A 72089-nucleotide genomic window follows, 5' to 3' on the forward strand; every position below is an offset into this window, starting at 1 on the left:
TGATTGGAATAAACAGTATATAAAGCTGCATGCCTCCAACCACAATATTCGATGAAAAACAAACTTGAGTAAAATTTGTGCTATTTGCGCCAAAAAAATCCGTCGCGTTATTTAGTCATTCGAGTTCTAAAATTTAAGGAGCAGCAAATTTTCGGTACACTCGGTCATATAATAGTGCATGGTGATACTGTAACTATAATGTTCACTGTTACTATTTATCGGAACACGAAATAGTAAAACACTTTTCAGAAAACAATACGGTAATTAATCGACTTATACAGTTGAAAATATTAAAACGGTTTGAAACATCCACGTAGCGCTAAGTAACGTAAATGATATTTTCCGATTTTTCTATGTACCGATTTGTTCAAGTGAACTTCGATGTTAATATTTCGTTTAATGTAAGTCGTATTTTGAAACGGAGCATGCGCAAAACAATTTTTGTAAACTGCTCTTGATGATTTTACGCTTTCAATGAGGTTCATTCACTTAAATCAGATACGCAAAAATGGATGCCGCCAGCAATCAGTCTGAACACTGTGGAGAGGTCTGATGACCTCTCCAATAATAATAATGATAGTAATAACAAAAAATAGTAAGGCTGTTGCATTTAAATAATTGGTGAAAGTTACAATCTAAATTTAAAAATTGCTGGTAAATGTCAACGATATTTCAATAAAAAGGGAAAGGGTAGAAATTAAAATAGAAAGAATAGAATCCCTTAAAACTCCCTAAACGGCAAAATTGAAAAGGTTGCAGGTTTTGTTTGATTGAACCAGTTCATTGACAAAAAGTGCAATCTATACGCCCCTTGGCACAGGCTTAAGCAGAATTCAATATTTGAATAAGAAATTTGGCGATATTTTGAATTTTAGAAACACCCGCAGACATTTTCAATCTGAAGTTATAATGGGATCTTCAATTGACACGTTTGAACCTTACGTGAATACAATGGGCGGAACGAATTAAAATGGGAATTTTGAGAAGGTCAGAGGTTATGACGCCTGCATATCACAGTTTAGTCTGGTTCCCTGCCTACATTTATTACGGAAAGTAGAAGTATATGGGGAAAGAACTCCAGACTTATCACAGTTAAGCTGTCTGAAGACAAATTTTAAAAAAGGCAACATATCCTTATGGTGATTAAAAATTATTGAAATAGGAATATTGGAACTTCCCAAAAAGAAATTTAAAATACGAAATAGAACTAAGTAAAAGTACCACAAATATGCACAAACAAGCTTCACATTAATCTTCAAAGAGTTCAAATATCAATTAAGAGGCACGATTTATGCTACTCTAGGATTTCCCATTAAGCCAAAAGCCTAATTCCAAAAAGAAAACTAAAGACACTAAATTACATAATTCATGAATGGTTATCATTAAATGAAATCAAATAATTAAATTTTGGCAAACAATTGTACAACAAGTTAAGTAAAGTCATTTTATATGTTTTTCGCCAACTATTTTGAGATTTCTATTAATTTTAATAAACATTAAATTTTTATGTAATAACATTTACGAAACAAATTAATGTAATTACAGAAATGTAACACTTTGCTAAGATTTGAGCTATAAAATATGGATTTTTGTAGAAAAAAATATTGTATCATCTGCATATAAAATAAACTTGCAACCAGGTGCTAGTCACCATGTCATTAACAGAGGAATAGCAAATAACACAGGATACTGCGTTTAAGGACCCCGTATGAAATAGGAATTAAGTTTGAAATAAATTTACATATACATTGAAAATGTAACCTTTTTAGATCTTAATCTGTAATTCATAACATAAAGCTTACTTTTATTTTTGTGAAAAGATTGGCTATAGCAATTTTCATATTACCTGGAAAACACCTTCTGTTATATATAAATTCACAATGTAAAGGAGATGACCTTTTAACACATTAGAACGGTCGTTTAGGACTCTTGCAGGGATACCATTTAATATACTGCTCTTCTTTTTATACACTAAACAGGGAGTTCTTGTTCTTTACCCTATATTCGTCAAGAAATTACCAAAATGGCTTACAACCAGGATATTGACAAGGTTCACCGTTGAACGACGTAACAATATTTGGTCTTTCTTTTTTCTTATTGTGGTCAAGAGATTTGATATTCTGTCAGGTCTTAGAATCACTTTGATGTCTAACTTATATCTGTCACAAGAAAAGTTCAGATTTTGCCAGTCCTGTAGACCCTTGAGCTTCATTACGAAGTTTATAGAACACAGTCTTGCAAAAATTACTGCGATGTTTTTATACCTTGCATTTACTTTATCGCGCCCGTGTATCAAATATAGAGTTTTTGAATCTATGAAAAGTTTTGTTCGAAGTGCAAAGATTTGGCTTACTTGGGATCAATTATATTCTGTGAAGTCTGGAATATTGAGTACTTTCTTCTGTACATGCTGTTTAGAGTTATATAGTGAAAGAAATCAAACAACTTGAACAACAACATTTAATCAACAAGAATACGTAAATTGCAATCAAAAATTAAAGCTGTCAGCTTGTTTTTAACATGCAATTTGTAAAATTTTCTTCATGGTTATGCAGTACTAAGCGGTCCGATAAATACAATAATAGTGTCACTCTGTTTTATTTTTGGGACCAATGCCACTTTCCTGAATATAATATACATGTAATTTTTGTTACAAGAAGGAACACATTTATATAAGGTATAATATCATTAATTAGTACCTAAAATTTACCTTACTAGCTTTTGTAAGTAATGCACTTAAAATATGCTGTTACTGGGCAAAAATGAAGATTAATTGCTGTAAAATAGAGAGAAATAACGAATCCATAAAGAAATCCCAACAAGACAAAATTGAAAATGTTGCAGGCTCGGTGTGATTGAGCCTGTTAATAGACGATAATGGAAAGTGCAAGCTACCGTCCAGAAGCAGAATTCAACGTTTAATCATGGTAATGCAAAGTTTGTAAACAGTCAAATACTGACGAGGCGATAATTTTCTGTGAAGATTTCCTCTGTGTACCTGAGGCAAGCAAATCTTTAAATAATCGAACAGAATCTTGGTTTTTTCTCTAGAGCAATCTCCTCTCGTCTTCGTAAAATAAATAAATGGATCATGTTTTTTCCGTCAACAACAACTATTTCTGATGTGTTGCTTTCTATTGCAATACACTGTGGTTCGAACAATTCGTACTGAAATGATTGCAGTCGTCCATTAAACCTACCACCACTTACTAGCACGTCAATAGAACAAGTATATCCCCGAGCTACCATTAAGTAACCGTTGAAAAGGGCCAAAGACCCAGCACCATAAACAAACCTTTCCCAGTTAAGCCGTCCATCAAGGCGGAAACATTTTACAAGTCCCGCCTCCTCGTCACATACGTACGCCAATCGCGTTATCGGACATACTGCTAGCTGTCTTGGTGATTTGAAATCGAAGCGGCCACCCATTAATTTGATCTTTTCACCGAATACACCAATGGCTTTTATAAAACAAATTTCATACTTTTCATTGTGCTCATCACACAAAAGAACCGTTAAGATGTCATCAAATGTGCATATGCCGTAGCATTTTGTTGTAAGATACAAAGGACCTTCTTGACTCTGTTCCTTTAAATAATACATTTGTATGCACCGTTCCTCCGGAACTGTCATGTATAAAGTTGAACCTAAAACAGCAATATCATATATGCCCATCTCCTTAAAACACGAAACTAAAGTCATTTCTTTGTTGTATATTTGTATTTCGCGAAAACCTGAAATGGCGGGAAAGAACAACTAATTAGTTGTAATCACATTAGTCGCTTTTTTTTCATTGGTTAATATGTTTTCATAAAAAACAAAACAAAAAATTCGGTTCACTTTATCCGTGCTATAATGACATTGTATTTTGGTAAAAGTACTGTGTATGCAGGACACATGGGCAGCATATGATATGTTGCACATTTCGCTGTCTCTAATGGACATTCACATTTAAAACTCAACAAGTGAATTTGAATTATTAATTATCATTATTGTCAAAGCTCTCGAAGAATCACCCGTTTTCAGAATGAACTTCATTTTCTCTTAATTTAGTTACCCTTTAAGCTGAAAGAATGTATGGTAAGAAACTTGTTACGAAATAATTATTTTGAAACCTGCTCGCGTCTACTTTGATAATTTTGACAAGTTTTTTTTTTTTGGTTCTCTTAAAGATTTATTTACCGTTACGAAGAAGTAACTACCTTTTCATTATCGTTAATACATTGCATTATACGAGTAAGTAAAGCCTTTCAGACAAACAAAATACAATAAAATCAACAGTATCACGACTAGAACAAAGTAAAATTTATCACGACTAGAACAATCGAAAAATCTATCTATCTATTCAGAAAATATCAAAACATTTAGCATACCCTCATCATAAACGATTACTGAATCTTCATAGAACGTTACTGCGCTTATTTTGCTAATATGAATGCCTTCTGATTCGTCTTTAATGAGTCTACCATCAGCTGTCTCTCTATTGTAAATATTGTCTTGGGTGCTTTCAGCGTCAGGTACGAATTCAAAAACGTAACGTTTTCCGAGTCGTTTATACGGATTTAAGCCCCTATTCACAAGGTAAGATTTTGGAAAGGTAGAAATCTTCCATTTTACAAACCAATTGTCTTCTTCAAGACGTTCTGAAATTCATTGAATGTTACTTTGTCAATCGTCTATACGTGCTAGAAATCTTATGGTTTTATAGACATCAACATTAGGAATAAGACATGTTTCATTTTAAAACAAGACTGCATATATTCATTAAAGTAAGATCTGATAACAGCGGTGGGCAAGATGTTGTGCGCTTCGTTTTTTTTTTCTCAAACTAAAACCTGAATCTGAGATATTGAACATGTGAGTCCTGTTAGTGTTCCCTTTTTCAGAAATTTCATATTTTTTCTCAGAAACTATTCCATTCATTAGCCTAATATGAAAATCTGGAAGAAAGGTCAACCCTCAGAAGAATTAATGACAACAAAATTAAATTGTACATAAAAATTACAGACTCGGTTTGAAAGAGTCTGTACACGAGTACATGAATATGAAAATATAGCCATGAATATAAAATGTGATCCCTCAGAAGCATTGATCACAACAAAATTACACGAAAATTGCATATTCGGTTTGATTGAGGCTGTACTTAAGGGATAATGAAAAAGTGCAACAAGTGTAGCCATTTTTATACAGCTTGAATTTTTTTCGTATTAGACAGTGTGCTAATTATTAGTATACATACAAAATTTCTACTTCTTGCTTCTGCTTATGCTGTATTTAATATAAAGCATATTGTTATGCACAAAATTTTAAAATATTGCACGTTTGATCGTTCAGATAATTATAGCCAATCATCTAAGCCTTGTGATCTTCGTATTAATATTACTGAGCATTACTGAACGTCTGAACCAAGTTGAATTAAATATACGTGAGATATTAACATACTCTTGAATGTAATGTTTAAAAACAGCTTCCTAAATAGATATACATTTACATCAACGAGAATACTGTATGCGGAAATGTAAGAGATAAAATATATTATTTAATATAATGTTTACTAAAATGGTGAAACTTTATCAAGAAAAGAAGATTTACCTGGTTTAGCATCAGAATAGCTATAATTGTTAGAATTTTGTACATAATGCTGAAACCGGAAATCATCGGGTAAGTTGTCTGCCCATTCATTACGCGGAATTGAATAATTTGGTACCTTCAGAAATAAGAATAAACAATAGATTATTATTATTATTATTATTATTATTATTATTATTATTATTATTATTATTATTATTTAGCGAAGTTAATTCTTCGCGAATGTTTTATTTTAATTACCTGTATGTACAGTCTAAAATGACTTTTTACAATAATAGTAATTGTTATAACGAAAAAAACACACGTTGATAATGAAAATAATATTATCAGCTTCACTGATGGTATGCATTGTAATCTTTAAATGTTTTAAATGCTATGTTTAAGGACCATGTGTGACATTTTCATCCCAGACCGTTTACTTTAAATTTATGACAGTAGATATTTTTTTAATTTATGACAGTAGATATTTTTAAAACTTCCAATTTATTTTGCACGGGCTGTAATTAATAGACTGTACCTTAGTGAAGTAACCACAAACAGCACACGCAAAGCCTCTGTCATCATACCGAGTACTTGGTGGTGTTTTATCAATTATGTATTGCAAACATATTTTACAATATGTGTGCTTGCATCCAAGAAGTACGGGTTCATCGTGCACGTCTAAACAGATAGGACAATTATCCACCTCCCACGAGTAATCCAACTCTATCGGGGTTTTAGACTGTAAATGGCGAAAATCGTCGCTGAGATTAGTAGCTTTGATATACCTAAATTTATGCTCTCCTGTGCTCATGGTTTATTCCAAAACTTTAAGTGACGTTTAAGTGAAAATTAAATCATTCATTTTAATATCTCCGATAAAAAAGTATACATAGAAGGAAAACTATAAATGTGGAGCAGATTTATGTATAAAATACTTTGTAAGGTAACCTTATCTTTTCATTGTTTTATTCTAGGTCGCTTATCCATAATTTAAAATCATAATGCCGTTAAGTCACGCATTATCAATTTTCGATCAACATTTGAACATGAAATGATATTTAATTACCTAGTTTAGTCGGTATATGTTGTAAAGCGACTCCCCTTCAAGTCCTGGATTTTCTCCCTATCTAAAATTAATCATTTGCACAGAATAAGTAAAATTATCATATATTCAACAGTGATTAGATTTACACTTGGTGAATATGTTAATAAATTGCCATTAAAATGTCATACTTCTTTAATTACTTTAAGTAAATAAGTTTTTTTTTTTTGTTTTCTTACGTACTTTATTTTATTTCCTTTATTTGTTAGATTTTTTTCTCTTTTTAATATTTTGTCAACAGAAGTATGTTAAATTTAGATATGGTAAATATGGGCTAATGACTCTGTTTTTGAACAGTAAGCATTTGCACGACGCTTTTGTTTGCATTTCTGAAATTCTACTTGTCACAGTTTTTCTTTCAAGTGAACACCTATGTAACACCTATACCTTTTTTATATGCTAAATTTACATTTCTCAAATTATTTTCATGTTATTTTATATTATAATGTGTTCCATCATATATTTCAATATGGTAATGAAATATTCTTTATCGCCGAAAATGTACACATTACATGAAAGATAACTTAAGTATTTTTATTTCTGAAATATCTTTTGAATCATAATAAAAATTGCACAAATGTACATCAACTGCATCAGATTAAATTGAATTTTTAAAGACAATTAAAGTAAATTTCAAAATGAAAAGTGATAGATAAAAAAACGTAAATGAGTATTTGGCAAACAGTATGTATCCTCGAGTGACCAGTTTCAACGCCCTTAAGGATTGTTTTGTATGCGTCTATAAAAACCATGTGATTGTATTGTATAAAATGTGTAAACTTTTTAAAAAATCTCTAACCTTTATGAAATGGGTAAATTTAAGCTGTTTTCCAGCTATTCCTTTTCATGAACAATCCTACTTTCACTTCATATGGGAGCGGCCATTTTTATTGAGAGTGTCCTATAACGACGCCATTGATTTGCTAATTTAATTACACACTACAGGAGACTGTACACCATAATACTTTTACTTACGTTGTTCACCAATATCAAGAGCTTAGACTTGCAAAGTATCAATACGTGAAAAATAGTTTATCTATTCTTTATTTCTTTCATAAATAAAGCATTATTATATGTGGTAAATGCTATTGTTGTATTTTTTTCAGTGGTTTGGATGGTTGCCCTAGTCTGTTCGACCTCCTATGTTGAAAAATATAGGTTGGACAATAGCACCTTTAGTTTCTTTGTCGAACCTGCAAAAACAAAATAATACATTTAGTGGAGCAACTAATTAAAATATGGCATTTCATTCCATCCAAATAAGATAAACATATCCAATTAATTTTCAATTAGCATTCATTCATCGATTAATAACCGTAAAAAATCTACAACATGTACAGGTTGCTTTAGGGTGAAAAAATGCGCCAAAGACAACACTATTGGGTAATTTTACTGTAACGTGACCTCAGAATTAGGAAATGAGGTCAGCAGACAGGGAGGTATTTTCCAGCCCATTTTTTCAAAGAAAACATGACATAGTAAAGTGATGGTCAAATTTGCATTAGTGAAATCATACAAAAATCTCTTAAATAAGGTTTAACATGCTAAATCTTACCTTTGGGTGTCTTACTTACTACATATTGTTACCTAACCAACCAGAGCAATCCCCTTTTGCTATAGCGTAGTACAGTAATGACGTAAGCGGCCGCTTATATCAATTATGAGGCAAAATATAAATGGCGTCGAAATAGGGCAGCGTAAAAACGGATCACTCGACGAGATAAATTAAAAATTGTAGTGAGAACAAATAAAGAAACTGGGGTATTATGAAACGAAGTAACCGCTTTAAATACCACATTTATCTCCATATTATTTCAAGTAATAACGTTTTATACTTGTAAATGCTTGATGATACAAAAGCTAATATGTCTTTATATTTTTAAAGTAAAATAAGGGTGTTAGATGTAACGTACATACACTTCAGTAATAGATGCTGTGTAGTTATCTCTTTTTAAGAATGTCTGTAATTTGCTTTTTATGACTTCTGTATTTATGTGTTCTGCATGTGTCTACATATATGTATATATGATATTATGATAAAGAAATATATAAATATATGGAAATATAACTTCAATTAATGATATAATAACATTAAATATATAAAATGGCTATTATATTTTATTGATATGTACCTAAGGTGACATTTTCGACACTTTTTTCCCGTCATTTAATTCGTTTTTTAAAAGTCGCCCCGTACATTCAATCAGAGATGTTATATTTCCGATCCTTAAAGATCGTTCAGCACGATATTATTGTTGTGCTTGTGGTACATGTATTTTAGTTCTTTCTACTTGGCTATTTTCATGTTGGGTAGTTCCAGTATTCCTCACTTGAATACTGTTGAATCACCCTTAGGATATGTGGCCTGCTTTTTAAATTTGTCTTTTGACGTCTTATCTGTGATATGCAGGCTTCATAACCTCTGACCCCCTTCAAAATTCTATTTTATTTAGTTCCGCCCATTGATTTTTCGTTCAGGTCACACGCATTATTTTACTTGGGGACCATATGCCGCTTTTCATGGAATGGCACTTACGTGTAACATTGAAGGTTCCATGATAACCGCCTTATGAACACATCTGCGGATGTTTCAAAATTCCAAATTGTACCAGTTCATGTCAAATGTTGAATTCTGCTTATGTATCATATACATAAGTAAAACTAAAGGGGCGGGGGAGGGGCTCCAGATTTTCACTAATCTAATCAATTTAAAAAAGTATATTTCCTTAAAATTTATGTATGGACACTGTGCAATCATAAAATTTTCATAGCGCGTGTTCTATCACGACTGTGGCGGCAACGCTATTGACAGGCGATAATTTTAATTTATATACAATAGTGTTAAGTAATTATAAACTTTGGGAGAAAAAAATTGCTATTTATATTGCAGTTATATGCCTTATATTTAGTCAGGAACTTAGATTCGAGGCCTTCTTTATAAATATTACCAAAACTCTCTGAAACCATAGACAAAATTTAATTTGTTTTTACGAATTATTATTTTGTATTTACGAACTATTATTTCGTAATTACGAAATAATATTTCGTTTTTACGAATTAATAGTTCGTAATTAAGAAATAATATTTCGTAATTACGAAATAATATTTCGTAAAAACGAATCAATATTTTGTAATTACGAATTAATATTTGGATTTAACTCATTACATGATTGGAGCAGTACCTCTAGACGCTTGCAAAATTAATGATCACAAAATAAACAAATATCGTTTTTTTTCCGCCGATTTTTACATTTTCATGCATTTACATACAAAAATCGGTGTGAAAAGATGAATTATACATTTCATAGTTGATTCCGTTGGGTAAAAAGGCAAGATATTCAAGCGCCTTGTCCGGTATATACCGGAATACGGTATTTAGTGTGGTGCTCCAATCCTTTTTTAGTCTCACTCTTAATATTTCGTAAAAACGAATTAATATTTCGTAATGTCGAATTAATATTTCGTCAAAACGAATTAATATTTCGTAAAAACGAATTAACATTTCGTAATTACGAATTAATATTTCGTAATTACGAATTAATATTTAGTAATTATGGATTATTATTTCGTAAAAACGAATTAAGTTCGGGGGGAAAAAAGTGTGGAAAATGTCACCTTGGTGGCTCCGTAGATATGCGATATTGACTATACATATATAAAATGTTTTCTACTGTTTTATTCATTAAAAAGAACTATTATTTGAATGGTTATAAATACGTCACTGTAACAACCGGAACAGGGAAAAATATACATAAAAATATACATAAAACAGGAGAATGAGCGGCAATTATATTTTACCCATAAAATAAAATAAAGATATGACTAGATTCTCAAAATTAACCTGAATTAATGTTTCAATAACAAAATTTCTAGGACAGTTTTATGTTTGAATTATTTCTTTACAAAATAAAGCAATGTGAGTTATTTTTACTATTCATAAGATCTTCAAATTTTAATGCATTAGAATACCTATAATAATACGGTTTAGTAAATCTATGTCTAAGTACTATCAACAAAATGTAAACAATAAGAGACATAGTTCTTATAAGAACTTATCACACACCCGTGTCGATTTTGCGACTCCGCAAATATGGTATGGCCGTGCATATATTTTGAAGTGACGTCATTAGTGTTATATACAAACATAGTGTAGAAACGCGCTAAATGTTAGCGTTATACTATAGGCGCGTCAATGAAAAATGACTCTTATTTCACTTTAAACGGTCTTTATTTTGGGTATGTGATAAATAGAGGATAATGAATGAGTGTAAGTTCAATACTGAATTTATTGCACTCGTTGAATTAAATAATATTATGCTCGCCAGAGGCTCGCATAATATAATTTTATTCAACTCGTGCAATAAATTCAGTATTGATCTTACACTCATTCAATATATACTCTAACTCTGTATTATCGGCGCAACTCTATTACCGACGTACTCTCAGTATTTTGTCATATGCGGTCATGCATACATTGAAATTAAAAATCTTTGACCGCATTCAATAAAAAATGTAATGATTAATTGAATTTGTACTGCTTTACACAGAATATTGATTATTAAATTAATCAATGAAATTCAATGCAGACATACAGGAAAAGTTAAGTACGCCGATAATACGGAGTCATGCTATGACATAAAATATAAAATTGTGGAAATGTAACAACCGGAAAAATATACTTAAAACAGGAGAATGAGTGGAAATTATATTGTAACAATAAAATAAAACTAATGATACAACATTATACTTATTAAGCACCAATGATCTTCTTGTTGGTGTTTTTCAATCTTACGGCTACTATATATTGACATCAGTCTGATTTCCATTAACCGGAAGCATGTGCTCCCCAGTCTTTCTTTTCTTCCGGTCGTGTACGAAACAGTTCGTAAATTTGTTATTTGTACTAAATCGAAGATATTTACCAGATTATTCACATGATACGCATTTGTGTCACTTGACATTTGATAAAATTTGATAGAGGCACTTGTCGATACAGTTTCTTACTTAAATTTCAACCAACTCGTTCGGATTTAAAACTTTATTGTTAAAATCCCGACAATTTATTTCGTACACCGGCTTATTCTGTCACTCCAAAATCATTAACGTTGTTGTTGTTTGTTTTTTTTTTTAAGTGGGGCATATTATCCGTATGATCTGCAAACTTCTTTTTTACCCAATTCTGACGAATTGCCAAAATGGCCAAATGTTTTAAGCAAAGGACTCCCCCCCCCCCACCAAAATAGTATGTTTTTTCCCCCTAACAGAGGTAAAAATTCCCCCTAAAAACATGTAAAGTGTTAAAGAAAAATGAAAACTAATGTTGTGTTCCATCTATGTGACGGCTATTTTGTAAGCGGAATATCGTACAGTACATGTCTGCACGTTTCCGTTTGTTTTTTCCCCCAAAATCTACCGTCACATATTGGCCTTTCATCCTGTAAAAATGCTAAAATTTCAACAGAATTATGCAGAAAAAATCACAATTCCCATTAACAATTCTATTTCAAATTCAGGGCTTTTTTTCCTTCTATAACGGGCCGATATAAGGCCCCTTCACAATTCAAAATTGCACTTTATTTTCACAAAGTGGCGGAAAAAAATTCACAATTTCAAAAGAAATTAAAAAAAATATTGGGACTTTGTCTTTGAAATGCATTGTTTACCCTCAAGTTAATCATGATTTACCCCAATTTCAAGAACACAGAAATAGTTTTAATCAATTTAAATGGTTTAAGCACATGTTAAGCGGGTTAGAGTACCGACTTTAAGACATTTTCCGGTTTCATAATGTTGCTAAATGCCAAATAATATGTTGTTTTTTTTTCACAATTTTATTACAAATCACGCTTTTTATACGCCCGTTTGAAAAACGGGACGTATTATGGGAACGCCCCGGGCGGGCGGCGTCCAATTTTGTCCGGAGCATATCTCCTACATGTATGGAGGGATTTTAATGAAACTTCATAGAAATGTTCATCACTATGAGGAGCAGTGTCGCACACATGAACCAGGTCTCTAGGTCAAAGGTCAAGGTCACACTTGGAGCTCATTTAAAAAATGCTTGTCCGGAGCAAAACTTCCACATGTATAGAGGGATATCAATATTACTTGGCACAAATGTTCACCATTCAATGTTCACGGAGTGTCGCGTGCAAGATTCAGGTCCTTGCGGCCAAGGTCAAGGTCACACATAGAGGTCAAAGTTCAGATTAAAATATGAAGATGTGTATATTGACCATTTAGTCATCATTTATTGAGGGATTGTAACACAAATGGTCATTATCAAGACTATGGCTGTGATACATATAATTTAGGTCAATATATACAAGGTCAAGGTCACTAAAGATGATGAAATATCCAGATTTTGTAAATAGAATTTAATCAAAGGGCGACAACAAAGTTATTACTTTGTTCATAAATGACTTACACAATTACTCCCCTTGATCTTACTTTCACTTTCAATTCTAAAATAGAATTTAATCAAAGGGCATAAAATAATCCTCTTTCTTGGACTTGAGTATGTTCTAAAGAATGTAACATTTATTTACACATGTTTCATTCATTGGTCTAGATTCTTAACTGTGATAACTATGGTGTTCTGTAGACTTGGTATTTGTTCATAAAGATCATACAGTAATTACCTTATCAAATGTATACTTCCACATGCAACTGGAATTGTGAATGTTTCTGCAGAAAAACGGACAAATTTTCATTTGTCCCATATTTTCGCGATGCCGATTTTGTTAAATAAAAACATCACCAAAAAGGAAGCTTTGTTTTGTTCAAAGGTGTGGTGTAACAATTTATATGCTGTTTATAAATTAAAATAACTTAAATAATAGTTACATTAATTGAGATGGGGATATATGCCAGTATGTGTTGGTCACAATGAATTTTACCTAAGGGGGGGGGGGGTGGAGTGAATATTATGGTACAAATTTATGTACCCCCTGAATTTTTATTTTACCCCCAGTTTTCAAAGGTAAGGGGTAAAAATACTCTCAATGAAAAATAGAAGTGGGAACACTGATGAAGATGTGTATATTGACCATTTAGCCATCATTTATTGAGGGATTGTAACACAAATGGTCATTATCAAGACTATGGCTGTGATACATATAATTTAGGTCAATATATACAAGGTCAAGGTCACTAAAGATGATGAAATATCCAGATTTTGTAAATAGAATTTAATCAAAGGGCGACAACAAAGTTATTACTTTGTTCATAAATGACTTACACAATTACTCCCCTTGATCTACTTTCACTTTCAATTCTAAAAATAGAATTTAATCAAAGGGCATAAAATAATCCTCTTTCTTGGACTTGAGTATGTTCTAAAGAATGTAACATTTATTTACACATGTTTCATTCATTGGTCTAGATTCTTAACTGTGATAACTATGGTGTTCTGTAGACTTGGTATTTGTTCATAAAGATCATACAGTAATTACCTTATCAAATGTAAATACTTTCTCATAGAAATTTAATTATATTTTAATTTTCAAGTAAATATCAGTTCAGTTCTCCTACATGTATGGAGGGATTTTCATGAAACTTCATAGAAATGTTCACCACTATGAGGAACAGTGTCGCGCACATGAACCAGGTCAAAGGTCAAGGTCACACTTGGAGCTCATTGAAAAATGCTTGTCCGGAGCAATACTTCCACATGTATAGAGGGATTTCAATATTACTTGGCACAAATGTTCACCATTGTGAGGCGGAGTGTCGCGCGCAAGATTCAGGTCCTTGCGGCCAAGGTCAAAGTCACACATAGACAGTGTCTATTCTAGGAATTGAAAAATAGGGGTGATTTTCCCCCCTCTATTTAAAAAAAGGGGGCGATTTTCAAAATTAAGGGGTGCCAATATAAACTGCCAATGTTAAATCGTCTGCATTAAGTTTACACTGAGGCGTACAACCGATAAAATAATTAAAATGATAATATTTATTTAAGGCAGCAGAAGTTGTCCCCCCTTAATTTTAAAACGAAAACAAATTATTACAGAACTGCCGCGATTGATTATAAAGGGATTGGCAATACAAATAATCGACCTATCTTTCACGTCTAGATCGTAGCCAAGCTATGAATTGCCTCATTTTTCTTGATTATTTACTACACTTAAATGGCGCCCAACTGTCAGACCTAGCACACTAGTTCCGGTTGATACGGAACATTCCGTTAATTTCCGTCAACTCACATACCAGTACCATACGGTACTAAATTATTATAATTAGCTTACAGTTCCTCCCTTCGGTTTTCGGTGTAAATGTAAACAAAACAACCAAATATAATTCGGGATGGAAGTTTTACGGTTTTATTAACTTTTTTTATAGAAGGGCGATTTTCACGCACATGATTTTGAATTGTGCGCGATCTCTGAAATACTAGCGTGAATCGCGCAATCGCGCATCCTAGAATAGACACTGCATAGAGGTCAAAGTTTAGATAAAAATATGACGATGTGTATAGGGACGATTTAATCATCATTTATTGAGGGATTGTAACACAAATGGTCATTATCATGACTACGGCTGTGACACATGTACTTTAGGTCAATATATGCAAGGTCAAGGTCACTAAAGATGGTGAAATATCCAGATTTTGTCTGGAGCATATCTCCTACATGTATGGAAGAATTTTTATAATACTTTATGGAAATGTTCACCACCATGATATGTATTGCTCCATGCATGATCCAGGTCAAAGGTCAAGGTCACACTTAGAGCTCATTGAAAAACGCTTGTCCGGAGCAAAACTTCTACATTCATAGAGGGATTTCAATATAACTTGGCACAAATGTTCACCATTGTGAGGCTGAGTGTCGCACGCAAAATTCAGATCCCTGCGACCAAAGTCAATGTTACACATAGAGGTCAAAGTTCAGATAAAAATTTGAAGATGTGTATAGGGACCATTTAGTCATCATTTATTGATGGATTGTAGCACAAATGGTAACTATCATGACTACAGGTGTGACACATTTAATTTAGGTTAATATTTGCAAGGTCAAGGTCACTGGAGATGATTAAATATCCAGATGTTGTCCGGAGCATATTTTCTACATGCATAATGGAATTTTAATGTTACTTTATAGAATTGTTCACCACCATGAGACGTAGTGCCCTGCACATGAACCAAGTCTCTAGGTCAAAGGTGAAGGTCACAGTTAGAGCTCATAGAAAAACGCTTGTCTGGCGCAAAACTTCTACATGCATAGAGGGATTTCTATATAATTTGGCACAAATGTTCATCATTGTGAGGCTGAGTGCCGTGCATAAAATTCAGGTCCCTGCGACCAAGGTCAAGGTCACACATCCTGTGCATATCTTCCCTACTGATTTGTTTTAAGGTTCATTTAACAACACAGTGCCAAGAATAAAAACTTGCTTGCTAGATAACACTTATCCATATTCCATAATGCCCCCATCTCCATCTAAAGCTTTCGTAAACGGGCGTATTTTGTGACTATGGCACCCTTGTTTCACAATATGAACAGGTCCAGGCCCCTTCACAATTTTGACAAAAAATGCCCTGAAATTGCTTATTCATGAAATCATTTTTTTGTCTTCAAAAATCAACCACGGTAAATTTTACTGTAAATTACAAACTTGTAAGTTTTGTTTTCATGATACTTTATGAAATAACTGATGGAAAACGATCTTATAAGTTATAATAAACAATCAATTTAATTTTTTTATAATTTACATCAGCAACAACTAGAATTGTGGATGTGTAAACAGAAAACAAACAAATTTTCATTTGTCACATATTTTTGCGATGCTGATTTTTACGATTGTTTTACAAAGTGTAAGGTGTTTACTGTTAAAAACTTTTCTACAAATCTTATCAATCACTTCTGAACAGTTTAGTTTTACCTATTTGGGATTTTTAAAAAAAAATAATATGCAAGTAAATAAAAAACAGCTTATATTTAAAAAAATTTATTTGATATTTGATCATAAAAGAAGAGGAAAATTTCCCCCATACACTAAAATTCCCCCTGCTGAGGGTAGCGACCCACTTCCCCCAAATTGGATTGAGGGCCCTGAAACCAACAAACGAGATGTCAATAATAATAGGAGGAATAACTTATTGAAAAGTCATTTCTAATTCAGCTTGATTATTACTGCGTCATAGAAAACGCGCTTCAAAATTTTGTGTATTTTTTGTGAAGAAATTGGTCAGTCTCCGCTGCTTTGGAGCAGAAGACAGTTAATTCTTACGCGGAATATGACGACAACAAAATAAATAATTTTGTCTGGGTGCTTTCAATATATACAGTATTTAGGGATTTTATTTGGCTTATTTTATAGCCGATATTAGGTCATATTCCCAATTGAAAATAGTATATTATTTTCCCAATCCACAGGAAAAAATTCCCTATTGAAAAGTTACAAAATAAAAATATTGAATACCAAGTTTAAAAAAAACTTTGAAATAAGAGCTTCTTCACTGTTGTGGTGTTTAAATGTATTGCAGATGCCATCCTAGACAGTTACTCTTTGTTTTCATTCTATTGCTGCAAAATTTAAGTCATTCAAATTTTCCCAATTTTTAACAAAACATCGTTGAAATTACCAATTCCATGGGTGTGGGTCATGTTCCCAAAATACTGGGGGAAAAAACCCTAATATTGTACAAATGCAATCGTTTTATCAACTTGTTGAAATGGGCTAAATGCCAGACCCAGTCCATTTACTCACTAAAATTGCCAGGGACAAAAGAAAAAAAGGGCTGTTAAGTCCCTGTGACGAAACATTTTTTTCTCGTTATTCGCAATTAGTTTTTGTTTCTTTCTGTTTTCGCCTCAGAGTTTCCAATAGAAACATTCTTTAATGGTTGTTCCAGTGGGTTGAGAAAAAAACTGTTGTTAAATCTTACGTGTGTAGAAACATTTTCAGAGTAATGAATTTTGAAAACGTCGATAAAACTTTATTTTATTTCACGCTATATTTTTCAAGTGAAATACAAAGTATTAATAGTGAAATAAATGTGAAATTTAACTTGTTTGCGACATTGAAATATTATAGCGTTCTTGATTTGATTGTTTTGGCATGTGCTGTTTGGTACTACATTGTGACGTCACGTAAACAACCCTATAAATGTTTGTACAGCGTTAACGACTGAATTAAAGATATTAGTGTTCTGATTCATTTTCTTTCCTTCTAGATTGTTTTCACAACAAACAACAAAAAATTGTTTTTTATTTATCAGATTTTTCAAACAAAATGGCTCCGTCAATGAGTCAGTTTGAAAATACACAGGGAGGTAATTAGAACGGCGAGTGCATTGTTGTAGAATAATGCATGCTTCTGGCCTTCTTTGTTTATATAGAAAAATTTCCGATAGTCAGGGCCTTTTTACCTTCTATAACAGAGGCCGATTTAGGGCTGCTTCCCCAAAGAAAATTTCTTTAAAATCATGCAGTTTTCCCCAAAAATTGAATTTACATCAAGTTTTTTCTTCCCCTTTTGCAAATATACAGTGTAATTTTCCCCCAAAATTAAGGGCTGGGCTGCTTCCCCAACCTGTGAAAAAAAGCCCTGATAGTGTAAGAATTTGATATCATAGTTTGATTTGTAGTTAAAATCATAGTCGGGCCCACGATAAACATTTGTACATTTTATACTGAATTGACGGTTTTACCGTTTATAGTCTGTATATCTGATTGGTGATGGTGAAATTCTTGCGTCACAAATTACAGTGAGTTTTTTCACTGCATTTTACAGCCGAATAAAGGCTGTTTCCCCTAGCTCAAAATAGGTAAATTTTCCCCTAAAATATCTCGTGCTCTTCCATTACAAGAACAATGACATAACAGCATCTGACTTATATCAGCTAAAATACAGACAGCTGTCCCTATAGACAGCCTATGCTATGTACCATGCATGTTAAAGTGAATAAACAATGAAAATTTTATAAAAATGGGTTGGTAATTTCCATTCTCATTGTTTTGGAATCTGATTTTAGGTTTCCCCTCTTTTCAGTTTTATCTCGCTATATTTTCCCCTTCGAAAAGCCACAGGTTGTTTTGAAAATTGTAAAAAAAATCACTTACTAATTTCATTGCATCGTGGCAGAAAATAGTGCACCAAAAACGGGCTTTGGCAGAAACACTGTGCAACATCAGAGTTAGAAACTTGTGGGAGTGCAACAATCTGATTTTTTTTTTTTTTTTTTTGAGATCACATACAGGATATTGCCTTGCTTCAGAGACAACTATAGCCCTTTTGAAATACTACTGTGATGCTTCAAAGTGTTTTATTTTATTGCAGGTAAAGGCATGGAGAGTTGGGATGAATCAGCTGCGCCCACTGTGGCAGAATTGCCAGAAATCAAATTGTTTGGAAAATGGTCAACAGAAGATGTTCAAGTCAGTGACATCAGTTTAACTGTAAGTATTACGATCGAACAACTGAAGGTTAAGAAACTTTTGACTAACAGTTATTAAGATTAATAAAGATAATAAATGCCAGGTATAAGCTGTAAGGAATAAATGGATATCATAATGCTTCAATTATTAGTGCATTTAAACTGCTGCAGTGGCATTTTGGTTTGTGTGGAAAAGCTTACAAGTTTGATCCCTGCTTCAGTCATAACAAAAATCAGTTTATTATTGGTACATGTAGCCATAATGAGTGTGGAGTAAGGAGTTCATTGTATAGCAGGTGCAAGTATATCCAACAATTTTGTTTATAAAATGCATCCATTTGCCTTTTTTCCCCGATTTGATAAGGTTTTTATGGGACATTTTGCTGCTACATAAAGTAAAACAGTACAGTACTGATGCATAAATCTGGAAGTCTTGTAGGTAAAATGTAGGTGAAATGTGACTTAGTACATGACAAGAAACAAAACACTTGATTATTCTAAACTAAGATATTCAATTGTACCATTGTTATAGCTTAATGTTTAAGAATTCCTATTGCAGGATTACATTGCTGTTAAGGAGAAGTATGCCAAATATCTACCTCACTCCAGCGGTAGGTACCAGGTCAAGAGGTTCCGTAAGGCACAATGTCCAATCGTTGAACGTCTTGTCAATTCTCTGATGATGCATGGCCGAAATAACGGCAAGAAGTTGATGGCTGTCAGAATTCTGAAACACGCCTTTGAGATCATCCATCTTCTTACAGGAGAGGTAATAACTATTGATGATCTTGCTTAATATTGTATTGCTTTGCTGAGTATCTCCTCAAGCTTAGCACAATAAGAAGAGTCATATTAGTTATCCATGGGTCACTAGTTAGATATTTGGTCGAGGCTTGATTTCCTCATGGCAATGAATTGTGTACATTAAGTCATTCTGTACATTTTGTATTCTCACTGATTCAGAAATCAATGTTGGATAAGTAGAGAAATACTTAATATGTAAGTTATCCAGGCGGCCTGTTAGGTGGATTAGCCTTGGAAATATGACCAAAATAATGTCATTAAAATGTAGGGAGGCTGGTTTGATAAGAACAGGTAATAAATGTTAAATCATTATGATGGATGTATTTGAATTGTCTCCCTTACAACTTACTAAGAAAAAAAACTCTTTGATATTAAAATGCTTTCGCATAACTGAAAAGTAAGTTGCACCTGTTGTTACCAGAAACAAGTAGTAAATAACTGAAAGAAATGGTCAAATAACATGTTATATAAAAGATCTGAGATATTGATTGAAAACTGTTTCTCATTTCAGAACCCTCTCCAAGTTTTAGTGAATGCCATCATCAACAGTGGACCACGTGAAGACTCAACACGTATTGGACGTGCCGGTACCGTGAGACGTCAGGCTGTGGATGTGTCCCCACTCAGACGTGTGAACCAGGCAATCTGGTTGCTGTGCACAGGTGCACGTGATGCATCATTCAGAAACATTAAGACTATTGCTGAATGTTTGGCTGATGAACTTATCAATGCTGCAAAGGTGAGACTTGTTACTGACTAGAAGGCATATTATCCTACTTAGTTCTTGCGCCATTGCGGCTTTGTAATGAAGAAATATATGATTATGATACAAGAGTGTAATTTGGTGATAATGTAGATAATATGTTGCAATACTTATGGCAATGAATACCAATTAAAAACTGAGGGAAAATACAATTAGAATCATCTCTTTAAATGTATAATTTGCTCAAATTTGATATTTGAAAATATAATTCTTGCTTTACTGCCGTAATACATTCTCTTTTTAAATGTAAAATAACCATCTTTTTAGTACACAAAGAGAAGATATGTTATCTTTAAACTCTGCTTACTGGGTAAACAATATAAATACAATGTCATTAAAAAATGGTAGTTTCTTTAAGAAAGGACCAAATTAACTTGACCAGTAATAAGGAATGCAGCTTTTCAAATAGTCTCTTACTAAAATAAGACATATTCAAGAATAAGACTTTTAAAGATTTCATTAAAATTTTTGAAATTAGAGTACTTTGTTGAATGATGGGTGTAATGTATCATTAAGCTGTATGATAGAAGTATCGTAAATTTAAAACTGATATAGTGACTGTGTTGTTCAGTGATTCAAGCAGTAGAAACCCTATTCTGACTTACCTGTAGATTTCTGTTGTAAGCTGTGTTTAACGATCCTGTAACTCGATATTTTTATGGTTTTGTATCATAAATCTAATGCTCAAGTAAGGATTTATCAATATTGTAAGTTCAAAAAAGAATTATTTGTAAAGATATTACCTAATTTACTTTTCATGTAAATAAAGGGAGGTAATTAGAAATCAATTATCGATCAAGTGTTAGCCAAAGTTTTCAATAAGAAATGAATGCATGCATAGATTTTATTGATTACTTATAATGTGAATAAACATTTGGAGTAAATATTTAACATATTTTTGGATGTTTGGAAATTGTTTTAGAAGAATAATTATACACATATATTTAAAAAGTTCACTTAAGTGTTGTTACATCCTTAATTACAACCTACAGGATCTTTAATATTATAAATATTTTGTGTTTCAGGGATCCTCAAATTCCCATGCTATCAAGAAGAAGGACGAGTTGGAGAGAGTTGCCAAGTCTAATCGTTAAATTATACATAGACTCTCATTTTACACTGCTTGTCTTAACTGGTGGTGAAAACAAAGAAAAAAAATCTCATAATACAAGTGTTGTTTTCATTTCTTTAAAGCTAAGAAATTATTGCTAAAGGAATGTAGAAGGTTTTATAAGTTGGAATGCTGAAGGGTTATTGGTGTTAGAAGGCAGTTTGACAAATAAAATGCTTTCAACCTCTCTTCTGAATGGATCTAATGGCATTTTTTTAGGGAACACCACTGGTCCAAATGTCAAAAACCATAAAATTGGAATACTTAATGATCATTTGAGGAAGTATTTTTTACTACCAAAAGTCGACATGTCCTGCAATATAAGGTAATTCAAAGATTTTTCATTTATAGTCCTTGCTGAAAAAGTACAATAATTTTGTTTTCCTAGTAAAAGAAAAAATTACTTGTCGATTGTTTAACAGGTAATTAATAAATGCCAGGTTATTTTCTGTCCCGTCAAACATACGAATTGTGTGATAAGCAGCATTAATTGAACCTTTTTTATATGCCCGAGAGAATTTCGGGCATATTGTGTTATACATCCTGGCGTCCGCCCATTAGCAATTTGGTTTCTGGAGCATAACTTAAGTTCCATTTGGCCAACAATATTCAAACTTCATAGTATGATTGTCCATATTCTGTAGAAGACCCCTTCTGATTTTGCGGTCTAAGGTCAAGCTCACTATAACCTTAAAACTGAAAACGGTTTCTGGAGCATAACTTAAGTTCCATTTGGACAACACTATTCAAACTTTATTTGATGATTATCCATATTGGGTAGAAGACCCCTATTGATTTTTGGGTAACAAGGTTAAGGTCACTATTACCTTGAAACTGAAAACAGTTTCTGCTCAATAACGAGTATTAATCAACCTACAACTGTAAAATTTTATAGAATGAACAGCCAAATCCAATAAATGACCCCTAGTTATTTTAGGGTCAAAAGTCAGGGTCACAATGACCTTTACACTGAAAATTGTGGTTTCTGGAACATACCTTGAGTACCATTTGGCTAACAGTGTTCAAACTTCATAGGATGATTGCCTATATTGAATAAAAGATCTATATTGGGGGTTACAAGGTCAATATCAAATTACCTTAATATTGTTGACAGTTTCATAACTGTCAAACGTCATAGAATGATCACTTATATCGTGACATTAACTATATGCCCTAAAATATTTCCTTATATTATTTTATACCCCTGGCGTCTTTCAGCCCATCCGTCGTAGCATTTTTGATGCATATAGTCTCTGCTTTGTTCATCTGTCTGTTCGTCCGCTTTTCTTGTCCGGGACATAACTTTGAAACAACAAGAGGGATCAAGGTAGATCGTAACTCTGCCTTGCCTAATTTTGGAGTTATTGCCCTGTGATTTTTTTTTACACGTTGAACTTTGTCCGGGACATGACTCTTAAACTATAAGAGGTATCAACATGAAACTTTATAGGCAGATAGATCTCATTGAGTAGGTGTGCAGTGCACAAGAACCGTAACTCTGCCATGCCTTATTTTTGAATTATTGCCCTTTGTTGTTTTTTTACACTTAGTCCGGGACATAACTCTAAAAGTATAAGAGATATCAACTTGAAACTATGTAGGTAGATAGATCTCATTGAGTAGAAGTGCATTGTTAAAGAATCATAACTCTGTCTTGCCTACTTTTGAAGTTTTTGCCCTTTGTTCATTTTGACACTGAACTTTGTCTGGGACATTACACTAAAATTATAAGAGATATCAACATAAAAAAACACTTTCGGGCATGTAATGCTCCGCCTAGCGTGCTCTTGTTTACCTACATTATGTGTGCTCAGTGGCCACAAATTTCTTTAATACTGACCATTGGCCGGTTATGACGATTAGAATAAAAAAAAACATCCGCTGGGTATAGAAAAAAATCTGCTTCATACCTGACCTTGCTTAATTAATACCCAAAACTGCAGTGACCTGTTTTCCATCGAAAATATTAAATGAAATTTGCAATAAATTGTGAACTGAATTAAATTGTATGTCAACAACAATATACTTGAAGCTACTTAATAGGATATAAATATTCGTAACTGAGTTCCAGGCAATTCTAGATATTCTACCCGCCTTCAATGAGTAAGTACAAACACGGGGCATATGCCACGTGACACTGGCGATCTGCTGGGGCCCCAAAAAAACTTTGATTTGGTTTTACGTCGAACCGACACAGTATAGGTCATTTGGCGACGTTCCAGCTTTACTGGTGGAGGAAGACCTGGGTGCTCTTTCGGGCACAAACGGGTCCCTAAAACGACACAGCTGTGTTGAATATATCCTGTCCTCGTTTTACCATTATTTACTGAAATACCATTGTACATGCGAAGACAAGAATTGCTGATAAAAATCGACACTGAAACCAATTTTTAACCGTTATGCTTCGGATCGAACTCATTTTGCCGAGGGGACCAAGTGGCCATTCAAGTATTTATGAACATATCACCAATTACTTGTTAGATATTACAAGAAAAACGGTTTGTAATGATACTATATTACTGTACATGCAGAAGATAGTATTTTAGGTAATTATTTTTTGTAAACTAAACAGCTTTTGGTGACAACAAGTACATAATTATGAAATACAAATTACTTGAAATAAGTCAATGATAAATAAGAGAACATTTTACTTTAAAAATATTTTTAATAAATTCAACAGATAAAAAAGTGAAAATAATGAACATTTATAACTTCAAATTGAATTTTACATTGTAATCCACCGTGATACTTGTTACACAAATACAAGAAATATGAAATACAAGAAATAAATGGGACCTAAACGTTTATAATGTAAGGGATGACAAGGCGTGTGATGCAGTTAACTTATAAGATGAAAACAGGTGCGGATCCAAGATTTTTACCAGAAGGGCTCACATGCTTTAGACAAGGAGCAATGCCTATTTTAGAAGGGATTATCATTGTACTACTTTTCTGTGTGGGTGCGTTTTAAGTCAAATTTTTGCTTGATTTTCAATGTAAAAAAGCGCAAGTTAAATTAATACCCAGACCTTGGTATTAATTACATTTTAGCCAAACTTCAGGTAGTGGGGTCATGATCCGCTTAACCCCTCCACATGGGATCCACCTATTAGTGAATCTCGCAATAAACCTTCTCAAACATGGCACTTGATGAAATAACAACAACAAGTAATAGTAAGAGTAACGCATATACAGGTTATAATTACGACATGACCGGAAAGATGTTGATACGTAGAAAACAAGATTAAAGTTCGACATTTTCCACAACCATGCTGTTAAATGTATATTTCCGTATTTTTATTTATAAAACAAGTTAATAGGGTTTTTTTATGAATCCGGCAATAGCTATTGATAAAAATTGCTAAATTTTTAGTTATATTGGAATTCGTCGCTGTTTATCAACAATTTTTTTTTTATATATGACAGTTCATAATACTGGCGCATACTGTACGATCGGTCAACTAGCACATTCATGCCGCCCGGTTTCTGTTGTGTTTGTATGTATGCACACAGAGAAAAGGTAAATAAAACTTGATCATGGTCTCCTGCTTTGTACTTGTTGACAAAAATGATACATGGTTTTGTCCAAATTGAAAGATGCACACGTCCATTTAAGATATTTAGCGTGGAGACGGTCCTGAGAGAAACCAATTTTTTACCATCACACTCGAATCAAACTCAAACATGCAGTGTTTTGGACGTGTGTGTAATCAGCGTCTTGTTTTCGTAATCTCCAATATTGCTCTTTGAATGTTTGTCTTTTGCTTTGTGCTGAAAAGCAGCAACGCCTGCGACTAGCAGAAGAATTATGACAAAAGAAATTCCTAAACGCACAACCACAGTTAGGAATCTGCCTATAAAACAACCTGGATGGAAGAGAAATAGATTGTTTTGATCTTAGCATATTGTTATAATCAGAGACTGAATTTCAAAGTTTTCATATAGATACAATACAAATTAATTTGCTATATATACATGTATTTCAAAGATTTTTGTTAAAAACACTATCTTATTAAAATAAAATCTTAGTTTAATAATGCTTTGATTTTAAAGGCACACTATGTCTCAGAAACGATTTTTAGAAAGGGCAAACATTAGTTATAACCTTTCATTATTGGTTTAAGAGCATGATAGATGCTTATCACCTGACGAATGTTCCGCTGAATGAGAAATTAGTTGTCCTTGAATATTATTGTAAAATGTAAACGAAATGGTATTTTACGTCCTTATGTTGGCCAATAAGTAACTTTCGTGACTATAAAATAGAATACAAAAAATAAAATGCTTTTCGGAAAATGAAATGAAGTAATTTCTCTGACATAATCATTACGGTTTTCCTTCACCATGTACTGAAAAATCCAATACCTGTATATTGCGTGTTTTTATTTTAACAAAATAACGGGAATCCAATGCAGTAAAAGATAATATATATGTAGTGCTTACGGAATCCGCTTTCTTGTGGAGCACAGTCCGGACAGTTCCTTTTCCAGCAGATCAGAGGCTAAAATCACAATCAAATTTACATTTTCAAAAAATATTATTTTTTAATGGTAAATAGAAAGTATATATTTATTTTATTACATTCGTAACTGTCAAATAAAGCTTGTTACATTTATTGCTTATGCTGTCTTACTATGTACATTTGTACTAGGTACATTTGTTATAAAAAGGATTCTATTTAACATAGAAAATAGTAAAGTGGTAAAGCTAGCTGATTAAGAATAACTTGTTTATAGATTTAACGCGGAGGGTTTAAATAATATTGAAGGCATGTTCTTTAAATATTGTTTATGAGGGGAAGTAATTAAGCTAATTTGTTGCATTGAGTGTTAGTGATTTCCTTTCTTACAATTGCTACAAAAAGAATATGGGCTACTCATGTCTGTATTTGAAAACTCGGTAAAATACCCCCAGCCGATTTTGCTGCATTTACATTTTTATGTGTTAAATAAAAAAAAAACCGCCAATCATTCAAGAGGAATATTTTTTATTGTTTTCGAATTTGACAGATCTTTATAAAATCACCAGAAGGAAACATTGTCTTACCGGTAATGTTGTATTTTCAGAATCTGCTTCAGTTAGATTTCCCTCTTTAACGGTATCGGTGTTTTTGTCGCAATCCTTCACTGGATTTATGCGGATTATTACTCCATTAAAACCTGCATCGGCGTGCGTTGTCGGAATAGGGGCATATTCACCCTCTTTATTCTTCTCTTCTAATTCATTTTTATCGGTACCTAATTCATCAAAGCCGTCTTTAAATGTTTTGGCACTATAATGAATTTGAACCCGTATCTCACTTTCATCTCTTTTTATATCTTTTCCAATTTTCGGGACTAAATCACTTCCAACCCCACCTCTGTTGTTATATCCGTCTATAAATTCAGTAAAGGAAGTCGATGTTCTTGGGTTTCTTTCGATGTCATTTTCTTTACCAATAGAATCTTTATTGCTGCTGACATCAGTATGTGCGGCAGTTTCCAAGTTGTTATTTCCTATTATGACTTTCGTTTCAGTAACCCCTTTCACTGATTCTTTGCCAACCTCTTCAACTTTACCATATATAGCATGCGGACAATTGTCCTGCACACAAACGCCAAATATAACCAGCAACAAATATAATGCTCTACCAGTAATTCCCATGACTTATATAATTATCAATATATTTTGATTTTCGTTTTGATGTTCTCACATTCTTCCATGTAAGCTAGTGTTTTAACATTTTTTACGATTAAACGTTATAATGTAATAAATTATACGTGATTCCCTCACCTGATAAGCTACGGTAAGTGTATGCACAAGAAGATATTTTTAAGATACATAGATTATATAGGCTGTGTGCAAATCAATAGGATATAATTATTCTAATTTTACATTTGTTTGTATATACATGTACATGTATATATTTGATATAAGCGGGCGAAACCCAGGTATGTTTTGGCACCGATTCTTATTTAAGTGTAAACAAATAGAATGACAAAGGTGTTCTATTCAACTATTTTTAAATGCTTACCTAATGTATGTGTCATATTGTATTGTAAGGTTTATTTATAAGTTATATAGGTTCCACTTTTGGTTTTGATTATCACAAGTTCATAATAGACTATGTACAAGTGTTACATTATGTTAGTCGACCAGACCCTGTGGTGGCTAGAAATGTTTCTTTTAAACCGTATTAACTCAGTATCATTTTTGCCCGGTACTTCGGGATAATTGAATGTAATGCATTAGTGTTGAATGACACTGCCTATGCCGTGAGAGATGACAACTTTTTTTTTATATTCTCTCGTGAACACGCCCAATCTAACCTTGTATGTAATTACAATCCTTTGATTTGATTGCAAGGCATCTGCACATACCAGTTAGAATTGTCATGATTGGTGGACAAACAAGTATTCAATCAATATAGATGCCGTATTCCTTCTTGCTTCTGAATGAATGGTATAAAAATGCGATTATAAAAGAGCTTACTATCATCCAAATAATGAAATAAATACGACTGTTTAATATTTTCATTATTTGTTATTAGAATGTTTCGCTCTATGTTATTTTTATATTTTCCATTATGTTTTGTTAACAAAACGGATAAAGGGAGGGTTTACCTCCTGTAAATTACAAGTTAAATAGCTGAGGAATGAGTTCACACCCCATCAGGAGAGAGCTGTTCCTTCCTTGAGAAAGAAACTTTACACACATTGCTTTGTATTGGTTTGTTCCAACAGGGTCTTTCAAATATTCTATTTGAAAGACGCTGCATGGTTCCAAGAAAGAAGTCGACAGTGTCTTTATTTGCTCAAAGATAGGACAATTGGATTAAAATCAGTTCTATATTTATAAACAAAAACTTAAGTTGATATTTATTATATGTAACATGTGAACATGACAAACATAAAAGCAAATGTATACTTTTAGTTGCATAAGATGTTGGCGCGTGCCGTGATATAAGGGTGAATAAAGCCCAAACTATATATAAATATGACCCGAGGTGCTGTTTTATATAACTGGACAGAAAATGAATGTGTATACTCTACTTTTAATGAGTGTCCATAAAGGGCACACAAAGCAGATTTCTTTTCGCAGGTTCTATTGGTTTGCAGCCTATACTGGCCAGTAAAAAAACACATTGATGTTATTGTGCTGCAGGTGTCTCAGGTCTCAAGCTGTTCGATCCGTGTTGTATAGCATTATCAGACTGCTGTGTTAGTGTCTAGTGTAGTTTGAACATTAATTACACACAGTCAAGGTATCAACACACTATAAATAGTTGGTATACTAAAATTTGAAAGCCGGCACGTGAAAACAACAAAAGACGTTCACATTGCCAATGACGTGAAAATTAAAAAAAAAGTGAATTACCCTTGAAATGTTAAAACTAAATATGATTGGATAACGAACAGCAAATTTCAAAAGTTTTATATTTATTTCAAGAGCTAAAGAATTGAATATCGTAAAGAATTCAAAATGTCAATTCTTATATACAACTACGGATCGATTAAATAGGTGGAACGATATGGTTATGAAACTACCCGTCTATATGACTGAAATACTGTTGGAAAAAGGCGTAACATGAAACAAACAAACAAACAACCAAACAAACAAACAAACAAATAAAATTAAATAGGTAAAATTTCAGCGTAATTGAACCAGTTATTTAAACCAGGAAGTAAATCTGGAATAATAATAATAACAATAACGTGTATACTAAATTTAGACAAAGAAGTCAATTATTTAGGACAGTCTGTATATTGGTTAAATGACAAAATATCGACCTGGTTCTATTTTAAAATAATGAATCTTAAATCAATTAACACACATTTAGAAGTACTTTATTTACGGATTGAAATAAATCATGAGTAAAACTGACAATTTTAGAAATATGATATACTCTGGTATAAAGGTATACGTGACATGTTATTAGTGATTAAAGAAAAGTAGGAATTTCAATAGGTTTTAATGTAGCTTACCTTTTTGAACTGTGAAGATAAATGTATTTTCGTTTACTTAACATGGTCGTATTAGTTGAAATAAAGAAATTCCCCCCCCCCCCCCCAAAAAAAAAAAAATAATTCTAGCTAAACTGCGTTTCATTTAGATCTTATGTCGTGAAAAAGAAACACGTCGTGAATTTTTAAAATTTAAAGTGCGTCGTTTGGCAATATTGCGGTTATTCAGATGGAAAGATCCATGCTATTAACGACGGTGTGTCTGACTTGTCATTTTGATGGTATGACTTACTAATTTTGTATCAAATATACGAACAATGTGATATATCTTTATTTATAGAACTTCCTAAACTTTGTAACAAAACCAAAATCACAGAGAACTTTGATGCGAACTTTTGTGAGAACTGAAGTGTAACATGTATCAATAAATGTGCTAAGCAATTATATATATACATACACTATGTATACTATAATACATATGTATAATATAATACATACATGATTTATATACCAAAGTAAATGTTTCATATAAATCTGTTTAGAATTTTTTTTCATCATTGGACGACATGTCTGTCTTTATTTTGTACGCATATACAAATTGAGAAAATAAAATAATTATAAACTGTATAATATAAGCTGTAAGTTGCATCACCTTAAATAGTGATAAAAGAAGATCATCCGACAAGGATATCTATATATTCATTGTTCCTGCCCTAATAAATGTTATCCGGGACACTGCAAATGTGGGGTTTCCCATGGTCATCCCATGTACTAACAACTTTTACTGTTATAGCTTCATGGTGCAGTACCGGACACAATAGATAACCAACCTGTTGGGCTAATTTTCGTATACTTATCTCATAAAATACTTAGAAATAAATTTAAAAATTCAACTGAGCGAACAATCTAAAATGTTACATCTTATTGGTCTAGATCTGCACCAAAACAAAACATTTAGCTTTGTTACCTCATCTCATAAAAGCCAATTTAATGTAAACCATTTTGATTTGATCTCCGTCTACACTGGATTTATCAATGTTGTTTTATCATCTGTATAAACAACGTCATGCTCTGTGTCTTTTATGGCTACACTTTTGCATTTCTTTTTGGTTGTTGAAATATAGACGCATGAAAACAACAAGAGGATGACAGTTCCGAAGATAACAACGCGTACTATGACTGTAAGGGAACTGCGAACAAAGCAACCTGTATGAATACAAAAACATTGTTACACCTGGCACAATGTCAGACTATTATCATCTGTGACGAACATTGAAATGTTATAAATTTCACATGCTTTGATAGCAAATGCAGGTAGTTTTTCATTTTCTAGTGGTCATGCGATAATAGTTTAATGATGATAATAATGATGATAATAATAATAATTAACACATTTTACAACTATTCGCTATTTAGGAGAAAAAATGTGTAATCGGCCAATCAGGTCATTTAGAAGACGAGAAACGGTATTCCGATGGACCTGAGTTCGAGTTCCTGACAAACTCACACTGTGAACATCAACATGAAAAGATAACGCAAGAAAAAGTGAATGATTCTTATTTTCATCATTGTTTTCTTGTTGATCAATTTTGAAATAATGCTCGGAGGGGCACTTGAGGTCTTCCTAAACCAGCAAAATTATTGAAAGTCGCCATATGACCTTTACAGTGTTGGTGCGACGTAATGCCAAACAAAAACATTTGATGGAGAAGGATTATTATCAAAGACAATCAGCAAATTTCCTGCATTGATATAGATATATCAAAAAGTTTGGAATATATATATTATTAAAACAACTATAATATTGTGAGTTAAAGCCAAAACAAATCTCATTTACACAGATGCATTTTGCAATATCAAATCAATTTGCAGACATATGTTGTGTTAGATAAATAACTGTCAATATTTGTGCGGAAATTTAAAAGAAAACATCCGTTTGACGTGTTTCTGATTTAATGTAATATCTTATTTACTTTCTACGTTGTTGTTTAAATCAATGTATTGGAAAACCATAACTTTTCATATATATATTACTTCATTTCTACAAGTTAACAAGTCGGCGTATGACGGTAACAATATCTATATTTAACGGAACAAATTGGAAACCCGGCTGTTCTGCGCAGCACTAAATAAATAAAGAACACTACTTACGGATTTCGGACTCTTGTGCAACACAATCAGAGCAATTGATCTCCCAACATATCATCGGCTAGATGTAATATGATTTAATGTATTTTAATGTTTGATAAACACGTATGATTTAAAAATAAACAAAACCAATTTAACTTTGAACATATCTCAACTATTTAAATAATTGAATTATTTATTCTAACTCAAATTTGAAGAAAGCAGAAACCACTCCAAAGGTCTCTTTCCTGAAAAAAAAACAAACACGAGAGATGCAAATTCATTCATCGTCATGATGAGAATATGTTAACCAACATTTCATAGATTCTTTGATGTAATAATATTCTACCTACAAAAAATTATCGCTTTCTAATCTTGCATTTTAATTATTTTGTCGTGCATTTGAATCATTTGGTATCATAATTGAATCTTATGTTGGGTTGTTTACTTACCGGTAATGTTTTGTTATTAACACCAAGTTCGTCAACATTCGAGCCACCTGTCATGCCAGGATCCCCTTGTGTAGTTTCTACGTACATTATTACTTTGATTTCATTTGCTTTATCCCATGATTTAGTCAAAGCGTTTTCATCCGTAATTCCATCAGCGTCTGACGTATCTTTAACATCACGATACTGGTCATAATCATTCTTGATTGGATAAGCACGATCATTGATCGCTTCAAGAATTTTTAATTCTTTTCCAGCATTTATGTCTTGAATGTTATCAAGAATGTCTCCATTTTGATGCGTTATGAGTTTGTAAATGAGCCGTTATTTAATTCGTTACGCAAGTTCTATAGAACGATGACCCTTTTGTAATACATCAGTAATGTCTTTTTTATTAATAGTTGTTTATGTCCTTATGCTACTCATGTTAATGTTTTCAAATAAACCATTTTTGCAACACCATAATTGTAAACAAAACAAATGACTGTCAGAAAATACGGTCTTATCAAATACTGTTTGTAGTTTTGAATGATATTGTCACTGACTTTAAAATATTGTCTATACTAATTGGTTTGCCTATCTGAAAATGCCAAATATAGTAGCATCGCATAAGTGTCAACATTATAAATACGTAAATGAATTATAAATAATCATCGTAAATTCGTAATCTTTTGATGCATGTCCATACAAAGTGAAATTTGATAAATATCATGATTTTTAAATTTAAATGAATTTGTAATAATTAAAAGTATATTCGTTTAGGTAAGTGTATAATTAGAAAATAGATTATCTTTATTATTTAGTAATTTTTGCGTTGTTCTTTTTAATTAAATATTATATAAAAGAAACCCTACATAGAAACCTATACAGTTAGTGTTTGACATTGGTTTAGAAAAAGAAGTTGCCAGAATAATAAGACACACTGTTTAATTTTGATTAAAGTTTTGTTCGAAAGGAGTCGTTTTGCAAATAGTAGTTAAAATGTTATCTTGTTTTTGCCGTCGTAGAAAAGCGAAAATACCGAGCTACGTGTATGAAGAGATTGAGAAGAGGCAGAGACAAGCCGGGTTAAAAACATTCATGGCTCGGAGGGGCGTTGATTGGATTTCTAGTACATGTAGTATCAACGCGGGAAACAGTCGGAGAAGGTATTGTTTTAATCCCCAGTTTATATTTAAAAGATCAGATAATAGAGCTGATAACTATGAGATTTAAACGGGTTAGAAGAATAATAAAAATAAGAATATTAAACAATAATGTTCGATGTCATATTAGCAACGTGGGAGGAGTAGCCTTAAAATTCACTACTGTAAATCTCTTAACTTGATTTATCCATTTTTCAAACTTGACAAAACCATTTTATGACTGTCTGAGTAGCGAATAGCGCAGGCCATGATCGAACGCCACAACTGTGCCGGCTTACATTTGCCTACACTTTATTCAGGAGTAGATATTGTCCAGGTCATAAGAATTAGAGTTTAAGACAAAATTGAAAAAAGTTTTTTTTATAATTATTATCCAAAATTATCCTACAAATTAAATTTGTGAAGCATATATGAAATTTTCATTTTGGTAAATATGTTTAAACACTCTGTTAAATTGTCAAGAAAAAATAGGTATAAAGCATGTACACCTTTCTCATCTTTTATACGTGTATATAAATCCTTTCTTTTTATGATTCAGAGAAACAAGAATTCTCTTTCATTTTACATTGCTATTTTATTTCATATCAGTGACCAAAACATGGAGAAGAACAAGCTGCGACAGTTAGGAATATCTGAGAAAAATGCAACCATCGGAAATAGCTGAAAGAATACATAATTATTTGTGATGAGCGGTTCCTTGTTGACTGCAATTTCACAAGTAGCGTTTATATCAAGATCTTCAAGGCCAGCGCTACATTCAAACCATGTTAGAAGGCGAAGCAACCACTATTTCTATCTTGTTCACAGCCCAACAACACAACGATGCACTTATTTGTTTGTTTGCATCGCGTCAATGTGTCCTGCACCGGTGAAGGAGCAAAAACCTGTGAACATGTACAAAGCTATTCCGTAGCAAAACTGATATAGCAACTCTTATCTGCCGTGCAAGAATTACACAAAGAAGACGTAACTTGACTTGAGGGCAAGCCTAATAGTAACTTAGTAACAAGACAGTTGTTCTATAAACTTTGTTAGAGGAAATACCACGAAAATAAACTATACGGCTATTTAAGTTATTGTTTGTTTATGTTGTAAAGAGGGCCTACCCTTATTTCTATAGACCAAAAGAAGTATACACTAATTCTGTTTCTTTCTGTTTAAATGCCCAACTATTTCACAGATCTGTGCAGCAACAAAACTGCTTGGATTATTGTTATTGTTTCAATATCATGACAACCTTTGTCTCCATAAATGACCAGACAACATTGAAATAAATGGAATGTAAATAAGGTGTATTCTTTTTGGATAAGAGGACCATAAAATGTAAGATATGGCATCATTAGACGCCTTGCGTTCAACCTTTTTTATGCCTAGTTTCGGAATAAATTTAAATAGAACATGCATATGTTTAGCGAACAACAAATGTTCCTACTGACGGATCCTAAAGCTTTTTCTATTTTCAATAAACCCTGCTTATAAGCCATTTTCAAGTTACAAACCGTAGGTGTTTCTTGCATAAGTTGAAATAATTGCAAGGTGATTGACACTACAATTAGATATATCATACAGTACTTCAATTCAATTCAAGTTTATAATCATAGATTGCTATTCGCCGGCCCAAACACAATTTGTACAATATCATATTAATATTGCATGTGGTTATGATCATTACAAACTTGTGATCACACCCAATCAAACTGTGTCTGTAATTACAATCTTTTGATTTTTCTCCGTTGATTTTCATACCATAATTGTCAAGATTGATGAAATATCAAGTATTCAATCGATAGAAATGCAGTATTTCTTATTTCTAAAATAGCGTTGCTTCTGAATACCGCGTATATACAATTATAAAAGAGCTAACTATCAATCAGTTAATTATTACAAATAAAATAATATATGAAAAAGAATACGATTGTTCCATTTTTTCATTATTTGTTATAAGAATGTTTCGCTGTTTTTTATTTATTCATATTTCCTATTATGTTTTGTTTACAAAACGGATAAAGGGGTGGTAAACCTCCTTTAATTGACAAGTTAAATGGCCGAGGATCGTTGCATTCCTATCAGGTGCAAGTCCTTGTTTCCTTGAGGAAGAAACTTTACACACATTACTTTGTATTGGTTTGTTCCTACAGGGTCTTTCAAATAGTCTACTTGAAAGACCCTGCATGAGTCGACAGTGCCTCTATTTGTTTAAAGCGCTCTATACAATTGGACTAAAATCAGTTCTATCTATCTATTCATTAACACAAAATTAAGTCGATATTTATTATATATATATATGTAACATGTGAAGATGTCAAACATAAAAGCAAATTTATACTACGATTAGTATTAGTTACATAAGATGTGGCGGGTGCCGTTATGTAAGGTAGAATATAGCCCGAATGAAATAAAAAAATACCCGAGGCACTGTTCTTTATAACTGGTGGGAAATTGTGTGTGTTTGTAGTTAATGTTTAATGAGGTTCCATCCGCCCGTGTAGGGCACAGTAAGCAGATTTCTCTTTCGCGTGTTCTATTGGCTTGCAGTCTGGCGAACATGTTGGCCATTAAGAAAACATTGATGTTATTGTGCTGCAGGTGTCTCAGGTCTCAAGCTGTTCGATCCGTGCTGTATAGCATTATTAGACTGCTGTGTTAGTGCCTGGTGTTGTTTGAACATTAATTACACACAGTTAAGGTATTAACACACTATAAATGGTTTGTATACTAAAATATGAAAGCCGGCACGAGAAAACAACCCTTAGCGCTACATACGCACCGTGTTAGAAGGCGATGCTACCACTATTTTTATCTCGTTCACAGCACAGCTACACAACAATGTACTTATTTGTTTGTTTGTATTTTCGCGTCAATGTGTCCTGCACCGGCAAAGGAGCAAAAACCTGTGAACATGTACAAAGCTATTCCGTAGAAAAACTGATATAGCAACTCTTATCTTCCGTGCAAGAATTACACAAAGACGACGTAACTTGACTTGAGGGCAAGGTTTGGCAAAATAGTAACTCAGTAGCAAGACAGTTGTTCGATAAACTTTGTTAGAGGAAAAACCACGAAAATGAACTATACGGCTATTTAAGTTTTTGTTTGTTTATGTTGCAAAGATGACCTACCCTTATTTCTATAGACCAAATGAAGTATACACTTTTTCTGTTCCTTTCTGTATAAATGCCCAACTATTACACAGATCTTTGCAGCAACAAAACTGCTTGGATTATATGGAAAAGAATACGATTGTTCCATTTTTTTTTCATTATTTGTTATAAGAATGTTTCGCTGTTTTTTATTAATTCATATTTCCTATTATGTTTTGTTAACAAAACGGATAAAGGTGTAGTTAACCTCCTTTAAATGACAAGTTAAATGGCCGAGGATCGTTGCATTCCTATCAGGTGCAAGTTCTTGTTTCCTTGAGGAAGAAACTTTACTTACATTGCTTTGTATTGGTTTGTTTATACAGGGTCTTTCAAATAGTCTATTTGAAAGAACCTGCATGAGTCGACAGTGTCTTTATTTGTTTAAAGCGCCCTACACAATCGGACTAAAATCAGTTCTATCTATCTATTTATTAACACAAAATTAAGTCGATATTTATTATATATATGTAACATGTGAAGATGACAAACATAAAGCAAATTTATACTACGATTAGTATTAGTTACATAAGATGTGGCGGGTGCCGTTATTTAAGGGAGAATATAGCCCGAATGAAATAAAAAAATACCCGATGCGCTGTTCTTTATAACTGGTGGGAAATTTTGTGTGTTTGTCGTTAATGTTTAATGAGGGTCTATCCGTCCGTGTAGGGCACAGTTAGCAGATTATTCTTTCGCGTGTTCTATTGACTTGCAGTCTGGCTAACATGTTGGCCAGTAAGAAAACATAGATGTTTTGTGCTGCAGGTGTCTCAGGTCTCAAGCTGTTCGATCCGTGCTGTATAGCCTTATCAGACTGCTGTGTAAGTGGAACATTAATTACAAATAGTCCAGGTATCAACACACTATAAATTGTTGGTATACTACAATTGGAACGCCTGCATGAGAAAACAACCCTTAACGCCAAAAGAAGATCACATTGCCAATGACGTGAAAATTAAAAAAGTAAATTATCATTGAAATGTTAAAAATAAATGTGATTAGGTAACGATAAGCAAATCCTAAGGTTTTATATTTATTGAAAGACCTAAAGAATTGGATATCTTAAAGAATTCAACATGATCGAATAGTGAATTGCGTAAAGTGTGGATTTCTCACTCCGTCATTCTGTTTAGGGGCGTGTCCCCGAGAGCACCGAGCACATATATTGTTTATGTGGGAATTACTGACTCGGTTTGAATGAAAATAGAATTCATTACATCTTTCATGATCCCCAGCACCGCCTTAAGTCGTATTAACGCTTAAAAACTAAATGTATAGGAAGGACAAAATTCAGTTCTTATATACAACTAAGGGTGGTTAAAATAGGTAAATCTTCAGCGTTTTCGAATTTAAGAATTGCATCAGTTATTTAAACCAGGAAGTTAATCTGGAATAATAATAATAACAATAACAAGAATACTAAATTTAGACAAAGAAATCAAATATTTAGGACTACCTCTATATTGGTTAAATGAAAAATATCGACTTGTTTTTTTTAAATGTGAACCTTAAATCAATTAACACACATTTTAAATTACTTTATTTACGGATTGAAATAAATCATGAGTAAAACTGACAATTTTAGAAATATGATATACATGTACTCTGGTATTAAAGTATACGTGACATGTAATTAGTAATAAAAGAAAAGTAGGAATTTCAATAGGTCTTAATGTAGCTTACCTTTTTGAACTGTGAAGAAAGATAACTGTATTTTCGTTTATTTAACACGGTCGTTTTAGTTTAAATGAAGTCATTTCCAAAGAAATAGAAATCTAACTTTTATCTGCTTTTCATTTCATTATGCATTTTAGTCTTCAATGAAATGTTAATAATTTATATAATAGAGCATAATAACACAGACATGTAAGTATCATGTTTAAGTACAGCTTCTAAACTCTTTTAAATGATGGCTGCATGTCAATTAACAAGCAAGACATAATTTTTTTTTCACATAAACAATGAACATTAAATTTTATCAAACTGTTTTATGTGTAATGTTTACACTCGCACTCATCCACACACGTATGCACACACGTATGAACTCATTATATATCGTAATTGTTAGCCCTGAAAATGTCCATGATTTCAAAAATGATAATACTCCACTATATTGAAAAATGTATCAAACTGTTTGTATTTAAACAAACAAAAAACACCATGAGTTTCGTGTTAAAAAGAACATGATTTTTCATTCGAACATTTGTAAAAAACCGGAGTATAACATAAATCAATTTATGTGCTCAGCAATTATGTGTTTACATACATGTTTTATATAGAAACATAAATGTTTCATATAAATCTGACTGTATAGATTGTATTTTTTTATTATACGAGTGTCTGTTTGTATACTGTACGCATGTTCAAATTGAGAGAATAAAATAATAATAACAGTATAATATATTATTAAGCAGTTTCATGCATCACCTTAAATAGTGATAAAAGAAGACACTGATACTCATTTGTTTTGTTCTTACTTTCCATTATTGCACTAATTCCATTACACGTTTCATTTAATAAGACGAATGTCTTCCTTATCTCAGTCGTTTGCCAAAACCAAAACACCCTTAAAATATTTAACCTTAAACTAAGTATATTCTTTAAGTATCACCATTCTGAAAGGAACTCCACTGAGGTTTATAAGGCTATACAAAGCTATTTTCCCCATAAATCAGCAAGGGCACTTAACAAAGAAAGGTATGCAAAATATAATTATAAAATATACTCGAGTGAGCCAATAATCTTAAAATTAACATACTACTTATTGGTCTTTAAATTTATTTTTTGTCTATTTTCAGTGGAGTCCCTTTAATGTGAATCTGTGTGATTTAATTGAGGTCTATGCTGGGTCTATTAGGGTTGTTTTGTCATCTATATCAACAACTTCTTTCCCCGTGCGTTTTATGCCTGCATTTTTACATTTCTTTTTCTTGGTTGAAATATAGACACATGCAAACAACAAGAGGATGACAATGCCGAAAATAGCAAAGCGCACCATGACTGTGAGGAAACTGCGAACTATACAACCTGTATGAATAAAAATGTTTCATTTATACACCTGTTAGTGATAAAGTGTTTCATTTTTATCATATGTGACGAACACTGCAACGTTATAAATTTCACATGTACCAAACGTAGGCTGTTTTTTTTCATTTTCTCGTGTGGCCATGCGATATTATGAAAATAATAATAATGAAAATAATAATTCTCACGGTTTACAACTATTCACTATTTAGGAGACTAAATGTGTGAGTAGCTGATCATCCCAGTCGGAATACGCGAAACGGTATTCCGAGGGACCCGAGTTCGAGTCCATGACAGACTCACCGTTTAAACATCAACATGAAAAGATAACACAAGAAAAAGAGTATGGTTCTTATTTCCATTTTTTTCCTCTTGTGAATCACATTTGAAATAATCATAGGAGGGACAGTTGTGGTCTTCCTACGCCAGTAAACATATGGAAAGTCGCCATGTGACATTTATAGTGCTGGTGAGGCGTATTGCCAAACAAAAGCATTTAATGGAGAGAAATTATTATCAAATACGATTAGAAAAAAAGTTTGCTTTAATATAAATGTCTTACAAAGTTTGCAATGTATACATATTAATTAAAGTAAACTATAATATTGTGAATAAAAGCCAAAACAAAACTCATATACATAGATACTTTTTACAATATTCAATCAATTTGCAGACATACATGTATATGGTGTAAAATAAATAATTGACAATATTTTTGCGGAAATTCAAAACAAAACATCCGCTTGACGTGTTTCTAATTTAATGTAATATTTTATTTACTTCCTCCGTTGTTGGTATTGGAAAACCATAGTTTTAGCTAATATATAACAATATCTATTTAACGGAACAAAATAATGTACGGATAAAATGGAAACCCGGGTTTTTTCTGCGCAGCATTAAATTACAATATAGTGAGGAAAGAACACTACTTACGAATTTCGGACTCTTGTGCAACACAATCTGAGCAGATCATCTCCCAACATATCATCGGCTAAATGTAATATAATTTAATGTAAACTATTTTAATTTCGTCGATTGATAATAATATACATGTATGATTGGGAAAATAAACACAACAATTTAATTTTTACATAGCTAAACTATTTAAATTTAACCATTTATTCTCACTCAAATTTGACGAAAGCGGAAACCACTCCTAAGGTCTCTTTCCTGAAAAAAATACTAGCCCAGTTCAACCGAGAGAAGCACATGCATGTATCATTTTTCTTGCAAAATGATGAGAATTTGTTCACTCTTTGATAAAATCATATTCTAAGCTATAAAAACCATCGCTTTATTTAATTTCAATTGTAACCGTCCATTAGATTTACTTTTTCGTGCATTTGAATTACTTTGTATGACAATTGAATCATTCATTATATGTTGGACATATTTTCTTACCGGTAATGTTGTGTTATTAAAAACAAGTTCCTCAACATCTGAACCACCTGTCATGCCATGACTACCGTTTCTAGTTTCTACGTACATAATAACTTTGATATCATTCTCCTTATCCCACGATGTAGTTAAAGCGTTTCATCCGTAATGGTATTAGTGTCTGACAGATCTTTGATATCACGTAACTGTTCATAATCATTCTTGATTGGATAAGCACGATCATTGATCGCTTCAAGAAGTTTTAATTCTTTTCCAGCATTTATGTCTTGAATGTTATCAAGAATGTCTCTATTGTTTTGTGCGTTATCGAGTTTGCCAAATGAAGCCGGTTTTATTCGTGTACGGCCAAGTTCTACCTCTCTGTAACGATAATCCCTTTTGTTGTTAATATTATCGAGTGCAATTGTCTCTTTTCTGTAATTAGGTTTCGGTTTAATGTCCTTATTCGCTGACTTCATGTTAATGTTTTCAAATAAACCATTTTCTGCACACACATCATTTGGTAAAACAAAAACACAAAGAACTGTCAGAGAGGAAACGGTCTCATATGTTGTTTTCATATTTTCCCCCGAATTTTAAAATCCGACAGTATACCTAATTGGTGTGCTCTTCTTATTTATTAATCGGCTTAAGAATGATAGTAACATCGCATCAAGTGCACCTAATGTGTAATACGTAAATACGTAGAATTACTAATTTAATGCATACGTCATCAAACAATTTATTTTTTATGCCAAGGCCACTGTCGCTTTTCCAAATGCTGATCTAACATAATAAAACTGATAAGATTGAATACATTTAAAAAATAATCGACCAGTTTACGTAAAGCGGTGGGTATCAATTTCAGAACAATGAGGAGTCTCTATTTTGTTTTGGTTATTAGAACAACAACAACAACATCAATAATAATGACTACTACTACTATACTACTACTACTACTACTACTACTACTACTACTGCTACTACTATACTACTACTACTACTACTACTACTACTACTACTACTCTCTACTACTACTACTACTACTACTACTACTCTCTACTACTACTACTCTCTACTACTACTACTACTACTACTACTACTCTCTACTACTACTACTGCTGCTGCTGCTGCTGATAATGTATCAATCAATATAAAAAAATACATGATGTTATGAAAATTGACGTAACAAACGTGTAGTTTTGCAGATATACTCGCAGATTAATTTGTCTTGCTTTGGTTTTTGTCTTAAAGAGTGCCAAATTATATAGCACGCATAAATATTTGACATTGTAAATCTCGATTTATTTATAAAGATCTACGGTAAAATACCTTATCTTTTTGAAGTCCTACAAAAGTTGAAATGTTGATAAATATACCGATTTATTTAAACTTTAAACTAACAGTTTTACTAGTATGTATAATTTATGAGGTAAGAGGAATGATATAGAAAATAGAGTTTTCTTCCGCGGAATTATAGGTCATTTTTTTGGACGAAATAATGCGCTATAATTAGTTCTCATTTGTACTAGTATATTGTCATATTGAAAATAATATATGAAATGAGAGTGTTAAATGTGTCAAAAAGGACGAAATAACCATGTTTTATTATATTTAGAACGACTCAAAGGTTTTCCTTTATTTAAAATAAGCCAAGGTAGTAAATGGGTAAACGTTTAGAAACTTTATTGATTAAGTAAGCATTCACAGTTTCCAAAAATATCTAAATTTGTATTTTTTTGTTTTATTTTCCTTTGCGTTGTTCTTTTTTAATTAAAGATTATATAAAAGAAACCCTACATAGAAACCTATACAGTTAGTGTTTGACATTGGTTTAGAAAAAGAAGTTGCCAGAATAATAAGACACACTGTTTAATTTTGATTAAAGTTTTGTTCGGAAGGAATCGTTTTGCAAATAGTAGGTAACATGTTCTCTTGTTTTTGCCGTCGTAGAAATGCGAAAACACCGACCTACGTGTATGAAGAGATTGAGAAGAGGCAGTGTCAAGCCGGGTTAAAAACATTCATGGCCCGGAGGGGCGTTGATTGGATTCCAAGTACATGTAGTATCAACGCGGGAAACAGTCGGAGAAGGTATTGTTTTAATCCCCAGTTTATATTCAAAAGATCAGATAACAGAGCTGCTAACTATGGGATTTAAACCTGAAAGATAGATTAAAACATTATTAAACAATAATGTTTGATGTCATAGTAGCAACGTGGGAGGAGTTGCCTGTAAATCTCTTAACTTGATTTATCCATTTTTCAAACTTGACAAAACCATGTATCATTTTATGACTGACTGAGTAGCGAATAGCGCAGGCCATTATCGAACGCCACAACTGTGCCGGCTTACATTGGCCTACACTTTCTGCAGGGGTAGATATTGTCCAGGTCATGATAATTAGAGTTTAAGACAAAATTGGAAAACAGTTTTTAAACTGATACATGTTTACTTTTGAAAAAAACATCATCCGACATATTTTAACCATTTGAAATATCCAGAACATTTTATAATTATTATCCAAAATTATCCTACAAATTGAATTTGTGAAGCATATATGAAATGTTCATTTTTAGTAAATATGTTTAAACACTCCATTAGATTGTCAAGAAAAATAGGTATAAAACATATACACCTTTCTCATCTGTTATACGTGTATGCTTTCTTTTTATGATTCAGAGAAACAAGAATTCTCTTTCAATTTACATTGCTATTTTATTTCATATCAGTGACCAAAACATGGAGAAGAACAAGCTGCGACAGTTAGGAATATCTGGAAAAATGCAACCATCGGAAATAGCTGAAAGAGTACATAATTATTTGTGATGAGCGGTTCCTTGTTGTTGCAATTTTACAAGTAGCGTTTTGATAAAGACCAGCGTTACAAACGCACCGTGTTAGAAAGCGATGCAAACACTATTTTTATCTTATTCACAGCACACCAACACAACAATGAATTTGTTTGTTTGTTTGTATATTCGCGTCAATGTGTCCTGCACCGGCGAAGGAGCAAAAACCTGTGAACATGTACAAATCCATTATGTAGCAAAACTTATAAAGCAATTCTTATCATCCGTACTAGAATCATTCAAGCACGACGATTCCTGACATGATGAAGGCCAGGTTTAGCCAAATAGTAACTTAACAAACAAGACAGTTGTTCGATAAACATTGTGAGAGGACATACAATGAAAATGAACTATACGTCTATTTAAGTTTTTGTTTTCTTATGTTGTATAGATGGTATACCCTTATTTCTATAGACCTAATGAAGTATACACTATTTCTGTTTATTGATGTATAAATGCCCAACTATTACACAGATCTGTGCAGCAACAAAACTGCTTGGATTATTGTTATTGTTTTAATATCATGACAACCTTTGTCTCCATAAATATGGCCAGACAATGTTGAAATGGAAATATGAATGCGTTTTAGGATATTTTGAAAAGTGTGGCCATAATATGTAAGATAAGGCGTCATCACACGACTGAAGGTCAACATTTTATGCCTTGTTCCGGAATAATGACGTAGATATCTGTTTTCTAAATAAATCTAAATGGAAAAAGCATATGTTAAGCGGATAAAAATGCTCTTTAAGATGGGCGCTAAAGATTTTTTTCTTTTTAATAAACCTTGCTTATAAGCCATAATAAAGTAACTTAAAGTAACAAACCGTAGGTATTTTCTTGCATAATTTTCTAAAATTGCAATTATTTTAAGGTGATGGAGACGACAATCAGATTGTTTTCTTGCAAGACAATCTTCTATGCTATTTTAAAAAAAAACTCTACAAAGGTCTTTTTTAAGAAGCTTTACAAAGGTCCAAAACATTTGTAATCCGTCCATTGTCGTTTTTCTTTGTTGATCTTTGTTTTTATATTTCAAATTGAAAACATATGCAACAGGTGATAAAGAAATAAAGTCTGTATTATATTGTAAATAAAATGTTTTAAGTGGAATTCTTAGTCTGATTAAAGGTACTTTTATACAATTACAATGATTAATTTGGAAAAATGTAATAAGCAATGCTTTGAAGTTTTGAAGTTATTGGTTAAGACGTTCTTCAATTCAATTCAAGTTTATTAACATTAATGGCCATGTGCATAAATGGCCGCCGGCCCAAACACAATTTGTACCTTATCATATAAATAATACATTGCATGTGGTTATGATCATTACAAACAAAACAAGAAAAGAATTGATGCAAAGCATCAAAGGGCTTCCAAGCAAGAAATGCAGCAAGTGAAGATGAACTTGAAGACATCTGATGACCAGATATTGGTATATATACTTTTCAATGGTTAATTGGTTTTTACCAGAATTGTATATTATTTATGAATGAACTTTGGTAGGCCTGCTAGAGATCATATCTTTTTCACAGGAACTTGAAATTCTATTAATATTAACGATAATATCCAAAATATACAAATCTATAACATCCAAAATATACATATACCCCCCTATATGGTAATTTTATTTATATTATATAGGGGGTATTTTTGGATATCATCATTAATATTGGTTATTTGATAGAATTTAAAGTTCATGTGGTATTTTCTTTGGAACATACAAAATAGTATTCAAAATGAACAAAGTCTTTTAATTGATTTATTGGAAGGTCAATCCACTATCTTAATGAATTACATTGTACTTCAAAAACCTCATCTGACCCACCCGTGTGTTTACATTCCTTTATTTCATGCTTTCCAGTGTTTTATTGTAATTTATCAGATGATTATATTCTGATAAACCACTAGTGAAATTTATAAAATATAATTTTCACTGTAGCCGGACTATATCCGAATGCGGATGAAAAGAAAATCATAACTAAATGGAATAACAGGCAGAAATAAATGCCGTCATACGTAAATTGTGATTCTTTAGGAAAAGAAAGTCGATTCCACCATACATCATGTTAAAAATGTAACAAAATAAGAGAAATTTAACAGAGCTATATTTCAAAATTGATGATGTGACGTCATGATGTGATGACGTAACAAAGGAGAATGCGCGACGTTACGCGGCAAAATCAGTGAAAAATACTTAAAATCACTTAAAAGGAAGAAATAAAAAGAAAATTTATTTATTTTACGTTTAAGATTGAAATATATTTCATTCGTGAACACCAGCTATTATATTTTCACTCGTGGCTACGCCACTCGTGAAAATATTGCATCTGGTGTTCACTCAGTGAAATTATATTTCAATCTTACATGCAAAACAAACAAATATCCTCTATATCCACAAACCCATAACAACTCATGTTAAAATTGCAGACAAAAGTTTCTGTTGTGTCACAATATTCGGCAAGTGAACATTCCACACAAACTACCATAGAACAGTTAGACTTGAACTATAGTATACTACTAACTGTCGCACAACGTCAAAATAAAAGCGACATTAAAAGCTATGAACTATGTCTTTTTAAATATTCACGGTAAAAATGTCATAAGTGAAATCAGGGCCGTAAAAAGAAAACCGGACAGACCTACGGAAAAGACATTTCAAAACGATAATACTTTTGCATTTCATTACCTGCAAAATTATCCAGTTCGTTATTTATTACCATATAGTGCGACACGAATGACCGTTTCGTTAAACTAAAACTTCTACTATAAATAGATTTTCGGACTGTCACAATGTTAATTAGGTCATCATTCTATTTATAAGTACAGCAGTAACATACATAATAGCCCACATGATTAATGAAAAAAACGAAGAGCGCGATTGATTGACGGATAAAATAATTTCATTTGAATATGTTTGCATTGCGAAATTCTCCATTTCGCTATACCAACATCTCATGTTTTAGAATCAAACACCCTCATACCAACCGGAATGATCGGCTATTATGCCAGACCAAAAGGCCCGAGATGTTGCAATTGCCCTTTCTCATTCCATAATGACAAGATGTAAAAACTAACTTAAATTACTTACGTGTCTCTCTTTCTCTTTAAAAGAATAAAGACTTATACAAAGAGACGTTTCGTATCATTTTTTCATTTTCAGCTTACATCAGATCATAAAATGTGTGTACATTTGGAAAATATTACATTGGTAAATACTGTGAACGGAGATAAGCATACACAGGACACATAATCATAATATGGTTCTCATCCTCGATAACAGATTCACAATATACTAGTATACGTACGCGATATTCTCTTTCTATGATAAAATGTAATCCAGTCTCTATCTGTGGGCATCATATAATGTTGAGAACAGTTCTGAATTTTAGTTTTGAACGGGTACACATATATAGAGAAACTAAAATAATCTGGCACAGGTTATGCAGTAATTCATGAGTCCAGGAGATTAATGAATGTGTAATGTCCGACTCGTTCCTCTTTATTTCACAACCTTTTGTAGACTTTGTTTCTCCGTGTGTCACATAAATCTTTTGCGTAATCTTATTGGATCTGTTGTTTACGGATGTGAAAACCAATCTTTCATTTATCATTCGTATAGATATATATTTCTATTGGCCAGGGTTAGTGTTAGTGAAAATCTATATGAAAAATATCATAAGTGCTAGCACGAGTGATTCAACGCGACTATCAGCTGATGCTTCATTGATGTGCGGTTATATAATGTTTGTTTTTATTTTGTTTCAAACCGCAAAACAAGGAGAAAAGATAATATACTATCATGTATATTGTAAATGGCTGGGTACGGCAAGATTTTGTCGTATTCAAGCACTTCCTTCTTCTTTCTTTCTTCCTTTTTTTGTAACAATCTAAAACAATTTTAACAATAAAAAAGTGAAGATACTTACATGATTTTAAACAGAACTGCCTAAATGATGACGTAAATCATTTTGTGCAAAATGAATATTAAAAGTAAAAGTAGGTGTTGCATATATTTTTTATGTGTTATCGGAGTTGCAAAAAGGTAGTTTACTGGTAGAGAAAGACCCCAAGTGACCTTGCATGCATTTTTCCAGGCTCGAACGTGCATCTGAGTAGAATCACCGACGTTCAGTATCTTGCTAGCTAGGTACTAAACAGGTGATGATAATAATAATAGAATAATAATAGTAATAATAAAAATAATAATTATTATTATTATTGTAATAATGATAATAATAATAACATACTAGTATATGTATTTCAGTCATTAAACACTGTTTAGGTTACAACAGAAATACAATAGCGTAAATATTTACATATATACAACTATGACCGTATCTATTCAATCACAAATGTCCTATTTTCACTGGGAACCCTGTTAAAGACATTTAATATACATCCTGGTTTATCTTGTCTCACGAGTATTTACAATTAAAATACTTAATATATCAACACGCTTTTGATAAAACGCTCTACTCGGTCAAAAATGTTAAAATTTTTACATTCCCCTCCCAATAGTCTGTTGTCATGTATCTATTTTTTACCATTAATGAAAGAAAAGGGTTTTGTTGTTGCGGTTCAATATTTTATTTTTTTTTTCTATATAAGCACGCGTGCTCTATTTACACTTATTTATAGCCGAAATCGATTTTGTTATTTATAGAGTAGACGTAAACGTTAAGATTTTTTTAATTGATAAGGTTATTTTCACATGATGTCAAACCATTGCATTGGAAAATCCCTATAGTAATAAGAATTCATCTTTTTCCATTTAACATATTCAATTAACCATGTCCAAGCAGAAGAAAGAATACGCTCGGAAGTATACAGAGAAAATTAGAGGATAAATCATATATCTCTTGTGTTTTGAGGAAGATAGGAAGATAAAACTATTAATAGAATGGAGATATGGCAGGTAGTGGTCTCTTCGGGTTAGCTTTTACGACCAACCAACACAGTATAGGTCATATGGTGACTTTCTAACTCTACTGGTGAAGGAAGACGTCTGGTGCCTTTCAGCGTATTAGTTCAGTCACGAACAGATCTTCCTCCGCCAGTAAAGTTGAAAAGTTGCCATATGACCTATCTGTGTTTGAGCGACGTTAACCCCAACCAAAAATATATATTTAACACTTTTTCAGCTGTGTATTTAACCCGTAATATACATGTAATATTTAGAAAATAATAATAATAATAATAATAATAAAATAAGTAATAATAATAATAATAATTGTAATAATAATAAAATTCAAATATTATAGCTGCCATGGAACTTGTCATCCAATGTTCTCTTTCAATAAAGAATATGTGGTTTTACCTAAAATATAATTTTGTTCATTGTCTTATGTTTTAGAATTCCCTAAACTCGACAAAGGACCGTAATGAAGAAACTGACAAAGGTAACGTCCTTATAGTTCAAGTAAATTATGGTATTTTAATGTAATATAATTGATTTTTATATTATCTGCATGTTTTAAATTTAATTTCAATACTATAAGACTAAAATATGTTAAATATTCAATCTACTTAATTTGAATAAATTGAATAATTTTATTAGATAATACCTTTAGTAATAATATCATAAAGGTTGTATTCTAGTCAAGCTGTGTTAAAATATCAATCATCTTGTCCAAATTTTAACACAAAAAAAAAAAAAAATAAAAAAAAAATAAATTAAGAGATGCTGATTTAACATATGACACTATGAGTAAAACAATTATTGGGTCTACAAATGACTATTAGTACAATAAATAATGGTTCTAACAGAATTTCAAATATTCACCATCAGTAATATAATAAGAGCAGTCATTTGTTTTAATTTCTGAAACAAACTTTCAAATTATTTTCTTTTGTAGGTGATATGCATTTTGTCACATTACGCTTATTCGTCTTTGTTTCCATTGTTCTGGTAATGTTTATTGTTGCCACTGGTTGCTACCGCCTCAGGAATAACTGCAAAGAACGAGTAGTGATAAGTGAGCTTTGAACTTGGTCTGATATACTTGATCGATAGATGAAGAGAGGATGGATAAAAAGAAGATACAAGTCCAGGACTACAGAAGACGTGAAGTTGTGTGAAGTTTTATGACATTACGTGATTATGATGAATTATAGAAGCTACAGGGCAATTAAAGCATCTTCTTTGGAATCATAGTTTAAGTCATTGACAAGATGATCAAATCTGGATCACACTTCATAAGCCCACGAATCAAATTTATTATCTATTTTATGCTCTCATACGTTTAATACAACATATTGTATGTAAATTTACGGATGACCACTGTGTGCAGCCTTGACAATAAATTAGATGCTGTTATAGAGCAAACAGGATCGGCTTGTATGTAATATGAGTTTAATATGTAAATCATTGTTATTACAATGAACTTAAAAACAGACCCTTATGTCAAATAACAAAAATTAAAATTGAAATAAATTTTGATCCAAGTAAGCAGTTTTAACGTATTACGTATTCGCTTGGGAATATCACTCTAACAAGCATACATAAATACAACACAATACTAATGTCTGAAGTTTGAAGCTGTTGTTATCGTACAGAACAACTGTCAGGTCTTTAGCTTTAAGAACTTACATTCTCAGTTGAAAAAAAAACCCATACATAATTGATTGTTGTTTGTCAGAAGACCTGAATACATGTAAGGTTTATGTTATGAATATTAATATGATATTTGTTAAAAATGATTAAAATATATAAGTTCAAATTCTAGGAAACAAAGATTTTTTACACGAGTTTGTATGAATTCCATTATGCATGTCTTATTGCACATTCTACATGTATTGCTTGACTACGAAAACGCATACATGTACAACATTCATGACATATAACAAGAGCAAAGTAATATTTTATTTAAAAAAAATGAGGACACATAGATTCATGTATTAAATATTTACATTTGCAATGTACAATGATTGTTTGGTAATACATCAAGGTAATTTCCTTCTTATATTAAGTTCAAACATGTTTGTTCGCTTGTGTTGTTTTCAATCCAGATGTAGTTTTCCTGTTTACATTTTATAGCTTCATTTTATGTTTTACAATTTAAGTCATGACAAAAGCGCTTTATCATCAAATGATAATGTCTATTAATAACACTGTTTTAATTACTGAATTATTACAACACTCGAGTTGTAATGTATACGAAAATTAGCTAAGGGGATATCAAGACAACCATTGGTATAGAGCCTTGTCAGACTGTGCAATGATATGCATACTGTTTTTAGGATGGATAATCCATTTCGGTTCCAGCAAGACAAGGGATTATCGAAAGCTTGCATTAACAATAGCCTGTCACATATACCATTTCCACTGCAAACGAACAAGTTGTAAATAAAGTAGACGTATCGTATAACGCACATTTCGTTTTAACGGAAGTTAATGTTGATAAGGAGCGACCTTCTTGTCCAGTTTTATGACTAAAGTTCATAATTAAAGTTTTTATTTGAATTAACATTTTTATCAGTGTTGCTGTGTTACCATTTATTCGAAAGGTTTTTCGCTATACATGTACAAATATTGTGTCTTATTATAACGGAAGAAGGTCGAATGACTTGCAGTTTGCTTTTATCGTATAACTGCGGAAAAGGAAATAAATTTTATCATATTTATTAAGATATAGTTAGTAAATATGCATGGACTACACCGAAAAGTGAAGGTAATAATATTTCACAAATTAAATACCGAATAAAACATCTTCTATTAAAAACGATACTTCCTTCTTGCTTGTTATGTGTCCATGGCTTATTCATATCATACAAAAATTAAGTTTATTAAAATATGAATATGAGTAAGCATATGTAAGTTTTGAACTCAATAAAGAAATATAAAATAATTTCCATTTGATTGACTTATATATTCTATATTTATTTTTTTTCCTGCAGAGAATGGATTCTGCGATGGGTAATTTTATTACTGGCACTGGTGGCGATAGATCATACCTGCATAAACATGGTAAATATAATGATAAATTGGCAACACACCTTTATTCAAAATCCGTCTCTGTGAGTGTTAGGAAATTTAGGATTATACTGTTGCATTCAAGTCTAAATAAAGGGAAGATTGATAGAACAGAAATTAGTTGTAAGAACTAAAAGATGTAACAATATAAAGCTAATATCTCAATCATTTTTTTTGTCATTATTCAGAAAACCTGTGTTTTATTTCCAAATTATGTATGGTATTCGTTTTTTGATGTATGGTCGAACTGTTATTCGCTTTAATGATATAATTACTAAATCTGGAGCATCGGTAGCCACAAAAAAATGATTAAATACGTATATTTAAAACATTTATAGATTGTCATTTTTTTCCAGATAATCAGAAGCTGGAAGAATTCAATGATACGGATTGGTTGATGCCTCTTGCAATCTTTATAATAGTAATACTACTCATAGCAATTAGTATCATATCTCTAAAATGGTGTATTTTTCGACTTAAAAACAACAGCAAGATAAAGTGTCTTTCACCGAAGCAGCTAATAGTTTAAGAATACCTTTGTGTTTCCATTCTACATTGAAATAATTGACAAACTTGGAATATAGAAACAGCACAGAAGAAGGAAATCCAAGAAGAGGGAGCGAGAAAGACTTGGTGTTCTCTAAAAGTCTGTTTTTCTCTTTATTATTTTTTATAAATTGTATCTAAATATTGGGTTTGATTGTTAAGACACTGTATCATTTTAGCAACATGAATATTTCACTTATAATGTTCGACAAATCATTTTTTCCAGTTGCACATATTTTCATTTTGTTCAAGATTACGTAGTGGGAGTTAATTTGGCGAACGGACGAGGAGTTCCGATTGATTTGTGTTTTAAATTTATATGTCTGTACTTGGATATTTGTATCATTGTCATAAATCATTTTCCAAAGAACTATGAACCTTAAGCTTTAATCATATGAGACAGTATTAAAATCTCATTTTCCTCAGTACTTTGACAAACTTTATTATGATTTACACTATAAAGGCGTCAATGAAAAATATTTTTGTTTACGTATGCAAGAAACATATTCTTATATTCGTGTATGTACATTACCAAATTAATTTTATTCTACTCATTTTTAAATTCAGTATCAGTTTAGAAATTCATTCCTGGAACCCAGAAGTACTGAGCAAAAACATAAAGTTACTTGCTCAAGAAAACAAAGGCTTGAGTATGACATGGGTTGAATCAACGCGGCTACCATTCCTTAGATTATGTCGCGTTGACCACCCTGTCGCCGCTTAAATAGGTATTAAACCTACTCATTAAAAGGAACCTCTGTGTATTGAAACAATAGGCGTAAATAGCTGCTTAAGTGGCAGATGCTTTATAAAAGATGATTGAAGTACTTGTTCTTTTTTCCTACATTTCAGAAATCTGAACACATTGATTATTTATAACGGTAAATGTCATTTCCTTATTGCTGCAGATTTCAATGCAAGAGTTGGAGAGAAGCCAGATTATGTTGAAAATGAGTTTTTAATTCATGTAGATTTATTACATGAAGATTACATCGCAGATACTGTTATGTTGAGAAAAAGCCAGGATAAGCAAGTAAATGAACATGGCAAACTTTTATTAAATTTTTGTAAGGCCACTGGTTTAAGAATTTAAACGGGAGAACCGGCGCTGATAAAAAAACCTTGGGTAAATGTACATGTGTAAAAGAGTCAGGTAGAAGTGTCATAGATTTTGTTTTATGTAAGCCCGACCTGATGAAATATGTTACATCTTTTATTGTTGAGAATCCAGATATTATATCTGTTCATTGTGTTGTGAATTTTTCTTTATATTCAAAGTTAAACAGTATTGATGAGGAAGTTGTGCAAGGTAATATAAACAACCCTTCTTTTATGTATAAATGGGATAGTAGCAGGAAACACAAGCATTTAGATGTACTTGAAACTGAGAATGAATGCCATATATTTACAGAATTAGGTTTTTTTTAAATTCAGAAAATACGGAAAATGTTGATAAAAGTTTGTCTGACTTTTATGTTGCTGTTGATGAAATATGTACCCCCCTGTTCAGGAAAAATGTTGGAGATTATAAATTTTCATGTTATAAAAATAAATGGTATGACAAAGAATGTGTGGATAAAAGAAAGATTTTTACCAATGTTTAAATGAGTATAGACAAAATGAGTGTAATGAAAATAGAATAAATATGACTAAAGCTAGAATTTAAGTGAATATACATGTCTTATAAGAAATAAAATGTATAATTTTGACAAAATGCAAACTATAAAATTAGGAAAATGAGACTTTCAAAAGCAAAAGAGTATTTGGAAGTTGTTAAAAAGTTTTGTGTGGTAATAATATTTCGAACAATATTTTCTGCTGATCGTTTTGCTGATATTTTAAAGCAGTTTATCACACCCAGATCTGCCTTTTCAAGCCTGATGATGATAGCTAGCATTTTAGAACAGATATCTTAAATAATGAAACGTTATTTTTCAGATTAACGTGGAAATTTTCTTCTGCTGAGTTTTAAAAGCTTATAATGAGTTAAAATAGGAAAGCGGCAGGTCCGACTTGAGTTTTAAATGAATTGTTTTAAATAGTGGTCTCAAAAAGAGTTTTCTTATCGTTTTCTTAAAAGATTTATTTAATCAAAATTTGATCTTTCGGTATTTCCCTGAAAAAGGAACTGAAGGATACATCATCCTATACACAAAAAGGTGATACAGATGAACCTGGAAATTCAGACAATTACTTTATTAAGTACTATAGGCAAGCTATTTACTACAAGTTTTGAAAATAACCGATTGAAATTTTGGGCCGAAGTTAATAAATGTGTATATTGAGCACAGAGAGGCTTTCCGAAAATATGGGAACGATTGATGTGATATCTTTAATTCTACATGGATTAATTAATCATATGCTTGAAACAATAACAAAAAAACTTTTTTGTAGCCTTATAGATTTTACCAAGGCAATTTGATTTTGTTGTAGCGTGATATAATAGTGGGTTTAAAATTACATTAAGTTAGCATTACAGGAAACGATATTAGAAATATATAAGATCAATCTCTAATACTGTTAAATTTAAGGAGTTTAAGCATTTAAATACAGTTAGCACTGATGTTTTCATTGCATGATTGGCGTTCGGTCAAGGAGATTATTTCGCCTTTTTATTCTCAACTGTACTTTAACGACATTGAGGAGCATTTCATATTAACATAGACTTGATGGTGTAATCAAACCTTTGCTATACGCGATGATAGTGTAATTTTTGGCTGAAACCGAAACTAGCTTACAAATAAGTTTAGATCGTTATTTGAACATTGATTAGATTCTGTTATTTGACTATTGTATGAAATGGATACTAACAGTTAATGTTGAAAACTCAAAAGGCCATGTATTTAGAAAAGGTTGGCACAAACAGCAAGAAATATGAACTTTCACATATAATGGTCCACACTGTAGACATTGTTATTTTTTTTCTATTTAGGTATTTACATTTACCACATGTGTTGGGGGTGGTTCTTTTAGCGCAACGCACGAGGCATAAGCGAGAGGCGTTGAAGGCATATACAAACTCAAAGCCATATTTTCACTAAATTCACCTAATGTTGAATGTTAAAGCACTCCTTAGAACTATTTGATAGTTAGTTGTTCCTATTTTAAACTGATGGATGTGGAATATGGGGATTCAAAGAAAACCAATGTTATAGAAAGAATACATTTACAATGATTTGTAAACAAACTTTTAGGAGTAAGTGGCCAAAAACCAGAATAATTTTGTCTTATGGAGAATTAGGTCGAACAAGTTTACTTTCTAACAGGTAAATATGTATAGTAAGATACTGGTTTGTAAATATTAGAATGGCGAATGCACAAAATAATATAAGACATGTTAATACGATATGATGTTCAGAGACTTAGAAATGTATCCTAATAAGAATTTCATGGGACTGTAATATTAAACGTTTTACTAGACTCATTAGGTTTTACAATCATGTGTGGCTTATTCAAGGAGTTTGAAACAAAAATATTTTTATAGATGTTTGTAATAGCAAAGACTGTATGAAATAATTGTTTACAACTAATGGACGCTCAAATATAAACTTTTTTCATGTTTTAGATATCAGCCATATTAAGACATTGTTAAAATTACTAAATTTAGAAAAGCATTAACAAGACTAAGAGTGTCATCACATTATTTATTTGACGAAAGAAAATGTAGACTTTGAAATACTCTAGAGGATGAGTTTCATTTTTTATTTGAATGTCCCCTGTACCAAGATATTAGACAATGCATATGAAAAAATATTTTTGGAAGAGACCTAATGTAATTAAATTTAGAGAACTTTTTGAATCTGAAAATATTTGGATTGTTAGAAATTTTAGCAATATTTGTTTCCAAAAAATTTGATAAAAGAGACAGTGCATTGTATCAACAATAACCTTGTCCTCTCACTGTGTCATATATATTAATATATTATATATTAGATAAGTTATGACTGACGAATAAGAATCGACTTTGTAATATAACTATTTCATATATATCATGCTTATATCATGTCATTGATGTCATCATATACATTTTATATGTATCACATATACATGTATAATAGACAAGATATGTTATGATGAATAACAATTGACTTTTTAATAGACCTATTTCATGTATACAATGCTATATCATGCAATTGATGTTATGTCACTGCTGATTGTATTATTACTGTGTACTGATGGGCATATTGCCTTTGTATGAATAAAATTTATCTATAATAATCTAGGACTTAGTAAGGACTGAAAGTAGGTCTACTTAATGACTTAAGTGGTAAAAAAAACCAAATACAAGTAGTGTAATCTTTGTGTAATGAGTAACGAAGGTTTTTACATGGCATCCGACGTAAAATAAAGTCAGTAAAACTAAGATTGAAAAATATGTCTGACAATCAGAATCAATTTAAGAATACCCATTATCAACAAATTAGAACCATTTCAGAAATGTCGTCAACATGTCAACGTCTTGTATTTTCGGCTTCAAATTTTTATAGTTAGATTAACGTTTACGCGTAAAATAAAAATATCTTCAAAATGCAGCTCTTTGACGCAAAATAAGACAACCTTTCGTGATACACTGTACTTGGGGCGCAAAGAAGAGATCACGAAACATCATTCTTTCCTCAATCAAATATGTTTATTCAAGTTGAAATGTATAGCCTAAGGCTATGTGCGAGCTCAAGAATATCTGATATTTGTCTTAGCTTTGATATTTGCAATTTCACTTGTACAAAGTGTTCGGAGAAAATGCAACAGTATTGAGTTGTTTTGTGTTACAGTTTGAACAAATATTCATTTTATAAAGAAAGTCTACGAGTTTTGTCTGATCACCGCTCGTGTGACTAAAACACTTGTACATATCCTATAATTAACAAAAACACCAACATCAACTATAAATATAAAATGGGATTTCTAAATATATTTTTCAAAAATAGTATGATAAGCACAATTCTAATGCGCAATAAACACAATAATTAACAACAACAACAACAACAACAACAACAACAACAACAACAACAACAAAAGTTTAATAAAGTTTACGACAAAAATAGACATTACGTTATGGGAAAACTATCTACAGATACAACTTTGAGTTTTTGCATTGATGTAGACACTTATTATGTTTAATTTTCATACTGATTTTTATTTTTTGTGTTATTGTGTTTTAGATGTTTAGGCTCTTATAATTCTTATACAATGGCTATATACACTAATACAAGTCATGCAGAGGTATTTATACAATATATTTGATTAAATTCACTGATTTAAAGCATGGAGGAATAGGAATGCAATACTATTATAGATCCTGACTAGTGTACAATTGAAAGCTTTTTCAATCCACCAACATATTATATTCACTTAAGATTCATTGTCTTCTTCCACAGCAAGCGATAGCATTATATATATTATACTACAATATACTCGCTTCTGTCATGTCTGTCCACTTTGACCATATACTGCTGAACAAGGTTTGAGCAGGTTAAAGGTGAAGAATATCATTTCTTATCATTTCGTAAAGGCTATTCTCTTTCTCTATTTCAGAAACAAGCCGGGTTACTTCTTCATGTGAAAGGTATATCGATTTAACTCTTTCTTCTCTTTATACTTCGTCATCAGTTTCAATCTAACATTGTAAGGAAATTGCATTAAAGTGTTGATAGACAGGTGTTACACAAATTTCATTGCTTTGTATTTTGTATACATTCTATTGTACTACTTCTATCATCAATTCAACTGGTATAAAGAAAGTTTTACTAGTTAGGTTTCGAACGTCTATATGTGTCCTTTTATAGTTTTAATAATAATCCAACAGTTAAATAATATGATGATTATTTTTAAATAGAGTTAGTTACTATTACCAATTTATTGATACCATAGGGTTTTTGGGGTTTTATTTTAAACATTTCCCGGCCCCGATACAGGGAAAAAAAGGGTTTTAAAGAAAATATACACAAATTTAAATTAAACTCAACAGTTACCGGGAAAAACACAAACCCATTGTTTTCGTTTTTAAAAAATATTTATCTACAAAATTTTTTTTAAAAGATAAGTAAAGTAATGTCCAAATTTTAACCCTGATGGTTTTATATTTGGGGGAACCCTTTTGCTTTTTCCCTTTTCTTCCTATTTCAGATAAACCAGATCATATTTTTAAAAAAAAATATTAAACATCATTTTCCTTTTTCATATCAATTTTCTAAAATATTTTTTCAGAGGGATGACTTTACAGTAAAAATGACTGGATGATACCATTTTTTCTGTATGGGAAATTGGGTTTTTTTTTGATACTTTGTTTTATCATCGGATGCTACAGAACCTGAAAAAGGGAAAAATATCGCAAAAAAAAGGTAAACCGGGATTTTAATCTTAAAAATTCCCCAACGCTCATAATTAAAATTTCGGGCTTTGGTAGGTTATCAAGCGGGAAAAACAATAACAAAAAACCCAAAAACAACAAGAAAAACGATTCAAACATGCAAAAAAAAAAAGGAAAGTTTGTTAACATTGGACCTGGAATATGCTGTACTTTTTTAGCAAAGAAATATTTTTTTTAAAGATATCTTTTTTTTTCCAAAATAATGGGGTTTAAAAATAAAAAGAAAAGGTTGGTGCCCCTTTGCTATTTTTAAAAAATTCACTCTTTTTATTTTTTAAATTGGGGGAAAATATTCCTGGGTTTTTTTAAAAGGTCCCCAAAAAAAGGATCTTAATTAGCTGATGGACCAGTGTTTCTATTAAGAACAAACATAAAAATTCCTGGTCTACGTGTATGGACGACAGTCTTAAGTGTTAGCTTAAAAACTGTCAGTGTAAATTTCAAATATCTATCGCCTCGGTCAATATGGCATCTGCCGGTGAATATCACATCGTATTCAATGGCACACTAGTCAATAATTGTATAGTATTTTTATTTACAGATCCCTTTGCTTCAGTACTGCAGTAACGGGCTAGCTCCTATTACATGTAATAGGAGTTAGCCCGTTACTGCACTGAAGTGACGATACATTGCCATTGATATAGGAAATACATGTAGATTATTTACCATTAATTAAATAAGGGACGTGCTGTTATTGAGGTTATTTTTGTATTAATTTTTATTGTACTATTTGTTGAAACTGACTGTTAAGGTTGACACTGGAGATTTTTTTTATTTCGTTGTTTGTTGCTTAAAATATGTTTACATGTGTTTTGGTTGTGTTTAAAAAATTTCCCCTTATACCCCATAAATTGGGGAAAGGGGTGAAAAAGTGTTTCGATGTACCCTTTTTTAATTTTTGGTAGGAAAAAAAAAACCTTTTTTCGGAATTAATTAGAATTTTTTTCCCTGTTTTTCATTGAATCTCACGACCCTTATCATACAATGTTTTTATCAGTATTATTAAATATTTAAGCCTCTTTGAAGTCATACAACATGTATATTTATAAAACATTTCACAGGTATTGTATATATAAATCATTAAACAGAGAATCGATTTATTGCTTTTGTTGCTTTTATCTTTAAAATGATGATGACGATGATGATTATCATTATCATTATAATATCATGTAATCACAACGATCAGAAAGTTTAACATAATCGATAAAATTGATACTTCAAAATGAAAGAAGTACTATGTTTAGATAAATCATACCGTTATATTCTATTTATAGCTTTCATAATTATCATTCATGTTCCGGGTTTACAGGTAATAACATAATTTACTGCTTAAGTCATTTTTATAGACAATTACTCGATAAAATTGTACGTAAATGAAAGGTTTTGGCAAAAAAGAACCAACAGAAATGTGCTTTAAAACTTAATTTTTATTTTTGAAATGCTAAAACGAAATCGCGTCGAGATGAAAACGATTGGTGTTATTTTAAACATCACGGACTTAGTTAATATTTATCAGGTAAATTTATTTCAACATATATTCTTTAAAATCTATTCTTGAACTTAATCATTCATTTATAAATTACATATAGACATAGTGAACATAAAACAGAAAGCATCAAAACTGCTGAATTTTACTGTTCAAACGAATTTTACTTTACTTTCATTTTATGTCAAAACATTCGGCTTTTAAGATAATGAGATAAAATATTCTATATATGAATGGCTAGTGCATTTTTAGAATTGCATATATAATTTAATTTTATCCCTTGCAGGGAGTCTCAAACTCAACTGGTTATCAAGAGGTTGTTTCCACCACAGGTACTTCATAATCTCATTATTATCATCATCGTTCAAACCGTAAAAAGATATATATTTGATGTTCTAGTATGAATGCTAAAAATATTGTTACTAATATTACTTAACAGTATTGATGGCAATCCTTGTAGTTAAATGATATTTCATAGTATAAATATACAAACAATAGTCAAATTTCACTATTCTAAAAATATAATCATCATAACATACAAATGGGTTGAAATGATTTGAAAATGAACCTGTAATGCTATTTAAATATGGTTCCAGCATAATAAGTGTGAAAAGGTTGCAGATAACAACATTATTGTGGGTCCTACCCTGCATGTTTTTATTATTTATTAGTATTCATCAACTATGACCTGTTCACTGAAACAATCTAATTTAAAGAACAGATTTTGTTTCAATCTGCATTATTTAACATGTCGGGCACATGGCATATACGCTAACATCAATAATTTTGTATTGTAGACGATGTCGAATTTGTGGTATTGCGCTTCCTGTTCTTTATACTGACGGTAATGTTAATGTTTGTGGTCGGCCTCGGCTGTTACCGTGTAAGAAATAAATGCAAGGAACCTGCTGTTATATATGATTTATGACTGTAATATATGGAAGCAAATATACAAAAAGGTTCCAAACACAAGAAAAGAGGAAACGATGTCAACAGACGTAAACATCAAATTCCCCGGTGCGGTGAATATTGATATAGAACAAGATGAAGAGGGAAGAAGGTGTTAACATATTATAAAGTTTCAGAGAGAGAGAGAGAGTTCTTCAATAAGATTTCTTTGTGATGTACAATGACAGACAATAGATCATCTATTTCGAGAATAGTGAATAAAGGCACATTTAATTGCTCAATATAATGATCAGTCAATGAAAATATAATCTATATATTGATTAAAGGACATCATCTTTATATTCAGAGGTTGATTGAATATACTAAATAAAATATGAACACCATAAATTGTGTTTTTTAAATCGAACATTTAAAAACATTAAATTAGAATATTTTGCAGTAGTTCGAGTACGTATATCTTTTGATGGTACTCCACCCTTTTCAACTTGATATATTTTTCATCCTAGTACTTCCTAAGCCTTAAAACCAAACAAAACCAAAACACAGATAACTTTGATGCGACCTTTTGTGAAAACCAAATTATAACATGTATCAATTAATGTGATAAGCAATTAAGCGTATACATACATGTTTATATACAAGCGTAGATGCTTCATATACATTTGTATAGATTGGTTTTCACATCTCTTGGATGAGTGTTTGTTTTTATTATGCACGTATGTACAAATTAAGAAAATAGAATAATGATCAACTGTATATAAGCTGTTAGTTGCATCCCCTTAAATGGTGATAACAGAATATCATCCAACACGGATATATATGTATAAATCCCTTGTTGTTAGTTTCTCTTATTGCACTAATACCATTACACGTGACATTTAGTGAGACGAGCGTCAACCACATCTGGGTCTAAATTCGAATAAGCGAAAAATTAGAAATTTTATTAGCTGTTGGTTTAGATCTGCACTAATACAAAACATTTAATATCGGAAAAGTATCTCTTGCCACGTCATCTGTAAAAACCTCAGTGGAGTCCCTTTAATGTAAATCATTGTGATTCATATACAGTCTATGCCGGATTTATCAATGCTGTTTTATCATCTGTATAAACAACTTCATTCACTGTATCTTTAATGTCTGCACTCTTGCATTTCTTTTTCTTTGTTGAAATATAGACGCATGCAAACAACAAGATGATGATACTCCCGATGATAATAGCTCGTACTATGACTTGAAGGAGACCACGAACAAAACAACCTGTATGAATACAAAATTATCATTGTTACACCTGGGAAAGTGTTTCACTATTATCATCTTAGACGAAAATTACAATGTTATAATTTTCATATGTTTTATAATAGCAAACGCAGGATGTTTTCAAAATTTTATTATGGTCATGCAACAATTACAACAGCAACAACAATAATGATAATTATCATAAAATATATTGCTATATTTTATTTTTATATTTTGCTAGTTTTATGTTTTGTAAAGATACAAGTATGTTTATACATGAACAGAGCATGCTACTAAAGATACTTATACATGTTAATTAATAACGATGAATCAACACCAAAGATAACAATTTAAAGCAAAAGAGACTTATTCTGCTTTATTCATTTTTTCCTCATTGTTGATAACATTCGACAAATAATGCACGGAGGGACACCTTACGTCTTCCTGGGCCAGTAAAAAACATGAAAGTCGGCATATGACCTTTTGAGTGTTGGAGTGACGTAAAACCAAACAAGTAACCACATTTATTGGAGAGAAATTATTATCAAAGAAAGTGCATACTTTAGAGACAAATGAAATAAAAATTTGAAGCTTTGCTATAATTTTATTGTAATATACATATGGATATATATAGATTGTGCAAAAGAGCTAAATGAAAAATCATTTACACAGACACTTTTATATTGCTGACATATATAAGTAAGATATGAAGAAATATGAAATAAGTGAGGACAATTGTGGAAATTTAAAACACAGTGTCCGATGACGTGTTTCTTATCATATGTAATATTTGTCTTCCTTCTTCTGTGGTTGTTTATATCATATCAGTTTAGTTCAAAATATTGGGAAACCATCGCTTTTTGCCCATAAAATTCTATCAGCTGATACATCGATAAATGACCTTCACAATGTTTTTTATTAACGTTTTACCATTGGAATCCCGGCTTTTTTCTGCGCAGAACTAAATTATTCATGTATATACACCGATGGTAGAAAAGAATACTTACGAAATTCTGACTCTTGTGCAACACAATCGGGGCAGTTCCTCTCCCAACATATCATCGGCTAAATGTAATAATTATGATTCAATCAGGTAGAATATTATAATTATGATGGAAAATATAAACAGATTAATTTAACTTAAAAACATAGTTTTAAAACTATTAAATTCTTTATTTTAACTGTAATATGTAGTAAGCAGAAACTGCACCCATGGCCTTTAACCTCAATTAAACTTACTTACGACAAGGCGGACATGAATATATCGTTTAATCGGCAAAAGGATGAAATTATATAAACAACATTTCTTAAATAGTTTGACATAAAACATTTCTAAGCAATAAAAAGTCATCGGTTATTTAGTTTAAATTGTAATTTTGCATTTGAATTACTTGGACGTGTATTTTAATTATTTGGTACCACAGTTGAATAATTATATGGTGGGCAAGTTTTCTTACCGGTAATGTTGTATTATGAACACCAAGTTCCTCAACATTTGAGCCATCTGTCATGCCAAAATCCCCTTGTGTAGTTTCTACGTACATTATTACTTTGATTTCATTCTCCATATCCCACAGCGTAATTAAAGCGTTTCCATCTGTAATAGTATCAGCGTCTGATGTGTCTTTAACATCACGCAACTGGTTATAATCATCTCTGCTTGGATAATCACGATCATTGATCGCTTCAAGAATTTTTAATTCTTTTCCAGCATTTATGTCAAGAATGTTATCAAGAATTCCTGTTTTGTTTTTTTCGTCTTCGAGTTTGCCAAATAAAGCCCGTTTAATAAGTGTGCGGCCAAGTTTTACCCCTCTGTAACGATAATCCTTTGTATTGTCCATATCGCCGAGTGCAATTGTCTCCTTTCTGTAATTATGATTTGCTTTTATCTCCTTATTTGCTAACTTCATCTTTATGTCTTCATATAAACCATTTTCTGCAAACACATCATTTGCAAAAACAAAAACACAAAGATAACCCAGAAAGGAAACGGTCTTTCTAAATGTTGTTTTCATGATTAAATAATGATTATTTTCCACGAAGTCTGCACTCTGCTTATACAGTAACGGGTAGTAACATTTCGTAAATAATACGTAAATCTTTATAAATAAGCTAAATTTAAAGCATACGTATTTGATTTACTTTTAATGCCAAGGTTTCACTCCCTCTATTCCAAATGCTGACCTAACAAATAATACTGATAAGACTGATTTTAAAATTAATCGGTCTGATTTATATAAAACAATGAGTATAAATTTCAGTGCAATGGACATTTCGTTGAATTATTGGTCAATTTTTTATGAAATAATGTTTTAAAAATAGTTTTCAAATGTTAAAATAAATTTTATCTTAAAAATAACATTTAAATTAGAGTTTTAAATGTGTCAAAACATATTTTCCAACAAGAAGAAATAACCTTTATGTTATCTTTAGATGCATTCAAAGGTTTTCCTATTTTGAACACAGGTCAAGACAGTAAATGGGAAAACATTTAAAAACTTTGAAGATTTAATAATTAGCATTCTCCCAAAAATATCTCTCTCGTTTTATTTTTTGTTTTGTTTTCTTTTGCGTTGTTCTTTTTTATTAAAATTATATAGAAGAAACCCTACAAAGAAACCTACACATTAAGTGTTTGACATTGATTGAAAAAGAAGTTGCCAGCATAATTAGACAAACTGTTGAAATTAATTTTTAGAGTTTTTTTTGTTGTTGTAAAAAGTAGATAAAATGTTATCTTGTTTTTGTCAGCGTAGAAAAGCGAAAACACCGAGCTACGTGTATGAAGAAATTGAGAAGAGGCAAAGACAAGCCGGGTTAAAGACATTTATGGCCCGGAGGGGCGTTGATTGGAATCCGAATATCAACGCGGGAAACAGTCGGAAAAGGTATTGTTTTAATCACCAGTTCAGATAATAGGTCTGATAACTATGGGATATAACCGGTTAGAAGAATAAAACATTATTAAACAATAATATTCGGTGTCATAGTAACAACGTGGGAGGAGTTGCCTTAAAATTCACCACTGTAAATCTCTTTACTTGATTTATCCATTTTTCAAACTTGAAAACCATGTATCATTTCATGGAAGATTGTACTGACTGATTGGCGAATAGCGCAGGCAATTATCGAACGCCACAATTGTGCCGGCTAACATTGGTGGGGTAGATGTTGTCCAGGTCATCAGAATAAGAGTTTAAGACAGAATTGATAAAATTGTTAAACTGATACATGCTTACTTTTGAAAAAACGTCATCCAACATGTTTTAACGATTTGAAATATTCCACAACATTTTATAATTATTATCCAAAATTGCTACGGATAAAATTTGTGAAGCATATATGAAATTTTCAGTTTGGTAAATATGTTTAAATGCTCTATTAAATTGTCAAAAAATATATGTATAAAGCATGTTCACCTTCCTCATCTGTTATACGAGTATGCTTTCTTTTTATGATTCAGAGAAACAAGAATTCTCTTTCATTTTACATTGCTATTTTATTTCATATCAGTGACCAAAACATGGAGAAGAACAAGCTGCGACAGTTAGGAATATCTGAAAAAAAGCAACCATCGAAAATAGCTGGAATAATACATAACTATTTGTGATGAGCGGTTCCTTGTTGACTGCAATGTCACATGTAGCGAGTTCATTAAAATCTTCAAGGTCAGCGCTACATACGCACAATGTTAGAAGGCGATGCAACCTCCATTTTTATCTGTTTCACAGCACACCAACACAACGATATACTTATCTGTTTGTTTGGATTTTCGCGTCAAATTGTCCTGCATCGGTGAAGGAGCGAAAGCTTGTGAAAATGTGCAAAGCTTTGCTGAGGCAAAACTGTCACAGCAAATCTTATCCTCCGTACTAGAATCTCACAAGCACGACAATTCTTGACATGCTGAAGGCCAGGTATGGCCAAATAGTAACTTAACAAAGCAGCTGTTCGACAAATTGATCTTCTTCTTGCATCCGATGTTTACGAAAGAAAATTTGTAGAATGATGTGAACACTAATGTTTCCTAAATTAGTCGTATAGCTGGTTGCAATACATCAGTGTAAGGGTAAGATTTTCAGTTTTTAAGGGGTTCATTTATGTATTTTATCATTAAGACGTAGTAAATGTGTGATAATATTTTGTTGTTCAAAAAGATCATAGTGCTGGCATTAGTGATTCAATCCAACAATCAACTGCTGCTTGACTGGCTGATAAGAGAACACTATTACGAATTAAACTGAAGGGTGTGCGGTAATTTAACGTTTATTCAAACCACAAAACAAGGACGTTAAGATATATGTTAAAATAGCTATTTGTATCATAGTTTGGAGACCTTTCTGTTGACAATGTGTCAGGGTTAAATCGTATACATATACATGCACAGTGCGTTAACTGGAGTGCCGGTATTAAGTTACAACGCCAATCCAGAGAAGCCATTGATGGCTCAATTTTTGTGGGGTTTACATATTTCAGAGAAAAACGCAGAAAGTATATTCAAGCGATATTTTCATTTTTGGGGATATGGCAAAAGAACTGCATTTTGCATAAAAGGAAGAACAAACACGCAATGATATTCGGCTGCCATCAGTAGCTCTTTTGTGCTTATTATACTATAGATTTGAAATCAGACAAGTGTTTCTACTTCCAAGATTCAACAATAAAATGGAAATTATATTCACGCGACTTTAAACAAAACTGCCTAATCAATAACGTACATTATCACAATATAAATACAAAAAGTAAAGGAAGGTGTTGCTTATATACAGTATAAGCATATTACTTTTGGAGGAAGACCTCAGCTAGCATACAGAATTTCGGTGCCCGTCCGTGCGTAAAACAATGAACAGAAAGGCACAGGCACCTGAGGTCTTCCTGCACAAGTAAAGCTTGGAAGTTGCCATATGAATTAAACTGTATTGATGCGACTTAAAGACCACCCCCCCCCAAAAAAAAAAAGTAAAGTCTTTGACAACTCAGATGAATGATCTGTTTAGCATTTCTCTAATTATCATGACTATATTTGCATATATTTCATTCATTTAACATATTGTTGACTTATTGTTTATTGTCGCAGCATATATTTTACAATGGCATACTGATTTACATATATAGCCGTATCTATTCATTCATAAGTGTCGTACTGTCAATGAAAAACCCCGTTTAAAGAGATTTAATATACACCCGTGTTTATCTAGTCTCACGAGTATCTTATTAACATTTAAAATACTTTATATCAAAAATAGTTATTAGTGATACGATTTTGATGAAATGCTCTACCATGATTGTGTATGGTATTTCAATCCAAATATGTTAAAATTGTTTTTGTTGTTGTTGTTCTTTAATATTTCATTTTTTCTGTATAAGCACTCTGACTATCACGTGTGCTCTAATTAGTGCCGAAATCGATTTCGGTAATTATAGAGTAGTCGTAAACGTTCAGTTTAATTTTTTATTGATAAGGTTATTTTTTTTACATGATGTAACCATTGCATTGGGAAATCCCTTTAGTAATTAGAAATTCATCTTTTCCTATTATACGTGTACAAATGACCATGTCCAAACACGCGTGGAAGAATACCGAGGGGATTAGAGGATAAAACAAAAATATATATCTAACGCTTTTTCAACTGTGTATTTAACCATTAATATGATATTTTCAAAAATAAAATGAAAATAAAAATCGAATACTTTTAGCTGTCATGAAAGATGTGGTCTTAACTATAATATAACTGTTGTATATTGTCTTATGTTTTAGAATACCCTAAACTCGACAAAGTATCATAGTGAAGAAACTGACAAAGGTAACTTCTTTACAGTTCATGTAAATTATGATATTATAATGTAATATTGATTATTCTAACACGACCCGCATTTTTCGCTATTGAACATAGAAGAACCGAAAGTGTGTGTTTATGCTATAAAATCACTGTTTGGCGTTCTACATTTAGACATGTGACGTAATCATTATACACGTGACGTAACCACTAAAATGTGACGCGCTGAAATTAAGAACGGAAACAAATCAGGCTCAATTTAGCTTCATAATCAGGTACGGCAGCATTTATTTGTTGATGTCGTGTTAGAAAAGAAATATTATATCCAAATCGGTGATTTTATTGCTTGATAAAATCACTGTTTGTCGTTCGGATGCGCATCATTATATCAATCGGGCTACGCTCTCGTAATATAATTCCTCGCATCTGAACTCCAAAGAGTGATTTTATTGAGCAATAAAATCACAGTTTGGGATATATATTTTTAATTGAAATATCTGCATGTTCTATAATTCAATAATATAAAATTAAAATATGATAGACATATAAATATTGTAATAGATAATAGCTTAAGTATTAATATCATACAGGTTGTTTACAAGTCAAACTATGTTAAAATATCAATCATCTTGTCCAATTGTAACACAAATGTCATGAAATATTGGCGTAACATATGACATTATGAGTAAAACAAATATTCAGTCAACATATGACATTATATGTAAATAAATATTGGCTCTACAAGTAAATGACATTATACGTATATCAAATAATTGGCTCTGTATATGACACTACAAATAAAACAAATATATATTGGCCCAATCAGTAAAATAAATTTTGGTTCTATTAGTTCAATAAATAATGGCACTATCAATAAAGCAAGTATTCTCTATCAGTAATTATTACAGTCATTTTTTTCTAATTTCTGAAAAAAAAATTCAAATCATTTTCTTTTGCAGGTAACATGCATCTTGTCACATTACGCTTGTTCGTCTTTGTTTCCATTGTTCTGATAATGTTTATTGTTGCCACCGGCTGCTACCGCCTCAGGAACAACTGCAAAGAACGAGTTTTTATAAATGAGATTTGAACATCGTCTGATGTAGGTGAATGATATATGAATAGAGGATAGCCAATGACGGACTGCAGAAGACGTAAAGTTTTGTGAAGTTTTATGGAATTATGTGGTTATGAAAAATTATAGAAGCTACAATAGAAGCGAGTTCTTTGGAGTCATAATTGAAGTTATGATGATCAAGATCTGGATAAAACTTCATAAACTTATGAATAAAAATTCTTGATTTTATGCCCTCATAAGTTTGATACAATTTTACGCAAATTTATGCAAATTTACGAATGGCCACTATGCCACCTTGACAACTAACCAGATGATATTTTAGAAGAAACGGGATAAGTTTGTACAAATATGATTTTTAGATGTAAATTATTATTATGATCTTTTAAAAATTGATTCTTAATGTTACATGAAAAGTTTTTTTTTATTCGAATTAAACTCTTAAGTTTTATGATTGAAATTAACTTCGGTTGAAATAAGCAGTTTAAACTGTATAGGTAAAATGTATCGAAATATTCTGCCTGAGACTATCACTGTAACCTGCATACATAAATATAACAGAATAAAATGCCGTTTTTTGTTCTCGTACATATTAATGAATTTTTAGAGGACCTGATTTCATGTAAGGTGTATTAATATTGATATTTGTTAACAATGATTAAAATATATGATTACAAAGATTTCTACACGCGTTTTTATTCCTTTATGAGTTGTAATGCGCATGTATTCTTATATATTCTAGCTACTAAAACACATACATGTACAACATTCGGGAAATATAATAAGAACAAAGTTATTTTGTAAAGAAAAGTGAGGACAGATAAATACATGTATTAAATATTGACAATCGCAATGTACTTTTGGCAATGATTGTTTGATATTACATCAAGATAATTTCCTTCTTACATGTTTGTTCGCCGGTATTGCTTTCAATCCAGATAAAAGTGATTATGTAGTTTTCCAGTTTTCATTATACATGTATAGCTTCATTCTATGTTATACAATTTAGTCATGACAAAAGCGGTTTATCATCAAATGATAATGTCATTTATTAACACTGTTCTAATTACTGAATTATTACAACAATCGTGTTGTAACGGAAACGATAATTCGCCAAGTTCCGCAAAATGTTAGGAAATAGAAATCAAAATGAAGAACTTTCGCTATATAGATCTAGTTTTCATATAGATATATAGACAAATATTTAACAGTTTTGTAGGAATTATATAAACCTTGTTTTACATAATGATAATCATATAATAACAGACATGAACATTTTTACGAAAGTAAAAGGGGCTTGGCGATCTCTCACCTTCTTAGTTCTTATTCTGTGTATGTTTCTATATATCTTTATTACTCATTTCAATATCACGAATTTGAACTAAACTGCTGGAAAGGAATAAATTAGTGACTCCAGTCCTTTATGAAATGTTCAAATAAACTTAACCAGCTTCCATTTTTGGAACAGTTTATTCCCTGCGGTCTGGAGACCGCAGGGTATTGGTACGCGTTTAACTTTTGAGGCATGGAGGAGCACGTGACCTGTTTTCGGTACATGGAGGAGCATGTGATCTGTAAACCGTACATGATTGGTTAATTGACCTTTTCGGAAACCTGGATAAATACCGTTTGCCGATACGTTACGGATAATCCTCTAGGGAATAAGACACCTAATTAAGAACAAAAAACTATTACGTGATATATTTAATTTTCTATAATTATGTTACCGTTTAAGGTGGAAAAACTTGAATGATGTGTTTGAAAATTATCAATGTTTCTTTAATATGTATCTCAAAATGTTACAAACAATAAATTGTTTATACTGAAAATCTACAAAATTAAAATATTCGTAGTGGCATCTGCCATCATAAATACTTGTGTGTTTACTTTATTATTTTTTTTTGCTCGGAATTATTCATAAAATGGTAGGCTTTTTTAATTATTAAAAAAGAAATAATTGTTTTATGTTCGACCTTCTCCGGTCATCAACGGTCACCAGTTTCCAAAGACCTTCTTCTATATTAATCGATTACTGTCAACTTTATTCCTGATACAAACGTTTATTTGTCCTCGCCCCCCCACCATTGAAAATAGTTAAATGAAATATATTTATATCATTAAAAACGTTCCCCGCAGGAAACCATTTTACTTGTTATATATTGTGGGAATATCAATAGCGCCGTCACATATACCATTTCCGCTGTGAACAAAAAGTAGACGTGTAGTATAACGCATATTTCGTTTTTAACGGAAGTTAATGTAGATAAGGAGCGACCTTCTTGTCCAGTTTTATGACTAAAGTTCATGATTGATGTTTTATTTGAGTTAACATTGTTATCAGTGTTGCTGTGTTACCATTTTTTTTTCGAAAGGATTTTCGCTATCAGTGGCGTACCTACCGATTAAAAGAAGAGAGTTTCGAAAACTAAAATATCAAAATGAAATCAATAATTTGGGCGTAGATTGATCAACATATTCATAGCTGCTAATCGATTGTATATGTATGCTTATGATGTTACCTTATTCGAAGATGCGTTAACAATCAAGAAATCAATTATAAGAAGAGGGAGTAAGCACATATGAGCAAATTTTAATAAAACAATTTCTTGGGTATATCAATGCTTAAAAGAATCAATGTTATAATGCTAATAAGCCTTGTCAAAATCAAAATAATGATAAGAAATTGTCCAATATATGACAATCATTTTTTCACAAGAATAAAAATTAGTGAAAACTAAACATTTATTTCATTTTTTTACATCTAGATCTATATGCAAAATTAAGATCTTGTCTGCAACTTGGTGTTTGCAGCCAAATGGAAGGGAGTTAGCTGTATGGAATTTACCTTGTTGCTATAAGTCAATATATTATTTGTTAATTTAGTAACATTCGTTCATCTTATATTCAATTAAAATTGTGTA

At 31.7% G+C, this 72089-nt stretch overlaps 7 protein-coding genes and 2 long non-coding RNA genes across 12 annotated transcripts in view; 4 read left to right on the plus strand and 5 right to left on the minus strand.

The window, feature by feature from the left end:
• Window positions 1-2720: 2720 nt before the first annotated feature.
• On the minus strand, window positions 2721-6836 carry LOC132755675 (uncharacterized). The gene is made up of 4 exons (XM_060746569.1): window positions 6107-6836; window positions 5593-5707; window positions 4374-4643; window positions 2721-3734 (listed from the first exon to the last, which is right to left on the minus strand). Exons 1-4 carry the CDS (start codon window positions 6380-6382, stop codon window positions 3016-3018), a joined length of 1380 nt encoding a protein of 459 aa, XP_060602552.1. The 5' UTR covers window positions 6383-6836; the 3' UTR covers window positions 2721-3015.
• Window positions 6837-11515: 4679 nt separating this feature from the next.
• Window positions 11516-21790, plus strand: LOC132755663 (small ribosomal subunit protein uS7). 2 transcript variants are annotated; one of them, XM_060746559.1, is made up of 5 exons: window positions 11516-11554; window positions 18956-19074; window positions 19612-19821; window positions 20368-20595; window positions 21645-21790. In XM_060746559.1, the coding sequence occupies exons 2-5, from the start codon at window positions 18964-18966 to the stop codon at window positions 21711-21713; spliced, it is 618 nt and encodes a 205-aa protein (XP_060602542.1). In that variant the 5' UTR covers window positions 11516-11554; window positions 18956-18963; the 3' UTR covers window positions 21714-21790. The 2 variants fall into 2 exon arrangements, with proteins under 2 accessions (XP_060602542.1, XP_060602541.1); XM_060746558.1 differs by lacking the exon at window positions 11516-11554 and adding an exon at window positions 17894-17948.
• A 113-nt stretch (window positions 21791-21903) lies between these two features.
• LOC132755664 (uncharacterized) lies at window positions 21904-34910 on the plus strand. The gene is made up of 3 exons (XM_060746560.1): window positions 21904-22055; window positions 33257-33397; window positions 33983-34910. Exons 1-3 carry the CDS (start codon window positions 21904-21906, stop codon window positions 34056-34058), a joined length of 369 nt encoding a protein of 122 aa, XP_060602543.1. The 3' UTR covers window positions 34059-34910.
• On the minus strand, window positions 25353-27691 carry LOC132755661 (uncharacterized). The gene is made up of 3 exons (XM_060746556.1): window positions 26777-27691; window positions 26174-26231; window positions 25353-25596 (listed from the first exon to the last, which is right to left on the minus strand). Exons 1-3 carry the CDS (start codon window positions 27371-27373, stop codon window positions 25409-25411), a joined length of 843 nt encoding a protein of 280 aa, XP_060602539.1. The 5' UTR covers window positions 27374-27691; the 3' UTR covers window positions 25353-25408.
• LOC132755662 (uncharacterized) lies at window positions 28955-32537 on the minus strand. The gene is made up of 3 exons (XM_060746557.1): window positions 32253-32537; window positions 31825-31882; window positions 28955-30879 (listed from the first exon to the last, which is right to left on the minus strand). The coding sequence occupies exons 1-3, from the start codon at window positions 32337-32339 to the stop codon at window positions 30692-30694; spliced, it is 333 nt and encodes a 110-aa protein (XP_060602540.1). The 5' UTR covers window positions 32340-32537; the 3' UTR covers window positions 28955-30691.
• Window positions 34911-36981: 2071 nt separating the features above from the next.
• LOC132755665 (uncharacterized) lies at window positions 36982-41649 on the minus strand. The gene is made up of 3 exons (XR_009629239.1): window positions 40963-41649; window positions 40495-40552; window positions 36982-39564 (listed from the first exon to the last, which is right to left on the minus strand). It is a non-coding gene; the product is annotated as an uncharacterized LOC132755665 (long non-coding RNA).
• Window positions 41650-51166: 9517 nt separating this feature from the next.
• The window catches only part of LOC132755669 (uncharacterized), a 27519-nt gene continuing 6596 nt past the window's right edge, over window positions 51167-72089 (plus strand). The window contains exons 1-3 of one of the 3 annotated variants that reach the window (XM_060746563.1): window positions 51167-51464; window positions 51691-51760; window positions 52123-52187. In XM_060746563.1, the coding sequence (XP_060602546.1) occupies window positions 51438-51464; window positions 51691-51760; window positions 52123-52187 (162 nt within the window). In that variant the 5' untranslated portion in view covers window positions 51167-51437. Of the gene's footprint in view, window positions 51465-51690; window positions 51761-52122; window positions 52188-57338; window positions 57536-57847; window positions 57879-72089 lie in introns of those variants that run through there. The other 2 variants (XR_009629242.1, XR_009629241.1) reach the window with 2 other exon arrangements.
• Window positions 59654-61938, plus strand: LOC132755668 (uncharacterized). Its single transcript, XR_009629240.1, has 3 exons — window positions 59654-60198; window positions 60455-60500; window positions 60966-61938. It is a non-coding gene; the product is annotated as an uncharacterized LOC132755668 (long non-coding RNA).
• On the minus strand, window positions 61940-64604 carry LOC132755667 (uncharacterized). The gene is made up of 3 exons (XM_060746562.1): window positions 63771-64604; window positions 63321-63378; window positions 61940-62334 (listed from the first exon to the last, which is right to left on the minus strand). Exons 1-3 carry the CDS (start codon window positions 64329-64331, stop codon window positions 62147-62149), a joined length of 807 nt encoding a protein of 268 aa, XP_060602545.1. The 5' UTR covers window positions 64332-64604; the 3' UTR covers window positions 61940-62146.

This window comes from Ruditapes philippinarum, unplaced genomic scaffold, assembly GCF_026571515.1.
Source record: "Ruditapes philippinarum isolate M1 unplaced genomic scaffold, ASM2657151v2 ctg340_1_1_1_1, whole genome shotgun sequence".
NCBI lineage: Eukaryota > Metazoa > Mollusca > Bivalvia > Venerida > Veneridae > Ruditapes > Ruditapes philippinarum.

Bases quoted from the DNA above. Each gene is read 5' to 3' on its own strand.
- LOC132755662 (XM_060746557.1), bottom strand. From the start codon at position 32,339: ATGTACGTAGAAACTACACAAGGGGATCCTGGCATGACAGGTGGCTCG. The intron at 31,883-32,252 runs GTAAGTAAACAA...TATTACATCTAG, and splicing joins TTAATAACAAAACATTACCG to CCGATGATATGTTGGGAGAT. The intron at 30,880-31,824 runs GTAAGTAGTGTT...GTATTCATACAG, and splicing joins TGCACAAGAGTCCGAAATCC to GTTGCTTTGTTCGCAGTTCC.
- LOC132755661 (XM_060746556.1), bottom strand. From the start codon at position 27,373: ATGGGAATTACTGGTAGAGCATTATATTTGTTGCTGGTTATATTTGGC. The intron at 26,232-26,776 runs GTAAGACAATGT...TTGTGATTTTAG, and splicing joins CTGAAAATACAACATTACCG to CCTCTGATCTGCTGGAAAAG. The intron at 25,597-26,173 runs GTAAGCACTACA...TCTTCCATCCAG, and splicing joins TCCACAAGAAAGCGGATTCC to GTTGTTTTATAGGCAGATTC.
- LOC132755675 (XM_060746569.1), bottom strand. From the start codon at position 6,382: ATGAGCACAGGAGAGCATAAATTTAGGTATATCAAAGCTACTAATCTC. The intron at 4,644-5,592 runs GTAAATCTTCTT...AATGAATTTCAG, and splicing joins CTATTCTGATGCTAAACCAG to AACGTCTTGAAGAAGACAAT. The intron at 3,735-4,373 runs GTATGCTAAATG...CCGCCATTTCAG, and splicing joins AGTAATCGTTTATGATGAGG to GTTTTCGCGAAATACAAATA.
- LOC132755667 (XM_060746562.1), bottom strand. From the start codon at position 64,331: ATGAAAACAACATTTAGAAAGACCGTTTCCTTTCTGGGTTATCTTTGT. The intron at 63,379-63,770 runs GTAAGAAAACTT...TATTACATTTAG, and splicing joins TTCATAATACAACATTACCG to CCGATGATATGTTGGGAGAG. The intron at 62,335-63,320 runs GTAAGTATTCTT...GTATTCATACAG, and splicing joins TGCACAAGAGTCAGAATTTC to GTTGTTTTGTTCGTGGTCTC.
- LOC132755664 (XM_060746560.1), top strand. From the start codon at position 21,904: ATGCTTTCAACCTCTCTTCTGAATGGATCTAATGGCATTTTTTTAGGG. The intron at 22,056-33,256 runs GTAATTCAAAGA...TTGCCGTCGTAG, and splicing joins GACATGTCCTGCAATATAAG to AAAAGCGAAAATACCGAGCT. The intron at 33,398-33,982 runs GTATTGTTTTAA...ATTTCATATCAG, and splicing joins GCGGGAAACAGTCGGAGAAG to TGACCAAAACATGGAGAAGA.
- LOC132755663 (XM_060746558.1), top strand. From the start codon at position 17,909: ATGGCTCCGTCAATGAGTCAGTTTGAAAATACACAGGGAG. The intron at 17,949-18,955 runs GTAATTAGAACG...ATTTTATTGCAG, and splicing joins GTTTGAAAATACACAGGGAG to GTAAAGGCATGGAGAGTTGG. The intron at 19,075-19,611 runs GTAAGTATTACG...TTCCTATTGCAG, and splicing joins TCAGTGACATCAGTTTAACT to GATTACATTGCTGTTAAGGA.